Source organism: Adiantum capillus-veneris, chromosome 19, assembly GCF_014529385.1.
Source record: "Adiantum capillus-veneris isolate H3 chromosome 19, ASM1452938v2, whole genome shotgun sequence".
NCBI lineage: Eukaryota > Viridiplantae > Streptophyta > Polypodiopsida > Polypodiales > Pteridaceae > Adiantum > Adiantum capillus-veneris.
The window spans coordinates 65707398-65779486 of NC_140949.1; the positions used below are offsets into that span (position 1 = coordinate 65707398).

The 72089-nt window shown below is 42.9% G+C and overlaps 2 protein-coding genes and 1 pseudogene across 2 annotated transcripts; 2 read left to right on the plus strand and 1 right to left on the minus strand.

Moving 5' to 3' along the window:
- The first annotated feature begins 23721 nt into the window (after nucleotides 1–23721).
- LOC147434169 (uncharacterized) lies at nucleotides 23722–27700 on the plus strand. Its single transcript, XM_086489586.1, has 12 exons — nucleotides 23722–23728; nucleotides 23814–23851; nucleotides 23934–24588; nucleotides 25093–25128; nucleotides 25217–25284; nucleotides 25374–25448; nucleotides 25821–25850; nucleotides 25938–26328; nucleotides 26416–26433; nucleotides 26716–26893; nucleotides 26960–27485; nucleotides 27575–27700. Exons 1-12 carry the CDS (start codon nucleotides 23722–23724, stop codon nucleotides 27698–27700), a joined length of 2148 nt encoding a protein of 715 aa, XP_086345712.1.
- Nucleotides 27701–29078: 1378 nt separating this feature from the next.
- LOC147434170 (uncharacterized) lies at nucleotides 29079–32867 on the minus strand (annotated as a pseudogene).
- Nucleotides 32868–69387: 36520 nt separating this feature from the next.
- On the plus strand, nucleotides 69388–71228 carry LOC147434171 (protein ENHANCED DISEASE RESISTANCE 2-like). The gene is made up of 2 exons (XM_086489899.1): nucleotides 69388–70187; nucleotides 70458–71228. The coding sequence occupies exons 1-2, from the start codon at nucleotides 70062–70064 to the stop codon at nucleotides 70962–70964; spliced, it is 633 nt and encodes a 210-aa protein (XP_086346025.1). The 5' UTR covers nucleotides 69388–70061; the 3' UTR covers nucleotides 70965–71228.
- The last annotated feature ends 861 nt before the right edge of the window (nucleotides 71229–72089 follow it).

Below are 72089 nucleotides of genomic sequence, written 5' to 3' on the forward strand. Positions count from 1 at the left end.
GTGACAGCTTGTTTAAGCTTCATAAAGGATTCTTTATACTTATCAGTCCATACAAAGAGTGTAATCAAGCCATACATGGGTTTTGAGATTATAGCATACATATAAATTAATAGTCTATAATATCCACAATGTCTCATGAAAGCCTAAACCCCTTTGATTGTTTTCAGTCTAGGCAATTCAGCAATAGCCTGAATTTTATTCGTATCAATCGCTATGCCATTTTTAGACACTACATGTCCAAGAATTTTTCCTTCTCTGCCCATAAATGTGCACTTTTCATGATTTAAGCAAATCCTATAAAGTCTACATTTTTCAAAGACCTTTTTGAGATGTTCAAAGTGATCAGTCCAAATTGATGAATGTACACATAAATCATCCATATATACTTCCAAGAATTTCTAAGATATTCTTTGAAAGCATGGCTCATCAATCTTTGAAAGGTGGCACAAGCATTAGTTAGCCCAAAAGGCATAACCCTATAGGCAAAAATACCCCATTCAGTTGCAAAGGTAGTTTTATGCTTATCTTTTGGATCAACCAAAAGTTGATTGTATCCCGAAAATCCGTCTAAAAAGCTGTAAGCTTATTTTCTTGCAGCTCGTTCTAAAACATGCTCGGTGATTGGAAGAGGGTAGTTATCTCTAATGGTGGCTGCATTCACTTTTTTGAGATTGATACATACTCTTAATTTTCATTTATCTTGAGTACCACCACAATTGGAGACACCCAATCTATGTGTTCAATTTCATAAATGAATTTGGCTTCCTTGAGCTTCTCTATCTCTTCTCTATCTCTTCTTTGATCTTTTTGGCAAATATTTCAAGTATATGGCCATTGTCTACTTGGTTTTGCATCATCTCTCATAGGTATGGTATGTTGACAAATTTCTAGTTCAACAACCTTGAGATCTTTATAAGGCCAAGCAGAGATATCTCGGTATTCTTTTAGTAATCTTAGCAAAAAGATCTTCTTTTTCTTTAGTCAAGTCATTCGCAATGTAGGCATGTCTGGGCTCTGAGAAAAATCTATTTTCTTTGCATTTTTAGGTCCTTTATATGACTCACCCTGCTTTCTTAGTTAGTTCCATTACAGGTTGTTCCACTATGATCTTCTGATCTTGGAGAGTATACTTCTTGTAATGGGATGGAACACTCACTACATCTTTACCCTCTTCCTCGATTGTTTCCATTTCAGTGGTATACACCTCCTTTAGATTTTTCTTCAACTCTTGATATTTTTTCTTTCGCTCAACCCCTGTCATGAATGATTCATCATCCTGGTGCTTAGGTATTGATTGAGTTTCCTTTCTCATTTTCCTTGATGTTTTTTATGTTCCTTGCTTGTTGTCTGGAGGATATCTACATGTGATTTTGTATTTGACACAATCATGTGTATCTATCTGCATGAGAAATTGTATTCTACTAGAAACTGATGGCATAGGTCTAGATTTCAAGTTTTTTGTTTCTCTTTCCTTCTATACCATTTTTGTCTTCTTGGTTTTTGGTTTGCAAAGTCAAAAAACTTTTCCTCTCCTCTTTTTAGGAGTGGTTGGGGGCTCTCATATGTTCTTTTTCTGATCGAGAATCATTGGATGATCCAAAATCATTGGATGTAGCTAAATATTCTTCAAACTCATCAGTAGCATCATAATAGAGGTCTGAAAAGACTTGTTGAGCTTTCAGTAAGTCCTTGGGTTCTTGAACTTCGTTTTCCCAATCTTGAATGAGTTGTACTTGCCGCATGAATGGCCTTCCCAAGATGATTTCATAATTAAGTTTCTTTCTAAAGTCCACTATTGCAAAAGTATGTTGATAATCAATTCCACAGGAACTAACTATCACTTTTTCAAGCACTCCTAGAGGTTTTTCTATGTGTCCATCTGCTAATTATAATTTCATTTGAGTTTCTGTAATGACTGGTTTTTCCCATGATTCCCATACTGCTTTTGTGGCTATGGCTATGCTTGCCCCACTGTCCAGTATTGCCATGGTTTCTTCATCATTATATCTCATAGAAAGGGTTGTGTTTCCTTCTTCCCTCTCATAGTATTCTTCGACTTTGTTCATAGGGACATATCTAATCTCCTTCTTATCCAATTCATGTTTCAATTTACCCAAATTATTTGCGATTAGCCATGTTATCCCCACCTTATCTAGAGTTTTTTGTAAATCATTCCATAAATATGGTTGGATTTTTAACAGTTCTCCCAAGGTATGCAGGGTCTGTTCCGCTCTTTTTACCTAAGTGGTTTTGCACACTATGGACTCACTTCGTTGTCTCCTAAGTAAGAGGGTAGTGGTTTTAGAGTCAATGGCTTAGACATTCCTGATGCTTCAAAGCCGCAATCCCCATACAAGGATTGTATATCCATATCCATATCAAGAGGTAAATTGTCTAACCAGACTTCCTCTATAGGAGTTGATTTCAAAGTTATTCTCCCATCAGTAATCTCTCTCACTTTTTCCCATAAATGTCTTGGCCAGTCTTCCTCCACAAACAAAATTCCATCTAAAGCATCTTCATTGTCAGGCACTATGAGTTATGGCTCTTTAGTTTCAAGGTGGGGTTCTACCACCACTTTAGATTTGCCTTTTTATTGGTTTCTACCACTAGCTCCTCAAGTTTTGCTATACTCTCAAGCTTGGGTTTTTGTTTTTCCAGCATTTCTTGAGTGATTCTTACCAAATTTTGATAAGCTTCAAGATTAGCTGCTTCCATATCTGGAGAAGGATAGTTTTTCCATTTGTTTTTCACATTTTGGCATGCATTAAACCCCGCTTGGAAAGCTTCCAAGGCTACGCGGATTGGCTCAAAAATTTTGCCTACCGAAATTGATCCTCCAGCTTTTATTGTGGTTTCCTTGATTTCACTCCCAGTTTCTTTCACTTTTTCTTGGACTAGCTTTTTGGCTTTTTCCTCACTTTCCTCCTTTTGTTTCTGTTTTCTCATCTCATATCTTTGACGTCTTCTTTTCTTGGTCTTTTGCGAGGAATTTTTAGTATTCTTTGATTCATCAGAGGAGTTATGTTTCTTTTTCTTATCTTGGGCTCTATGATCACCTTGATTGGAACAATAGGTTCACATTTTGAAGAGGTACTAGGTATCACTTGGACTACATTCACCACTACTTTTCCTTTATTTAATGGATTTTTTGGACAGTCTTCAGAGAAGTTGCTACAAATGGGAGCGTGGCTGCCCTGCGAAATACCCGAAATAGCATACTACAAACCATAAAACAGACTAATTGACATACCTGGCAACCACATAGACGCATAATCGTGAGATACACGAACAGAAGGAGACAAAGTGCGAGAGAGAAGCAATAGGGCGCGTGCAGACGCACCTCCTCGAATGGAGTGCTACGTCGGCACGCGAGAGAGAAGAGAGGAGAGGTGAGAAGAAGAACGCAGACATTGGGTGCAATCTCCCCCCGTGCAAGAGTGACCATTTCTCTCTTGCACGTATTTGTTATATAGATTTCTTGAATGGTCAAATTGGTTACAAACTGGCCGGTCGGTCATAAATGGCCAAAGCTCATAAAAGAGCACTTGAATAATAAAATGTACATGATATACATATCCATTCACATAGGCCAAGCTGGGTCTAGTCTTTTCCACATGTCAGCTGCAATAAATAATAAAATATCAATTCTATAACATACCTGTCTGTTGGAAAGCAACTGTCCTCAGTTGCGAAGATAAAAATCTGCAAACAATACTTGTCAAAAACAATGATTAGAAATTTGTATCCAATAGTAAAGAAAATCCATAAAATTAGACAACATTGCTTATGCCTGTCGTCATCCACATACTACCTATTCTAGTGTCCCATACCACTAGAATAAGTAGTATATGTCATACCCTGATGAATCAGGATATCATTGGTCACACTCATCATCAATCTCATAATGTCAAATCTCATCACATAAACACTGCCATAATAATCACCAGATACCAATTCCCAAGCCAATTTCAATTCCACAGTATAAGTCCAAATCCAAATCACTTTCATTATGTACCCGGGTAACAAAATCATACCAGTTACAGTGGTGGCCAGCCACTGCAGCATGATTTCGTGATCGGTGTTGCCTAAACCGGTGAATCTAGACCTGACGTGCGGCCTAAATTGGCAAATCTGCATTTGATATAAGTTCAAAAAGCGTGAATCTATAGTTTGTTGTTGTGCTGCCTAAATCGGCGAATCTGCACTAGATGAGCTTTGACACACTGCCTAAATCAGCGAATCTGTGTGCGTGTGACCAATGGACGAAGCAAGGCATAAAAAGAAAATATTTGCCACCTATTTGACACCAAATTAGAGTATGTTCCACCAACAAGGCACTTACAAACTATGGCTTGATATCCAAGAGGAGCCTAGCTCAAATGCTAACGGTAAATGGAAGCTTAAAGATGTTAGGCATGTTCCTTCTCCTCGCAAAAATTTGATCTCTACAGGACAATTGGATGATGAAGGTCACAACATTGCATTCGGAAACAAACAGTGGAAGATCTTAAAGGGATCTTTGGTGGTTGCCAAGGGAGAAAAGGTCGGTACACTTTACTTGTGTATTGTTAGCACGCAACCTTCAGCCTGTGCAGCAACTATAGAAGTTGACAGTGTGGTGTGGCACTACCGACTTGGGCATATGAGTGCCAAAGGAATGCAAATCCTTCAAACAAAGAAGCTTCTACCAGGTTTGAAAGAAGTGGACTTAGAGTTCTGTGAAGATTGTGTTTATGGTAAACAAAAGAGGGTAAAATTTCAAAAATCAAGAAATGAAAGAAAAAATAAAAAACTTGAGTTGGTTCATTCTGATGTTTGGGGTCCTACAAGTACACCATCACTTAGTGGCTCACTGTACTATGTAACATTCATAGACGATGCGACTAGAAAAACATGGGTTTATGTCATGAAGAATAAATCCCATGTATTTTCCATATTTCAAAGGTGGAAAGCCTTTGTGGAGAATGAAACAGGTACCAAGGTTAAATGCCTCAGATCCGACAATGGAGGCGAATATTGCAGCCAAGTTTTTGAAAGCTTTTGTGCTAGCAATGGCATTCGGAGGCAAAGGACAACCCCAAGGACACCTCAACAAAATGGTATTTTGGAAAGGACGAACAGGACAATCATGAAGCGAGCACGAAGCATGCGGCTACATGTAGGACTCCCGCTTGAGCTTTGGGCGGAAGCTGTAAGTACGTCTGTGTACTTAATCAATCGGCCACCCTCAACGGCATTGGATGGGGGAGTTCCAGAAGAGGCATGGACATGTAAACTGGTGAATTATGCATTTCTCAAAGTATTTGGGTGTGAGGCTTTCATGCACATAGATAGAAGCCTAAGATCAAAGCTAGATGCAAAGTCCAAAAAGTGTTTCTTGTTGGCTATGGAGAAGGTACTTTGGGTATCACCTATGGAATCTTGAAGATGGTAAAATCTTAAGGAGTATGGATGTAATTTTTAACGAACAAAATATGTACAAAGATTACTTGAAAAGAAAACAAACAAAAGAAATAGGTGATGAGTACATGGAGCTTGAGGACGGCGAAAACTCAAGGACTGCAAACGGTGACAATGTGCAACAACGTCAACCAAATGAGGAGCCTCAACCTATTTCCCGAAGATCTACAAGAGCAAGTAGACCTCCAGAAAGGTTTGTTCCTTCCTTCAACCATCTCTTGATCTCAGATTCTGGAGATCCGGAATCATACGAAGAAGCTATGCAACATGAATCCAAAGAAGAATGGACGAAGAGCATGCAAGTGGAGATGGACTCACTACATCGCAACCAAACATGGGAGTTGGTTGAGTTACCTAAAGGTAAGTGGGCACTTCAAAACAAATGGGTGTACAAGCTGAAGGAAGAAGAAGGTGGGAAGAAAAGGTACAAGTCTAGGCTTGTGGTAAAAGGGTTTTCTCAAAAGAAAGGTATTGACTTCAATGAAATATTTTCTCCTGTTGTAAAAATGAACTCAATTAGGCTTGTCTTAAGCCTTGTGGCTGCTCATGATCTAAATCTCGAGAAAATGGATGTAAATATGGCATTCCCTCACGGTGACTTAGAGTAGGAAATCTACATGCTTCAACCAAAGGCGTATGAAGTAAAAGGTAAGGAGAAAATGGTTTGCAGATTAAAGAAGAGCTTGTATGGTTTAAAGCAAGCATCAAAACAATGGTACTTGAAGTTTGATTGATGGATGCAACTCGGATCACTGCGTCTACACGAAGAATTTGGGAGATGGGAAATTCATCATCCTAATGTTGTATGTTGATGACATGTTGATTGCAAGTGCTAATATGCAGGACATCAAAGACCTAAAAGAGGAGCTGTATAAATCTTTTTCAATGAAAGATTTAGGTGCTTCAAAGAGGATACTTGGTATGAAAATATCAAGGGACAGGACAAAGAAGAAAATAAAGCTATCTCAAGAAGATTACATCAAGAAGGTACTAGAAAGGTTTGCAATGAAAAATGCAAAACCAGTTTCTACACCTTTGAGTGGTCACTTTAAACTAACGAAGGATATGTGTCCAAAGATACAAGAGGAGATAGCCTAAATGTCTAAAGTTCCATATGCTACGGGGGTAGGTTCTCTAATGTATGCTATGGTCTGGACAAGGCCAGACATTACACATGCAGTGGGAGTTGTGAGTAGGTTCATGGACAACCCAGGTAAAGAGCATTGGCAAGATGTGAAGTGGATACTTAGGTATCTAAAAGGGACAACAACAAATGCTTTGTATTTTGGAGGAACTGATATTTTTCTAGAAGGGTATGCTGATGCAGATATGGCAGGTGACAAAGATACTCGAAGGAGCACTACTGGCTATGTTTTCACGGTTTGAGGCATAGCAGTAAGATGGGCTTCAAAGCTACAGAAAGTGGTCTCACTTTCTACCACGGAAGCAGAGTATGTAGCAATGACGGAGGCAAGCAAAGAAATTATGTGGCTTCACAAATTCTGGATTCAAACAAGACAATTGTGTCTTGTACAGTGATAGCCAAAGCGCTATCCATCTTGCAAAGAACTCAGTCTTTCATTCAGGACAAAGCACATTGAGGTGAGATATCACTTCATACTCACTCTTTTGGAGGAGGGACAGCTAAAGCTAGGAAAGGTGCATACAAGTGAAAATCCTGCAGACATGTTTACAAAGGTGGTCAACAAGGAGAAGTTGAGTTTTTGCTCATCTTCAATCGGCATTCAAGGATAAGAAGCCAGGATGGAAAGCAGTCACAGATTTGGTTTGGAGATCAGTCTCCAAGTGGGAGATTGTTAAGTATGGAGCCTGATTTACCCTTGTAATTTTCTATGGTAAAAGTGCACATTTGTAAGGCTCCCATTATGAGGAGAAGCCATCGTGCCTGAAGGAAAATCACTCGCCGGAAACCAAAATTTTCACGGCCAAAAATCAGGGGCAACTTTAGGTCCACCCCCGAGACTTTTTTTTCCTCGCCGGAATATTATGGCCGGACGGTGGCCGGAAAGTGGTCGAAAAACAACCGTCGGTTGGCCGGTGGCCGAATTCAATGGCCGGTGGCCGAATGCAAATGCAGATTCGTCTTCTCAAGGGCGGCCACACATGGGCAGATTGGAGGGTCTGATTTGGACTTATCTACACAAGGGCGGCTACACGTGGCTGCCTCTCATGAGAGAGGGCAGCCCTTTTGGCCTATAAAAGGAGGCCATTTCTATACACGTTTCATAGTGTGAAGTTGATGCAACAAGGTGAGTGTGAGGTGGTGAGAGTGAAGCAAGACGGGAGCTCCGTTAAAGGTATAATCCCTTTGTAAACTACTTCTTGTTTTGAAGTACTAAAGCCATTGAGTGGCTGCTTCCCCGTGGACGTAGCCCACATTGGGTGAACCACGTATATCGTGTGTACTCTCTCTCTCTCTCTCTCTCTCTCTCTCTACTCTATAATCTTTTGTGTGTGAAATCTATCCCTCTCCATTAAGTAATCTACTCAAATATCTATTTAGCTAAGTCTTATTTCCTAACAGTTTGTGATTATGTGAATATGTTAATAACTCTTTGTGATCATAAGAAATTTTATGTAGTTAAGTAAATATTAAATCCATGTTGCCAATGTGTGTCTCAATTAGTCCAGTAATCAACAAACCATCTACATACAAAACTATGATGAGAAATACATCATCCTCAGGTTTGAAATACAAAGCACTTTCGGTTTGACTATTAAAAAGGCCTTGTTTAATCAAATGAGGGTCAATTTTCCCATACCAAGATCTCGGAGATTAGTTCAACCCATGTAAATATTTCTTACATTTGCACACTTTCTTTTCTTGTCCTTTCTTGAAAAAATCGTAAGGTTGCATTACATATACTTCCTCAAATATATCACCATTCAAGAAAGCAGTAACAATGTCTGATTGATGTACATTTCATCCAAAGTAAGTTGCCAAATGCACATTAGAAAACAATCAGTAGTCATACAACAAGTGAGAGAAAAAGTCTCTTCGTAGTCAATGCCTTTGTGTTATGCATAGGCTTGTAGTGATCACTCAATCATCTAGATTATGTTTCACCTTGTAAACTCACATCATACCAATGGCCTTTTTTTCAGGAGCAAATCACATAGAATCCATGTTTCATTCTCTATAAGTGCATGAGATTCTCATTGCATTGCAGCCATGCATCCAATTTTTTGGATTGTGCGCTTCATCAAAAGAAAGAGGTTCCTCTTCATCACATAAACTAGAAACAGCCAAAGCATAATAATTTAAGGAATATAATGCATGGCGAGAACTTGAGTGAGTACACCTATACATAGGTGCATTGTTACTATCACACAAAGTATGCACCAACCGTTTTGGCATAGCCCTAGCCTCTTCATTCTAGCCCTTTCCACATCATGTACATCTCCATCCGTAATAGGCTAATCTGTAACATTCTCAAAACCCCCCATACGATATACATTTGCCTCATTGGAACTTACAGTCAAGTGTCCATCATTAGAACTTACATTCAAGTTTCCACAAAGTGTCACAAATGTCATGTGCGCTTACATTACTATCTTTGTTACAACAAAATCTTCCACAAAACATCTGATGAAATCAAGATACGTTTTGTTTATAACTTGCAACCTTTGCTTTCAGGAATGTAACCAACAGAAATGCATTTGATAGCCTTATCATCCAATTTTTTGCGTTGTGTTTGTGGTACCAAACCATAAGCTTAACAACCAATGTGATCAATTAATGGCTTCTTATCATGCCATGCTTCATAAGGAGTCATAGATTGCAAGGCTTTGGTAGGACACCTGTTAAGTATATAAGTAGCACACATGACAGTCTCAAGCCAAAACAAATGTGGTAAAGCTTGACTCTTGACCATACATCGTGTCATCTTTGTAAGCGACCTATTTTGTCTTTTAACAACAGAAATCCTCTAAGGTGTATAAAGAATTTTACATTGGTATTTTATCGCATGACTAGCCAGAAATGCATTAAATTCATGAGACATGCATTAAATTCATGAGACATATCTTTCCCCTCTCGATCTGAATGGTGGGTGCTCATAGTGCATTTAGAGACGTTTTCAGCCATAAACCAAAAATTGCTTGAAACACATGACATCTCAAATCTATTGAGGCGGTCCGGGGCGGGCAACAAGAAGAGCAACCTCTAGACACCCTTCAAGGCTCCCATGCTGCTCAATTGGGTTGGGGTTGGGAAAACAACAAACACACACACAAACCCGCAACCTAACCCTACACAAATTTGGGGCACCACCTAGTTTTGGATGCGAACTAGGACGCGTAAAGAGAGAGAGAGAGAGAGAGAGAGAGAGAGAGAGAGAGAGAGAGAGAGAGAGAGAGAGAGAGATAGTGCTCGGGCTGCTTTGAAACGTATGGGCAATGATCAAGCAAACACAATTATATATGTAAGAAAGAGAGAGAAGGGGGAGGGGGTGTTTGTTGCACTAACACCTTCTTACAAATCTGTCATGACCAATCAAAGTGATATTAGTATTTGTTTAACATAGCTTGAGTAAATTACACCACAACACATCACAAGAAAAGCCACCCCACTCACTGTCTTAAGGCCAGGGGAGTCCTCTCCACCCTGTCGCCCTCTTACAGTATGTGGGATTTATGGCTAAATTGATGACAACACTAGAGACAAGCTATCAAGAACTTAACAAAAAAAAAACACCAAGACACTTACACATCATTGTTGTCCATTACTTCACGTGGGAAGAGAGACAAAGTATCCAAGATTAGTCCAAATCCACCCTCCTTGATTCAACAAATGTTGGGCTTACACTAGTAGGAGAAATGATAGATTTCCTACTCTCAATTGAGTGATCACTCTCTCTCTTACAATGGCATAGAGTTCCCTTGCTAATCTCCTATTGCAACACATGCACATGCATAAGACAATGAGCTTCCACTCAAGAGCTCCTTCTAGAGAGGTTGAGCTTGTCTTCTCAAGCTATAGCATAGTGCTCTTGCTTATGGCTCCCCCTTTTTGTGCTAGCTACACCCTCCTTTTATAGCAATTTTGAAGGCTAGGGTTACTCCTCTAACCATGGTTGGGTTAGATTTTCAACAATTTATCTAATTTCTTTTGCTTGGAATTATCAAGAAGTTGGTGGAGAAAGAGAGAGGAGAGAAATGGAGGTGATAGGACTTTTCATAGTGGGTTAGTGTTAGTAGAGTTAGTATTAATTTACAAATGGAATTGGATATTTACAATGGGAGTATCCATGTAGGATACAAATAAGGAAGATAAACTCTTAAGAGGTAAGAAAAGTTGGATTTCTTACAAGGTTGATGCTCCAAGTGTCTTGAGTAGGGCCAATTTTGACGCTTGTTGACGGTCCACTAGCTTTGACGGTACATTTTTTCTCCACTCTTGACCTTCCTTGAGAGACAAGGTAATTGAAGCTGAGTAATCAACCACCATGATGCTGTCTTTTAAGAGAAGAGGCTGAATTTTGTGGTTTTTTTTATAGATATGGGTAATTTGGAGGAGGAAAAATGAGACTAGGTGGTCAATTTTGGAATGGAATTGTGTGTGGGAGGTATGAGTTCACCATGGTTTCTCTTATTCTTCAAGGTTGAGGAGAAGGTGAGTAGGGTGCAGAGAGGAGTGGTGAGAGAGGTGGGGATGATGAGTGGAGAAGTGTGTGTGAAAGAGGAAAATGATAAAGTGGAAGAGAGAGTGTGGCTGCATAGCATGGGAAAACTGGGGTCCACTAATAAAATCATAGCTCACAGCTCGTAGCTCAAAAAAATATGAAAAAATTTGAGGCAAAAGTTCAGCCCACGAGCTACAACTTTTGTTTGTATCACCTTTTCAAATTCGGAGAGCAAGTGAACTTTAAAAATTCAGCAAAACCGACCGTTTTTTTCCACTGCACAAGGTCCTTGTGGGGTCCTTCTTTGGATGATTCTTTTGAATACCTCCAAGAGTGAGCCCTCCATAGTGCATGTATGCATGCCACCTACCCTTGACCTTATTTGGTAGGTCTATAGTTGAAGATATTGTTGAGATCATGATATAAGTGAATAGTACAACTAAGAAAATCAAATATTGAGGGGTCTAAAAAATATGTATATGTCAAATATAAATAATATAAGTGGAAAAAATATAAAGGGGTCAAAAGAAATCTCTCTCATTATGAGGCTACCATAAAAAGATAAATATTTTTGGTGTTCTAATTTTTTAGAAAAAAAACAAAATAGATGTAGGAAGGGAAAAATCACAATAGTGAAAAAATATACACATAAATTAAACTAGTTTTTTTGGTTTTTTTTTGGGGTGGAGTTACACCAAATATAAGAGAAGCTTACATGAAAATATTTCTATATGGAATAAAGAGTATGAAAAATGGTTAAAAAAATTATGGTAATGGTGAGGCAATGTACAGAGCATAAATAACACACACCTAGGTAGAAATATTTAAATAAATACCAAAATAATTATGAAAAAATCTTTTATTTAGGCTCTATATACAAAGAAATATTTACATACGCATGGGCCATAATATACTTATATTTTTTATTCTTTTTGGCTCAACTAACCCAATGACTAGCTAATTGAGGGTTTTTTATTTCAGTAAGGAGATATGGGAAAAGTCCCTTAACTCACACGCACCTATATACAGTGAAATGGTAGGGATAGCCACAGTGTTTGGGTGATTTTGGTAGGGTGAGGTAACTCACTGTGGCAATTACAAAGAGCCGAAAAACGGCTATCATTAGCCCTCCCCCTGGATGATGGTATATTTATGTACCGTCATAGAGCATCTTTTCCAAAGAGAGTGCTTCAGAGTCCTTGACGAGATCTTTATTGTTTGGCCCCTCAGAATTTTGGCTAGAGTTACACTCATGCTTCATGTAACAATACTTACATGAGACAGAGGCCTTTTGACAGATCTTTGGTAGATCCTTTGGTAGAAGGCGACTCAAATAGGGCTTCAAGCGATACCCGTTTACTTTCCTGGAGTGCTTTTTACCATTCAAGTCCATAAGCTGATAGTAACTTGAATTGAAAGCCTTCTTGACTATGTATGGCCCTTGCCATCTTGTTTCAAATTTGGCATCAAAACGATTATCGAGTCGATTGTCATACCTTAGCACAAGATCTCCTTCATTGATGCCTTTGTCCTTCAGTTTCTTGTCAAGCTTCTCCTTTTTCTGTGTGGCTTTCCTCTTATAGCACTCGTATGCTGCTTCTCTTTTCCACTCAAGCTCAGCTAAGGTAAGAAGTCGATCCATCCATGCTTCTTGATCATCTTGTGCTGATTTGCCATGAAGTCGCATTGTCGGAATGTTTAGCTCAATTGGCTGTAAAGCCTCTTGACCATAGACCAAGTGAAATGGTGTGAACTCCGTGGCTTCCCTATATGTGGTTCGATACGCCCACAAGGCACCATCCAAGAAGTCATCCCACAACTTTGTCTTGTTTTTCACCATCTTTCTAATGATGCCTGCAATGACACCATTAGCTTTTTCTACCAAACCATTTGATTGGGGATAGTAGGGTGTACTGTGACGATGTAGAATGTGAAGTTCTTCACAGACTTCTGTGAGCAATCCCTTTCTAAACCCTGGACCATTATCAGAAACAATCTCCAAAGGTGTGCCAAATCTACAACAAATGTGAGTGTAGACGAATTTGCTCACTATCCTCTCATTTACCTTTGCCACACTTAGTGCTTCCACCCACCTAGTCATATAGTCTACAGCCACTAGAATGTAGAGTTTACCATTTTTTGTCCTAGGCAGAGGACCCATAGCATCAATGCCCCACTTTTCAAAGGGTCCATTTGCAAGTACGATTTTCCTTGCAAGTACGATTTGCCTTGGACCATAAACCAATCTTCTATTCCCATTTACCTAACAATTGTGACAACTTTTACACCAATGTTGGACATCCACATGCAGACTTGGACAAACATACCCCGCAAGCAAAATCTTCTTCACAGTTAATTCTTGGGCAAAATGACCACCACATGCTTCTTCATGCAAACCTTTTAGAATGGCTGGAATTTCCTCAATAGTTGGTACTCTTCTGCATACTTGATCCCTCCCTCTTTGATAGAGGGAGCCTTCTAGGAAGAGATATACGCTTGCCTTCTTCATGAGTCTCCTCTTCTGAGCTTTTGTGAAGTCTGGTGGAAACTCACCCTCCAAAATGTAGCCAATGATGGGAGCCAATGACTCCAATCCCTGGTACCTCGGTTGCTTCACAGCAGCCGCCACCATGATGACCTGCACTTCTTTCTTTACACATGCAACGGCTTGTTATGCAAGTAAATCAACATCTTCATTCTGTTTCCTAGGAATATGATATAGTTGCACTTCTTCAAATTGATTAAACAATCTACGAATGGCATGAACTTTTGTCCGTAAGCTCTCATTCTTGCATGCCCAAATGCCTAAAATCTGTTTAACAATGAGAAGTGCATCTCCCTTTACCATGAGGCGTTGTGTACCATGGCCAATACATATTTTTAAACCATGAAGTAGTGTGTCATATTCTGCTTCATTGTTGCTAGTTGAACCTGGTAGATTGACCTTCTCTTTCATGACCACCTCTCCACTTGGGTTGAGCAACACTAGCCCTCCCCCTGCTTTTCCTGTGGCTCGACGAAAAGCTCCATCAAAGAACAAGGTAAAAGCATTAGGAATACTTTTTGGTGGTGGTAATGGTAGGGTCTTTACTTTAGGCACCTTAATCTCCTTTTCATGCACCCTATAAGTGAGAATCCATGCCAATTGTGCACGCACACTATCTTCTACCTTGAAAGAGTATTGAAACTCTTGCAACTCCATAATCCACTTTGAGATCCTAGTACTAAGATTCATTTGAGATGACACCCAAGGGAACAAATTCTCTGCAGTGAGAATTACAAAAGGTTTTGGTAGCAAGTAGGATCTAAACTTTCTCACCGCAAACATGAGAGAAAGCATCATGAGTTCTGCTTCTGTGTAGTCTCTCTCCAAAGCATTCATGACCCTACTAGCAAAGTAGATGGGTCGCATCCTTGTAGTGTGGGGATCTTGTTGTAGCAACACGGCACCAATTGTTTCCCTTCCAACACTAGAGCTAACAAAGAATGTGTACTCCCAACAAGGAGGCATGAGTGTTGGTAGCTCTGACAAAATGACTTTAATGTTACAAAAATACTCTTCAAGCTCATCAGACCATGCAAATTCTACTTGTTGTGTCAACTTTTGCAAAGGATGAAGCAACTCCGAGGCTAAGTGAATGAAGCGTGACATATACTTCACCTTCTGAATGAAAGAGATGACCTCCTTAAGACTCTTCGGTGATGGGAGCTCAATATGAGCCTTTGCCTTTGAAGGATCCACCTCAATGCCTTTATAGGAAACCTTGTGACCGAGCAAGATCACTTCATCCTCACCTATGTGGCACTTGTCGGGGTTGAGTTGACCTCCCATGTCGTAGAGCTTCTTTAAAACTTCTTCTACCCTTTGTAGATGCAATGATTTTGAGCTATAAATGCAGAAATCATCAATGAACACCCTAATTGACTTTCCAAAGAATGCTTGAAACACCATGTTCATGAAACGTTGGAATGTTGCAGGAGCATTTGTCAGAGCAAATGGCATGACTCTAAAAGCATAACAACCCCAAGGAGTGATAAAAGTTGTTTTCAATTGATCTTCCAATGCGATACCTATTTGAAAGTAGCCTGAGTAGCCATCACACACAGTGTACTTCTCATGACCAGCTACCTCATTTAGTATCTCATCCTGAAATGGGAGGGGAAAGTGATCTCTTTTTTTTGCCTCATTAAGTGGACGATAATCCACACACACCCTCCACTTGCCGTTTTTCTTAGGAGTGACAACAACGGGAGAGACCCACTCTGAATTCTCCACTGGATAAATGAAACCTGCTGCTAGAAGCTTTCTTACCTCCTTGAGTAGAGCCTGCTCCTTAATGACTCCTAGCCTTCGTAGCTTTTGAGCCTTAGGTGTGGCCTCTGGCTTCAACTCAATCTTGTGTTGAACAACATCTACTCCACGCACGTCAGTGTAGTCTTTAGCAAAAAGCCTAGGAAACTTCCTTAGCACACATTTGAACTCCTCTCTTTCATCCTTTGTAAGTGTTGTTGATAGCATACCTTCCAACATCCCTTCATCCTGAACACCTTCGTTCTCTTGAGGACCTACCTCCTCCAAGCCTTGACAAGAGGTCTCTTGGTTGCTTGGCTTAAACCTTACCCCCATGACTTCGATGGAAGACTCCTCTTCAGTAATGCTACCTCTACTTTCTTCTTCTGAAGTGCTATCGGTCCAACCTTCTTCCGTCTCACTTTGAGATGATTCTTCATGGAGCTCCTCTTGGCGTTGCTCCTTCATGTCAAAGACAACCTTCTGGTGATTGTCATTCCTGCAAATTAGCTTTCCACTCTCCCAATCCTGCAAAGCTCGCATTTTCATTAGCCATGGTCTTCCTAGGATAAATGGGTAACCATTTCCCTTGGTAGACATGACATAGAAATCCATTGTCTTCTTAATGCCAAAGGCCTCCACAAAAACATTTTTACAAATGCCTACGCACCTAGCCTTGCTATTGTTTGCCATTTTCACTTTGATTTCAGGTGTCTCATGGATGTGCATGCCTAGTCTTTGCATGAGCCCTTCTGTCATGATGCAAATTTGTGCACCCCCATCCACTAGACCTTTCCTAACCAATCTTCCTTTGATGTAACAGTCTAGCACCGGTGTAATGTCCTCATTCATTTCAGCTTGTGCAATTTTTACGACAGGCACACTCTCTTTTACCTTTCTCCTAGTGCTAACTGCCCTTGTTAAATCCCTCCTAACTTGTGGACATAATGCAAGAAATTGAGGCCATGAGATATCAGGACCCTTACCTTGCATGTCTTCCAACAGGTTGTATGGAGCCATACCATGTCCAAGAGGGAAGTCTTGGAGATTGATACGACGTCGAGTCCTCTTAGCTTCCTTGGTCTCCTTTGCCTTCTTGCCTTGTCCATGGTCACTCTGTGATGGGACACCCTCTTTCTCTTTACCTTTTCCTCGGCCACGCTTAATGCCATTGGCTTCCATGTCAAACTCATTTGAATTTGTCACCTCTACCACATTCACATTTGGATCTGGCAAAGGTGGAACTCCTTCTACCCCTTGTGGAGGTGGTCTTGGTCCATTTGGCCTTTGTAGAAGCCTTGGTTGTTGACCAGCTCCTTCTCCTGCATTCATCACTGGGTAATTCATGTTAGGTCTCCCTGGCTCCCCATGGGGCCAAGGACAATTATACATCCCATGTCCGGACTCTCCGCAATTCCAACATTGCAAGACTCTCCTAGGTCGTGGATCTTGCTCTTCAGACTTCTTTGCTTGTCCCTTTGGACCTACAGCTTGTGCAAGGTGAATTGACAGGCTGCTTAAAGATTCGTTTAACTTCTCAATTACTTCCGCCGTTACCTCAGGAAGCTCCCTCGATGTTGATGCTTGTGACTTACCTTTGGGTCTAAGACCTTCTATTGGAACCTCTCCCCTTAAGCACTTGAGTTTCCTATATTTCTCAGCAGCCCTAGTTTCAGCTGCATCAAAGGTAGCAGGTGCACCCGCCTCAACTTTTACCTTAAGGTCAGGAAAGAGTCCGGCTATGAACCTCTCCTTCTTTAGAAATTCTGCACCATCACCAGGGTTAGCAACATTTCGTATCCATAGAGCCCAAAGACGTAGAAACTCTTGCTTGTACAAGTAGTAGTCATCTAAGTCTTTTTGCTTATGAGAAACAATGTCTTGCCATAATTTTTGAGTGTTTTGGGGATCAAAGAAGTATTTCTTGAAACGATTCAAAACTTCTGTGTAATTCCCCTTAACTTCCTCAGGCAAAGAGTCAAACCAAGTGCTAGCATCTTTCCTAAGGACCACCTCAAACATTTCTACACGTTCTTGATCAGTTATTATCCTCTTGATACGGCAAGACATCTTGAAATTCGCTAAAAATAATTATGCATCCTCTCCAGGCTCTCCAAAGAAAAGGGGATACCCAGACATTTGGCGTTGGCTTTCCATTGAATTGATTTCAAAGTGACACCCGTTTTTGTTTTTCTTTCTTAAAAAGATTTACACAATAATGTTTTCTAGCTTGCAATCTATTCTACAACAAAATAAAGATATTCACATCAAACGACCTATGATAATCAATAAGAGGTAGGATGACAGGGTTTGGTGATGCGAGAATTTCTCCTACTCTTTGGGCACCAAACATGAACACCATACGTTGTTGAAAATGGATTTTCCTACTAATTGCAATGTTTATTCTAATGTGTGGAGTGAAATGGAAGGGGAAAACCTCTATTCCTGGGCCATTATCCATGGTCTATGCATGACCTAATGCTTAAAACAAAACAAAAATATAGACGTCCAAACTAAGGTCGTACCTAATGAGAGGCAAAATAAAAGGATTTACTGAAGCGTTTATCTCGGCCAACCTAAGAGGACCTAAAATTCTACGAATGACACGTTGAAATTGCAACTTAGTACTAACAATTATGTGTACCTTTTGCCTTGCAATGGGAATGAAGGGATCATACAAATTTTCGTGATTCATGCAAACTACTTGACTATGCTAAAGGTTGATTCTACACAAAAATACACAAGCCGTCCTCAGTGGGGGCACCAATTTGAGGCGGTCCGGGGCGGGCAACAAGAAGAGCAACCTCTAGACACCCTTCAAGGCTCCCGTGCTGCTCAATTGGGTTGGGGTTGGGAAAACAACAAACACACACACAAACCCGCAACCTAACCCTACACAAATTTGGGGCACCACCTAGTTTTGGATGCGAACTAGGACGCGTAAAGAGAGAGAGAGAGAGAGAGAGAGAGAGAGAGAGAGAGAGAGAGAGAGAGAGAGAGAGAGAGAGAGAGAGAGATAGTGCTCGGGCTGCTTTGAAACGTATGGGCAATGATCAAGCAAACACAATTATATATGTAAGAAAGAGAGAGAAGGGGGAGGGGGTGTTTGTTGCACTAACACCTTCTTACAAATCTGTCATGACCAATCAAAGTGATATTAGTATTTGTTTAACATAGCTTGAGTAAATTACACCACAACACATCACAAGAAAAGCCACCCCACTCACTGTCTTAAGGCCAGGGGAGTCCTCTCCACCCTGTCGCCCTCTTACAGTATGTGGGATTTATGGCTAAATTGATGACAACACTAGAGACAAGCTATCAAGAACTTAACAAAAAAAAAACACCAAGACACTTACACATCATTGTTGTCCATTACTTCACGTGGGAAGAGAGACAAAGTATCCAAGATTAGTCCAAATCCACCCTCCTTGATTCAACAAATGTTGGGCTTACACTAGTAGGAGAAATGATAGATTTCCTACTCTCAATTGAGTGATCACTCTCTCTCTTACAATGGCATAGAGTTCCCTTGCTAATCTCCTATTGCAACACATGCACATGCATAAGACAATGAGCTTCCACTCAAGAGCTCCTTCTAGAGAGGTTGAGCTTGTCTTCTCAAGCTATAGCATAGTGCTCTTGCTTATGGCTCCCCCTTTTTGTGCTAGCTACACCCTCCTTTTATAGCAATTTTGAAGGCTAGGGTTACTCCTCTAACCATGGTTGGGTTAGATTTTCAACAATTTATCTAATTTCTTTTGCTTGGAATTATCAAGAAGTTGGTGGAGAAAGAGAGAGGAGAGAAATGGAGGTGATAGGACTTTTCATAGTGGGTTAGTGTTAGTAGAGTTAGTATTAATTTACAAATGGAATTGGATATTTACAATGGGAGTATCCATGTAGGATACAAATAAGGAAGATAAACTCTTAAGAGGTAAGAAAAGTTGGATTTCTTACAAGGTTGATGCTCCAAGTGTCTTGAGTAGGGCCAATTTTGACGCTTGTTGACGGTCCACTAGCTTTGACGGTACATTTTTTCTCCACTCTTGACCTTCCTTGAGAGACAAGGTAATTGAAGCTGAGTAATCAACCACCATGATGCTGTCTTTTAAGAGAAGAGGCTGAATTTTGTGGTTTTTTTTATAGATATGGGTAATTTGGAGGAGGAAAAATGAGACTAGGTGGTCAATTTTGGAATGGAATTGTGTGTGGGAGGTATGAGTTCACCATGGTTTCTCTTATTCTTCAAGGTTGAGGAGAAGGTGAGTAGGGTGCAGAGAGGAGTGGTGAGAGAGGTGGGGATGATGAGTGGAGAAGTGTGTGTGAAAGAGGAAAATGATAAAGTGGAAGAGAGAGTGTGGCTGCATAGCATGGGAAAACTGGGGTCCACTAATAAAATCATAGCTCACAGCTCGTAGCTCAAAAAAATATGAAAAAATTTGAGGCAAAAGTTCAGCCCACGAGCTACAACTTTTGTTTGTATCACCTTTTCAAATTCGGAGAGCAAGTGAACTTTAAAAATTCAGCAAAACCGACCGTTTTTTTCCACTGCACAAGGTCCTTGTGGGGTCCTTCTTTGGATGATTCTTTTGAATACCTCCAAGAGTGAGCCCTCCATAGTGCATGTATGCATGCCACCTACCCATGACCTTATTTGGTAGGTCTATAATTGAAGATATTGTTGAGATCATGATATAAGTGAATAGTACAACTAAGAAAATCAAATATTGAGGGGTCTAAAAAATATGTATATGTCAAATATAAATAATATAAGTGGAAAAAATATAAAGGGGTCAAAAGAAATCTCTCTCATTATGAGGCTACCATAAAAAGATAAATATTTTTGGTGTTCTAATTTTTTAGAAAAAAAACAAAATAGATGTAGGAAGGGAAAAATCACAATAGTGAAAAAATATACACATAAATTAAACTAGTTTTTTTGGTTTTTTTTTGGGGTGGAGTTACACCAAATATAAGAGAAGCTTACATGAAAATATTTCTATATGGAATAAAGAGTATGAAAAATGGTAAAAAAAATTATGGTAATGGTGAGGCAATGTACAGAGCATAAATAACACACACCTAGGTAGAAATATTTAAATAAATACCAAAATAATTATGAAAAAATCTTTTATTTAGGCCCTATATACAAAGAAATATTTACATACGCATGGGCCATAATATACTTATATTTTTTATTCTTTTTGGCTCAACTAGCCCAATGACTAGCTAATTGAGGGTTTTTTATTTCAGTAAGGAGATATGGGAAAAGTCCCTTAACTCACACGCACCTATATACAGTGAAATGGTAGGGATAGCCACAGTGTTTGGGTGATTTTGGTAGGGTGAGGTAACTCACTGTGGCAATTACAAAGAGCCGAAAAACGGCTATCACTATCTTTAAGCAGATATACCCATGCATACCTGGAGTAATCATCAATGAAAGTCACAAAGTATAGGTAATTACCCAAGGATGGAGTTTGCATATTCCCACAAACACTATGCACAAGTTGTAACTTGCATGTAGTCCTTACTGAACCATCCTTTGGAACCTTTGAACACTGCATTATAGCCATCACAAACATTCTAAGAAGGTTCTTCAAGAGGTGGCAAAGAAGCAACCATATCAAATTTTTGCAAAAGCATCAAATTAACAAAATTCATATGCCCAAAACGTGCATACCAAAAGTTGGCATCTGAAAAATCCTTCAAATCTACAACTGCATTTGCAAAATTTTGCCCACACGTATCATAAAAAGTGAGCTTATATAGCCCACGACACAAAAAATGCTAGATGCAATAATTTCATCACCAAAATTGAGATCATGAATTGTACATATGTAATCCACAAATTTGACAAGACCAAGTCTTGCAAGTGCGAATATAGACAAAAGGTTTATTTTTAATTCCTCGTACAAAAAGTGTATCAACAAGTGTGAAAGAAATTCCATTTGCAACAGTTAGCATAATGGTTCCAGCTCACTTGATCGGATAAGAGGAATTGTTGGCATAAGTTACCGTATTCCCAAGAGGAACAACCTTGAGAGAGGCAAACAAATCACGATGCAAAGTAATGTGCTTTGTAGCACCACTATCAAAGTATCAAACATGCGACTCTATAGCAATTTACATACATGCATCATGGAAAAAAGGGTTATAAGTACACTCTGACCTACATGCCCACTTTGCATCTACATCAACATCACAATCTCCATTTCTAGAAGATTGTACAATAGATGCACTAGTAGTAGATCCAGCCTCCTTCTTCTTGGCTTCTTTTGATTTCAACTTAGGATATTGCTTTATCAATTGATAATTAGCCTCGCAATAATGGCAATGCTTTTTATAAAAAAATCTTTTTCACTAGAATTCCTAGACGAGTTGCTTCTACCAGAAGTATTAGACACATGTGATTTTCTACTCACAAAAGAACCATGAGAATTGGTTGCATTGCTATTACCACCTTCCCTTTGTGCATAATGCATCACACTTGACAGCTCGAGGGCTTCCTTGGTTCATAAGTCTCCAAGTACTAGCAAAAGTCTGATAAGAGTCTAGCAATGCATCAAGGATAGTTTGCACAAGTGAATTGTCAAAAATAACTATAGAAATGAGTTGCTCGTTGATATTCTTGATATTAGCAAAAAAAAATCCATGTCATCTTCCTCTTCCATAATCTTTGACTCCATATCTTTACGTAGAAATGCAATTTTAGCCTCTTTCTGACTTGCATTAAGGCCATCCAAAGTATCCCAAACCTGTTTTGTTGAGCAAATGTGAGGAGTACTAGTGATAGGGTTAACTTTTGTGTGTACTTGCATTAATAATAGTACTTACTAAGGTATGTACCCTTGAGCATCTCGAAGATATGTGTGATTATTATTTTAACCCTCATTCCAACAATTGCCATCCAAGTAGGCCTTGTAATCTCATGTAGCATCACAAGCACCCACTTGTCTTACCTTTGCAGATTGAGGTGATCTTTGTTGAGTGCTAGTAGCACATCATAACTTTGATTCAAGCTCATTTTTACATCCGTTTTCACTATAAGTAGCACTACATAGAGTGAAATATTTCGATGGTGTAAATTTTTTTAAAAGTAGTACTCCATGGACTCTGAAGATTGTGTCACACAATACATGTTGCATTTGCACAATGTTTCCTTAATACATACAACTTAATATATATATATATATATATATATGTGGATGGAACAAGGCTAGCCTATATAAGGAGCTAGTTGAGTGGAGCTTCAATGTGCTGTTCGAGTCGTCTTTTCAGGTATAGACATTAACACCTCATGCATTTCTTTTCTTTTTTTGGGGTCGTACGACAAACATTGTATACGCTACAAGTCTATGGAAACAATGTTGAACACACATGTTTTTATTTTTTTTGTCATACGACAAACAACTTGGAGGCTAAGACCCTATGGCAACAATGAGGCCTAGCCCTAGCCCTATTCTAGTAGATGTACACATGGCGAGGGCCTCAGGACTAAGTAACACGGGGTATTGAATGATGTGGGAGCCGTGGGATCAACGGGCGAGAAGTGAGACACGAATATCAAAAAGGCGCTCAACCCTTCGATGCATCCGAGTTTACTTTTTAGCATTTTTGTTTAATTTGTATAATTTTGTTTTCCCATCTTGGACAACCAAACGCTCGCGTGCACGTGGATAAAGCGTGTGCCTCTCCCGACAGCCGCCCGAGTTCAAATCTTGCTTGCGACCCCACGTTGACCTTTTGTTTGTCGTTCGCTGTCCTCGAGATTCTCCCCACTCAACCCCATCCGTAGATCCCACCGCTCCGGGTCATTTAGGACCCCGTGTTACTTAGTCATGTGGCAAGGCATCCTATCTCTTGGGAGCAACCCTAGGCTATCTAAAGAGTTGGTTGAGTGGAGCTTCAATGTACTCTTTGAGATCTCTTCTTATGTATGTACTTTAAAACACTCATGTTTTGCTCTTTTCGGAAGGGATGATGTCACATCAACTTGTCACGGTTTGTTCAAAAAATAAGGAAGGCAAGCCTCAGCACTAAGGAGCACGGGAGCTTAAAGGAAGCCCAGGCGGTGGGATCAAGGGTGCGGAAGTGGGGCGCGTTGGTTGAGGGCATCGGAGCGCTACACGTGGCAAAAAAAGTAAACTTGGACGGGTTTTGGTAAACGGGGGCGCCGGGAGGTAAACTCGGACGGGAGGATGATGTGGATGGGAAACGTGGCGCAAATGGGCTGAGGTGGAGTCCCAGTGGCAAATGGGGGGCCAGCATGGCATTACTTTCACGCGGGCATCCCGTTTTCAAATTTGCCCTCGCGGAATGCAGGGTAATCAGAGATAATCGGAGGTGAGATGAGAGCGGAAGAAGGGGAGGCTGGTATCTGATACAGTAATCAGATGAAGACTCTGTAGGAGATTGGAAGCTCAAAGGCAGCATGGATTTGAACCAGGTAGTATGTGTGAGTGTGTGTGTGTGTGTGTTTGTGTGTGTGTGAGAGAGAGAGACAGAGAGACAGAGATGTTGTGTATTAGATGCCTCCCATCGATGTAATCGAAGACCGGCCATTGAGTGGATATTTCAATGGTGAAACAACGACTGAAGGAGAATCGTCAGATGACTGCCCAATCAACGAGGATAATGGCATGGATTACTGGCCACAAAACAATGGAGCTAGTCCCAGCTCAGTTGCATGTTGGCATTCGCAATGCTCTTGGGTTGATTTAGATCCGTCTTCATACACATCAAAAACATTTTTCTCCTTCGACGAGATGACATACTCCTTAATGGCCAAAGATTTGGGAGGGACAGAGACCATGTCACTAGCAATGCTTCAAGCGATCGATGTTCGGGGATTGTTTGATTTAAAGAAGTGGAATAGGATGAAAGACTCCTTGATGCTTTGTCCAGGTATAGGGCTGGACATAGGCTGCCTGCACTTGAAATCTACTGGCCTAAAGGTTGCCTTTATGGAAGATTGGGCACATATTGTTCATGCAGCCCATTGCCCTTTGACACATGACAATCATCTTGGAGTGGTTGCCACTCTCAAGGCCGTCCAGAAGGAATGGTGTACAGACAAGAGACAACATGGGTTGCCTCTTGATTACATAAAAGACTCAATCACTGCATGTGGATGCTTACTAAAAGAGAAGATTATTGATTGTGATGTAGCTGCAATGCCTATTAGTAGCAGAAGCGCAAATTTTCCAACCTCTTCAATCGAGACAACAACATCTCAAGTCGAGCAACAGTTGACAAGAATCATGATAAAGCATCACACACGGCTGGTCCTAGTCAGATCTTCAAAGAGGCATAGAGCATATAAGTGGCTACAAGAATACATTTGCCATCGAGGTGGAAGCATAGATCGGAGAGGTGCGGATAAGCGGCGACAACGAAAGTCAAAGAGGTGTGGATGCCTTTTTAGGATGGTGGTTCAACACTGTCATGATGGTGATAGGGTGACTATCGCAATCCATGGCGATCACACCGGGCACATACCTGGCTCACGTGCTGACCTTTACCACTTGCCGGTGCATTCAACTGTAGTTGCATGCTGTATGGATGATTTGTTTGATGTTGGGATGTGCCGCCATGTCGCCAAAAAGTCGATCTCCAAGGAAAGGTTTCACATGGCAAATGCATCTGAGCTGGATCGTGTAATCCACAGATTTTTTATGATACCAAAAGAGGTGCAAATGCTGTTTCATCAAATGCGCACTCGTGGTACTTAGCTTGCCATTGGAATTTCTAAGAAGCCTTTTCTCTGCTGAGTTTTTGATAGCATTTGATCCAACATTTTTTTTGACTGTAGGTAACTCTGTAGGTACTGAATGGGGTGCAATGCTTGCCGAGGCTCTACGTTTGCAAGAATTGAAGAAGGTAATACTACATTCTCAACTTCTTAAGCTGGATTTGTGAGCATGCATCCTCAAGTATACTTCTCGTATGGACAGGTAATCTTTGTGCAGCCTTACAGTCCCCAAAACCCTGATGAGAACAAGCGGCCATTCATCCTCCTCATTCAAGACGAGTGGATGCTACAAGTCGCTCTTCGTTTCTCTCGTCGGAACTCATGGGCCGTGAATAGCACTTTCAAGACAAACATTTATGGTCTACCGCTCTATGGTGCAGTCTTGCCAAACCAAAACGGCATAGGGATTCCGATATGGCTGATGTTATGCAGCAATGATGTGGGTACCAGCCAGGAAAAGGTGGCCCTAGAGCTCACGTTCAAGATTATCTTTGCAAGGTTAGGTGACGTTCGGCCCGCAGCCATTGTCATTGATAAGAGCCAGCAAGAGCTCGAAGCCATCCTCAAGGTTGTGGATCAAGATTCTTTTTGCTGGAGAGAAGACGAGGATGGAAGGCGGCAACAAGTCACATGTAAAGTTTTGCTATGCTGGTTTCATGTCAAGAAGGCATGGGTTGAGAACCTATTGCCCCAGGTAGCTGGTCATTTCTTTGATGTGTTCTTTGTGTCAGCTCATGTCTACAAATTGATTGTCGTACTCACATGGCGTTGTTGTGCATAGGTCCCTAAGGACAAGCGCGATGATGTGTACAATCGCATGTCAAATTTGATGCATGCAACAAGTGAGGATATATTTGATGCAAGGTGCGATGAGCTATTGCAGGTGTATCAGGCACATGAAAATATTCGACGGTATGTATCCACTGGCTGGTGTGGCAAAACATGCATGTGGCGAAGCCGTTGGCCAAGATTCGGTCGTCTATTTCAGCATGGGAATGTGGATACTACAAACTTGGTTGAGCGATTATGGCAGTATGTCAAGTATACCTTGCTAAATGCACAGATAAACAGGTCTCTGTTGGTCTTGTTGAATGCATTGGTGGGCGATTCAGTGCATGGGACATATATTGGGGGAACACTTCTCGAATTCTTCAAGCAAAAGCAGGAGATTGGTAAGAGCGGTTCTCTTTCGCTTGAGAGTATGCCTTTGCTGTTGCCAAATGTTGAGCTCATGTTGTTTCAATTTGACAACCGTTCAGCTGATTCCGGGCATTTTAGTCGTTTTGGATCAAGCAAGCAACATACAGCCAAGCTAGCAGCAGGCGAATCGATTCTTAAACGATTTGAAGCAGATCCAAGCACCCTCGAAGTGATAGAGGAAGGACACATGCGATTCAAAGTCCTTAGCACTACTTCGGCCTCAAACTGGTATCATGTGAGCATGCAATCCAACTACTGCGATTGTGCGGACTGGGGATCAGAATGTAAGCATCTATATGGCCTTCGACTGATAATTGAGAGGCACTTTCCTCATCTTCACGAAGTTCTCCCCATCGTAGATAGCGTTCAAGCTTTGAGCCATGTGGACCTACAACCCATAGTTGGAGCAGGCGAAGACAATATAGCACTAGAGCATGACAATTTCGATGTAGCTGAGACAGTTGTCAGCAACATAGACAATGAGATTGGTAGCTGCATCTATGACATGAGAAGCATCTTGCAGAGTCTAGAAGAGCAGTTGGTGCAATGTGATAGCTCTTTGAAGCCAGCCATACTAATGCAACTAAATCTTTCACGAGATAGTCTCGCCGCCTTGATCATCCCAAAGGAGATTGAGCTACCAGCGAAGGGCTCGATCAAGCAAGTCCAAGCTCACGTTACTCTAACTCGACTCGGGCATGGGATGCCCGTAGAAGCAAGTGGAGCCAGCAAGGAACAGGTTCTCGAGGCCGACCTGCCACCATCTAAAGGTCCAACTACTGGTGTTTTGCGACGCAAGCATCAGCGTGGACGGAGTCGAGTCCGCTTTCAAAGAAAGCCTCGAATACATTGTCCTCATTGTTGCAGCAAAACTCTCATGCTGGATCCATTGGAGAGCATTTCATGCCATACACGCCATGCCCTCCTTCCGTTATTGCTCAGACATGCCCCAGGTGGAGCAGAGTCGAGCTTGCTTAATCGTCATGTCACCCTCTTTGGTGAGAGCATCCAAAAAGGGATGATTGTCTGTTACAAAGCTGGCGAGGTTCCCACAGAAGAGAGAAGCTTCACAATCTGCTTGCTTGATGGGTCAGTACTCGAGGCAGTCCTTGCGTCCCAGCAGCGAATGGTTCTCTCTACATGAGAGACATGTAGCAGGTTTCTCCCTTATGCAATCTACTGGGCTGATTTGATGACCAGTTTGTGAGCGTTTGGCAGGCACTTGTGAGCCCATTTGCAACTATTTTTGGACTGATTGGGTGGGTTGTTTTGGGAGCAAGCTATGAGCTGATTCCATCTGCAGACTTCCAACATGTTTGGCTGATGACTATTTACCTTGTTTAGGCTATTAGGCCGATCTTTTTGGATGGCATCTTGCTTGATCGTGCGTGAGCGTTACAGCTGGGTTTCGAAAAGTTATTCTGCCAATCTGTCATGAGCTCATTTGTGCTACCAACTTGATGCATTTTTCTTGTAAATTGTGTACGATATCTATGGACTACGGCTGCTCTAAGTGGATGGCATTGAAACTGACCTTTTGTGAGAGTCATGGATGGGTTGTTGCTAGATGTATGTCTTGTTTTGCCAGCCAATATTTCTTATCCGATTGTGTACGATCTTTGAGCACTAGGGCTGCCCTAATTGGATGGCATTGAGGCTGATCTGATTTCTCAGCTGATTTCACTTGCAAACATTTAGCGTTTTTGGTATCTGAAGCATCAATGGCATTTATGGCATCCAACAATTTACAGTTTTTGGGTCAGAGGGTTGATTTCCTTTTTTATTTTTTGATGTTTTTTGGATTCTTGCCATACATGCCAGTGAGTGTGTATCGTCATTTAAGTTTGCAACCACAATGTGCCTACATGGTATGCCAACAAAGGGTTGTCAGTTTGTCATTTTTAATACAAGCACCTTTGCTTTTCCAAGGATAATAAATCCACCAAAGATAAAACACACAAGTTAAGAGTTGCTATTCTCTATGAGCAATCAGATTATTAAAACATTACAAAGAGAGAGGGAGAGTTTCAATCGCTGACATTCTGACAAGAAAGAGATTCCAACAAATGTACACAAAACTTAGCTACGACGAGCTTAAAATGTGTTTAACCTGCTTGCTAAATCTGAAGCAAAGGAAATCCATATGTGTAAACTCAACAAACACCCCACTTGGACTACAATGCCGGCTATGACAATGTCACGCTCTCACCGCTCATGGAGCTTCTCAACACCCACAACGCAATCCGAGCCAACAACCACACTTAAAGAGATTAAAAAATAGAATATATGCATGCTCCAAACACCTTAGCAATACTAAGAGCCACCAATAACATCTCACCACAACACCTAAGGCGGTTCATTCCAGCTGATTCAACTTAACCACATTCATGAATGGTACCAACACATACCACAACCCATAATGAGCAATTGTAAATTGACAAAATAACAGCACTACGACAAAATAAATTGACAATGAGATTGAAACGTAAGGCTGATCATTACGTAGACTTAATTAAAACATCCAAAGGGTGTGCTACATTGCGCATGAATGCGTAGCTAGGTAAGCCGGTTTACAACAAAAAACATTCACTTAGATCCGCTCAAAACGGAGGGCTCAAAATCCATAAAGTACACCGTTGTATAAGTACAGTGTCAATTGAGTTCATATGCTGGATATGCTCCCAAAACACCAGCCCCCAAGCGTGCTATTGCTCATGCGTCTCTAGACCTCCGCCAAACAACGTAAGCACCAATCATGCAGCTGCACCCTCAGAGTGCATACGTCTACGTCCTCGAACCAATCCTTTGTAAGACAATGTCGCCCAGGCCGGTCTTCCAATCCACTTGCAATCAGTTCCCTGCAGAACAGTGCCGTATGTTAGTCCATGCAATGACCCTCCCTAACAACCTATCGAGACTATTGCACAGTGTAGCATGATCTCACCTCATGATCCTCATGACATAAAATCCGCAATCGATTGCATTTGTCTGCGGAGGCACATCCACAACTTTGAGCTCAATATCTTCCTTGGAATCATCCAAAGCACGTCGAATATACTTGTCATGTACAAATTCTGCCAGGCTTCGAAGGCCACTAAGGCACAACCATACAACAAACCAGGTTAGCTGAATTTAACCACATCTGTTGGGCACAACAATCACATGATGAAAACCAACCTTTGCACTTGCTCTAGGCACTCGAAAGGGTTTGTCAAACCCTTGAGGGAATCAAAATGAATCACATAGTGCTTCTTGCCAGGCAATCGGAGGAGCCTTGCTCCCCTATTCAAGTAGAGAGCAAAAAGAGTCCAGTGATGCCTTCAAGCACACATTGTTAGTGTTACGAATGAGAATTAGTTCAGAATTCACCATACAAAGCATTATGTCACCCTGAAATACCTGCAAATGATTGGCCAAAAGCAAAAGACTAGCTCTGACATGTCAACACCGCTAAATTGCCCTTGAAGAAAATTGGACAGAATACGTCCCTCCATCGTAAACCAAAGCGAATCGACAAAGTATACTTTCCTTAGGATGGTCGGAGGCAAGGTGTGCTCCATCCACCTGTGCAAAGATTTCAGTTTCCAAATTAAAACACATGCAATCCTATATGTGCGTATAGCCATTTACAATGATCAGGGCAAGAGAGAACTTACTGGCCAAACAAGTCAATAGTCCTACTACTGGCCTCGCCACGCAATATGTCAGTTACTAATCGCTGATCTACATTAACTGATAACTTGAACCGGTCGGAGGTGAAAGTAATGCATGCAATAGAGCCAAGCCTAACATGCGATAACAATCAAGGCTTAGCGTGCAAGTTTTATAGAAGAAAAAGAGGCCCAAAAAAACCAGCAAGCAATTAAACCGTAAACCAGCAAGTAAACCAGCAACTAAACCAGCTCATGACTTGTACCCACCTGGCAGCTGCAATGTTTCCTCGTGTCGTGACAACCCTACCTCCCCCTTCTTCCATAACTCTTAACTGGCCATTTTGTATGGAAAAATTCAGAGACACATGTGTGGTTGCCGCTGCACCAGGTGGGGTTGAGACATCAACAACCACCCGAGTCTTCATTGACGAACAAATTTGCAGCTTTGGTCTATGTTGTTTCACAATTCCCTGCATGGTTAAAAGAAGATTTTACGCCAAATCATTCGAACAAATTTGACACCCTAAACCTACCAAGAATAACAACGAAATAATGCATGCCACTACTGCAATTAGGAAGATGTCCCACTACCTCCTCGTGCACAAGATCAACGTTGAGCGTCATGGATGCAAACCGGCTAAATGTATCTGTATTTGCAGCAGGCACCTCCTTTGTGTCCACAATCTCAAGAGGCAGTGAGGGCGGTGTATCTCCAAGCCCAAGGGAAGTCGAGTCAGCGGAGTCAGCGGAGTCCTCTTTCGCGTTGCTTGCTCTCCCCTCCTCCTCCCTGCATTCCTCTTTGTCTTCTTGGCCATCTTTATCCTCCTTGATGTCTTCATCCTCCATCCACTCGTAATGTCCGTCCTCTTCATCTTCTCAGTCCGACTGAAAATCATACACATCCTCCTCTTCTTCCTCTTCAGCCTTGCCCTTGAAGTTGTCCATGGGCTGGCTGTCCTCAATGTCATCCATCATGACATTTAAACAAGGAGGTAAAACCTTGAGCCGCCTCTGCATTCAATCACCAAATAAAACCACAAGTTAGTCCCCCATTGAACCCAGCATGTTCAAATGAATGTAGCCAAAAAACCAGCACCAGATAAAACCACAAGCAGCCTGTAAGAAACAAGCAATTTTACATAAAATGATTTCAATCAAGACGTCGAGAATTAGCTTAAAATCCCTCCGAAAGCCATCGGTAAACTAGGGCAACTACCGGCAAACAATGCACTGCCCTGTAAACTAGGACAACTAGCAGCAAACAATGCACTGCCTTGTAAACTAGGACGAAGAAAGCAAACATGCCTCAACCACAAGTAATTAATGCATTGCCTTGTAAACTCGGACCAAGAAAGCAAACATGCCTTAACACAAGTAGTCATAGACTTCATCGGGCCTAAATTAGCCATTCAAACAGGATCTAGTGCAATGTGAATCTAAACTGCTCTCAGTAAACTAGGCCGCTTTTGGGCAAAAAATCCACCTTGAACTAGGATGCCACAACAAGTGGACCATGCAAAGCAAACATGCCACAACAAATGTAGTATTAAGCCATGCCGCAATAATATGTAAAGTTGGTAGAGTCGCCATGAGTTTTTCAATAAACTAGGACAACTTCTAGCAAACAATGCACCTTAAGATAAGCTGGGACTAGGCAAGCAAACCTGCCTCAACTCATTAATGGTAAATGGTTTGCAAGGATAATCTCCAAGGTCATTATGCCTAAATCATCCATTTAACGGGAGAAATCTCAATGTGGACCTAAACCCGTCTCAATAAACTAGGACCGCATTCGGGCAAACAATCCACCTTCAAGTGAACTAGGACTAACAAAGCAAACATGCAACACCAAATGTAATAATAAAGCATGATGCAATAATATTTAAACTCGAAGGAGTGGCCATGGTACTCGCATTCTTTTCATAGCCTTCGTCGATTCGCTGCTGGATGCGATCCATGCGCTCTTTTGAGGATGCGAGGTAGGCTGCCATGCGCTCTTTGACAATCTTCTCAACAAACTCTACCTTTGAGACTCTTCTAAACTCAGGCCTGAGCTTATCCCACTTCTCAGTCGCTCGAAGACGATGAAGGCGCCCTGTTTTTTTCAGATTTAATGCAAACTTCCTATCTCTATCCTCGAAGCGCATCTTTGCTTGCTTGTGCCATTGTGCACTATCTCTTGCATTTGGCGGTTTTTCTCTTGAGCCCATTTCAGCATTGGAACGCCTACCTCCCTTGCGAAGGGGAATGACCACATCAAGCCCATGCTCTGTCTTTAGATGCCTCTCCATCCGCAATCGAACCAACTCAAAGTGGAACTGCTGAGGGCAATGATCGCTCGCTCGACATTGCCGTGCAAGCCTTCCATCAGGCAAGAAGACCTCAACATATGGCAAGGGTTCAACCATGGCTGAGGATGCACCAATGCCTCTATCTCCTTCTCCCTTCAAAGAATCCATATTGTTTTGCGCTCCGTCGTCCACCGTCTCGACACACGGCTGATCCCTCTTGCCTTCACCAACTTTTTCTTTATCAAGGTTCTTTTCGTTTGCCTTAGCTCTTCCAGCCTTCTTCTCATCCACTTCATTTTCATTCTGATCAGGCTCTTCAAACATGCCTTCCAACTTCTTTCTTAGGCGCGGATTTGCTGATTTTGGTGTCTCCACTTGGGCCATATTGCCTGAGCATGGAGAAGGCTGATTCTCCGTTTGCTTTAACTCCTTCTCCCTTAGCCGAGGGCTACAACGAGGAACTTTTACAGGCGAAGCCTCCCCCGTGCCCCTCCCGAGATCTGACCCATGCTTCTTTCCAACTAGCTTCTTTGCCTGCACCTCTTGATGTGGCCTTCTTGGCGCCATAGTTTTTCCTGTGGTGATCACCATACAATGAACATTGTATTGTAAGAAACACCAGCAGCCATTCATCATAGCATGGCAACATGCTTGCAAGCACCATAACGGACAAGCAGGATGACTCATGTTGGCAAAAATATGCATGAAGCAGAAGGCATCGGGACACAGCTCTCTCTCTCTCTCTCTCTCTCTCTCTCTCTCTCTCTCTCTCTCTCTCTCTCTCTCTCTCTCTCTCTCTCTCTCTCTCTCTCTCTCTCTCTCTCTTCCACACACACACACAAACCTGCTGCCCGGTTCTCTACAAAATTGTTGTTGTCCGTGGGCTCATAGAGTGTGTGTGTGTGTGTGTGTGTGTGTGTGTGTGATGCAACATGACAAGCAACAGACGATAAAAACATATTTTCTTGGAGGTGGTTTTGGGGCGATGTCACACACACACACACACACACACACACACACAACACACACACACATACCTGGTAATCCCGCCTACCGTCCCAATCTGTACCTGCGCCACAATCTCCACCTGGCTACAATCTTCGTCTGTGTAGACCCCAGATGGCTCGTCTAACGCAATGCAGGCCCTCCCCCAGGCCCTCTCGCATGAGCTAGCAGCAAAACTCCCTCTACTTGAATGCCCTAAACGCAGTCACTCACCCCCCATCCTCGGGGTTCCATCCGCATGCATGCAACGTAAGAGGTATCATGAAGTGCAGGCCGTCCACCTCAGCCCACCCCCACCCCCATTTGCCACTGGGACTCCACCTCAGCCCATTTGCGCCACGTTTCCTGTCCACGTCACCCTCCCGTCCGAGTTTACCTCCCGGCACCCCCGTTTACCAAAACCCGTCCAAGTTTAATTTTTTTGCCACGTGTAGCGCTCCGATGCCCTCAACCAACGCGCCCCACTTCCGCGCCCTTGATCCCACCGCCTGGGCTTCCTTTAAGCTCCCGTGCCCCTTAGTGCCGAGGGAAGGCAATACTTGCTATCTTCAAAAGTTTCATGTTGCCTTCACATCGGGGATGGCTATGGGACATGGCACATTGTGGGAAATTACAATACATTGGAGACAAAAACCTTTACAAATGTTAAGTAACTCCACATTTATCTACATGGATGCACGCACAACCCTCCTACGTCTCCTGCACCCCCTCGGGACTCAACCTCCCCCCACGTGCACGCACAACCGTCGTGCCTCTCCCATCGCCTGTATTCCTTCGGCTCTGCCCCGAACCTCCCCCGCCTGCATCCGCTGTACCGAGAGAGAATATAACCTACGCATATAACCAGTGCCCAACACAGATACACACGCCATCCCTTGGTTTCTCTGTGGCATCGCATCTCTTGCTCCCCCTCTGCACCCAAGCTCCCTCGCCTGCATGCGCTGTATCGAGACATAGATAGAGCAGAGAGAGAAATGAAATCTTCATATATATGCGGCCGACACAAAGCATGGCCTTTTTCCACGCCTCCACGTGTGTCCTGACCTCTTTTTCACTACAAAGTTTTCGAAGGGATCTCCCAAGATACCCCTTAATCAGCTGCTTCCAAAATTGGGGAAACATACTGGGTCTATCTCTCAATGTCGAATTAATTTCCCTCGAAGATTCCAATGGAATCTAACAATTTCAAAGGAAAGGAGCTCTGCTTGTCTCCATCGTGACCTGTACACTACCCAACCTCGCCATCACATGCCCTACTCTGCGCCAACATGGCTCCCCCCGACTCCACAACTCGTGTTGTAGGCATAGGCATGGTCCCATACAACGCCTGACTCGCTTGCTCTGCACAATGCCGCATAGAGCTCCCCTAATTCTCTGCTTTGCTCCATCACACCATGCCATCCCCATCCCCTAGTTCCTTCCAGCGTCCGCCTCATGCACACACACATACAAACACTCTCTCTAGCTAGATGCAACCGCAACCGCCTCAGCTAAACAACACGTGCTAATCATGGCTTGAGATTTTGATATTCCGAGGCTTTCCTTAAGCTAAACACGACTAAAGCCACGTCAACCATTGCGATGGAGCAGGCGCATGGTGCAGCAAGAGGAGTAGCAGAGACTCACCCTCGTTCATGTTCCCCTTTACCTTCCTTTGCACCATTCTGAGGTTGTGCCATATAACCCTCTCCTCGCCTTCCCCTTCCCTCGTTCATGTGCGCTCCTATTGCAACCCTTCTCCTCAATCACCCTCCCTTCCCCTTCCCCTTCCCCTGCATTTGCCCTCGACCAAAACCTGTCATATAATATCTTGGAAGCCCTTTCCTAGCAGTTCCTAACCTCCAAAACGTTGAAGTAGACAAAGAGACAAGACTTGTTGCATGCGCATATGCAGTAGCGTATGAGAGAGAGAGAGAGAGAGAGAGAGAGAGAGAGAGAGAGAGAGAGAGAGAGAGAGAGAGAGAGAGAGAGAGAGAGAGAGAGAGAGAGAGAGAGAGAGAGAGAGAGAGAGAGAGAGAGAGAGAGAGAATCACTTCCCTTCACTTCCTGCCCTTGCAACTCACAGCACAGAGGAGCACAATAGCTTTTGGCAAAAAAAACTCGACCTTTTATACATGACAACAAAATCTCCTTCTCTACCTCCCCACGTGCCCTCTCCTCTGACTTTCTCCCCAAAGACCTGAGAGGATCTCCAAAGATTCTCACTAATGAGTCCCAAAAAAGTCGTTTTGGGCACCTACTAGACTTATATGTTTTTTGGACATTTGGGGTTGAAAAGGCTAACAAGATGTACAGGTCACTACAAAATTAAAATAATTCATGTCAGGTCAATTGAGCTTGTCGCAATCCAAACGTATGTCTAGAGGTTGTAAATATCTATACTATGTATAAAGGGGGAAGGGATTCCGGTCTCTTGCCAGATGGTACTCTCTCCTTGCTCTAGCCAGTGCGCTCTACAACTTGACACGAGAGAGAGAGAGAGAGGGAGAGAGGGAGGGAGGTGTTGCTACCGGAGGCAGTGCCCCCAGACTTGTGATGATGATTTTTGAGTACATTCCCTCGTTCATGTGCGCTCCTATTGCAACCCTTCTCCTCAATCACCCTCCCTTCCCCTTCCCCTTCCCCTGCATTTGCCCTCGACCAAAACCTGTCATATAATATCTTGGAAGCCCTTTCCTAGCAGTTCCTAACCTCCAAAACGTTGAAGTAGACAAAGAGACAAGACTTGTTGCATGCGCATATGCAGTAGCGTATGAGAGAGAGAGAGAGAGAGAGAGAGAGAGAGAGAGAGAGAGAGAGAGAGAAGAGAGAGAGAGAGAGAGAGAGAGAGAGAGAGAGAGAGAGAGAGAGAGAATCACTTCCCTTCACTTCCTGCCCTTGCAACTCACAGCACAGAGGAGCACAATAGCTTTTGGCAAAAAAAACTCGACCTTTTATACATGACAACAAAATCTCCTTCTCTACCTCCCCACGTGCCCTCTCCTCTGACTTTCTCCCCAAAGACCTGAGAGGATCTCCAAAGATTCTCACTAATGAGTCCCAAAAAAGTCGTTTTGGGCACCTACTAGACTTATATGTTTTTTGGACATTTGGGGTTGAAAAGGCTAACAAGATGTACAGGTCACTACAAAATTAAAATAATTCATGTCAGGTCAATTGAGCTTGTCGCAATCCAAACGTATGTCTAGAGGTTGTAAATATCTATACTATGTATAAAGGGGGAAGGGATTCCGGTCTCTTGCCAGATGGTACTCTCTCCTTGCTCTAGCCAGTGCGCTCTACAACTTGACACGAGAGAGAGAGAGAGAGGGAGAGAGGGAGGGAGGTGTTGCTACCGGAGGCAGTGCCCCCAGACTTGTGATGATGATTTTTGAGTACATTCCCTCGTTCATGTGCGCTCCTATTGCAACCCTTCTCCTCAATCACCCTCCCTTCCCCTTCCCCTTCCCCTGCATTTGCCCTCGACCAAAACCTGTCATATAATATCTTGGAAGCCCTTTCCTAGCAGTTCCTAACCTCCAAAACGTTGAAGTAGACAAAGAGACAAGACTTGTTGCATGCGCATATGCAGTAGCGTATGAGAGAGAGAGAGAGAGAGAGAGAGAGAGAGAGAGAGAGAGAAAGAGAGAGAGAGAGAGAGAGAGAGAGAGAGAGAGAGAGAGAGAGAGAGAGAATCACTTCCCTTCACTTCCTGCCCTTGCAACTCACAGCACAGAGGAGCACAATAGCTTTTGGCAAAAAAAACTCGACCTTTTATACATGACAACAAAATCTCCTTCTCTACCTCCCCACGTGCCCTCTCCTCTGACTTTCTCCCCAAAGACCTGAGAGGATCTCCAAAGATTCTCACTAATGAGTCCCAAAAAAGTCGTTTTGGGCACCTACTAGACTTATATGTTTTTTGGACATTTGGGGTTGAAAAGGCTAACAAGATGTACAGGTCACTACAAAATTAAAATAATTCATGTCAGGTCAATTGAGCTTGTCGCAATCCAAACGTATGTCTAGAGGTTGTAAATATCTATACTATGTATAAAGGGGGAAGGGATTCCGGTCTCTTGCCAGATGGTACTCTCTCCTTGCTCTAGCCAGTGCGCTCTACAACTTGACACGAGAGAGAGAGAGAGAGGGAGAGAGGGAGGGAGGTGTTGCTACCGGAGGCAGTGCCCCCAGACTTGTGATGATGATTTTTGAGTACATTTTAGAAGTTTTTAGGAGGTTAAACAAGTGACATTTTGCAAGATGTGCCATCCTTTGCAAGTTATAATTGCACTTGTTGCATTAGCTTAGTCTTTACGATCATGAACTACATTAGACCTTCACTAAGCTAAAACTCACATTAATGCTTTTACACATTTATTTTCAAATGAGTGGTTCCTATCACATTCAACCATCCACCATCACAAATGTAAATGATAATTATTCTTGTTTGTAAGGTGCGTAACACAACATTTGTCCATATCGCTCATCATTGCTTAAAGAAGCAAACTATATTCCTGCTTACAACATGCAAATATATCCTATACACACAACGGTAGGCACACTTATATTGACAAGGACAAGATACACATTTTATGCACACACATATACTCATATCTCTTTGATCATATTCTCTCTCTCTCTCTCTCTCTCTCTCTCTCTCTCTCTCTCTCTCTCTCACTCTCACTCACACACACACACACACACACACACACACAAAGTTCCATACTATGCTTGTTACTCAATAAATTTGAGTGTTGGGAAATAAGTTCAATAGAGGATAAGGTCGTTGATAACATTGCTAGATGTCATAAAATTCTTCAAGACATCTGAAAGATGTTAGGATTGGCCACACACGTCTTGTTGTTAGGGTTATGTTGATAACTTTTATTGAACGATGGGTAGTGTAAGGAGTACCACAGGAACAGAGACAAAAGAAGGGAAAGACAATGGCTGCTAAAACTTTGCAGAGACTTGGTATGCTTCTCTTGAAAGTTTTGCTTCTACTTTCATAACTCTGCCAATTTTGGCAGAGTTGAGTTGGGAGCGTAGGGTTAACTTAGCTCGTAGGTGCAAAATTAACCAAATCCAATTGGCAGGGGTTAACCTCTGCTCAAGCGAAGAGCCTCTAAGGAGTACCACATGAATGGAGACAAAAATAAGGGAAAGACAATGCATGATAATTTGCTGCGTACATTTCTATTGACACTTTGGGATGTTGTGTTTTTGTGCCTTCCCAAAGGGAGAAAAGTGGGACAAATCATCACGGAGGCCAGGCCTTATAGACCACTAGTTGATTGTTCAAGTTTGTAGTCCAAAGGAGCTAGCTTGGCTGGTTGAGCACTCGATCGTCGTGACCCGGATCATGAGTTCGAGTGTAGCTAAGCGACCCTAGTAGCATTCACGGACGAGTTCGTCATTTCGCACAGATTTGTGCGATCTGCAAAAAAGAAAAAAAAAGAACATCAAGTTTACATGAAAATTCTAGAGGCCTTAAATGCCCTATCTCTTTTTCTTTTCTCCCAAACTCACAATAGTGAGTGTATGAATTGTATTAACCAAGACAATGTACAAAGATAGCTCAAGCTCGTGAGGAGCCTTGATGGCTAATAGGTCACAATGGATAACAATTGGGCTACCTTACAAGGAAAACAACAATAGGTAAGTTCTGTCCATTCAAAAGAGCATTACAAGCCCAAACCCAATCCTCCTAGGTTTTCCTCTTCCCTATGTAGACAATCAGTTTCTCGCTTTCACTTACTATTTTGGTGAGCTTAAATGCCCTCTCACTTAAAAAGTTTCGAAATAACCCAATAAGCGTAGCTCAATTTGTGAAACCTCTGTGATGCAACCCCAAGGTTAAGGGTTCGAAACTCATTGGTTGCGTTCTCTTGGGTGTTTCCCCGATCGCCCCTCGAGGGTGTAATGTACAACAATGTGCAATTGTAAATGCATGCTATGTGTAAAGTGTCTCCTAGGTGAAAATTCACAATGGCTTACATAAGGCTATTGAAAAGAATTTCATAATAAGAGGCTTCTTTGTCGAGAGAAAAATAGAAAATGGCACTAGTATTTTAAACCGGGCGATATCACAATAAAATTATTGTTTTTTGAAAGAAAACAAGTAACAATGAGCTATAGCCTATCATATTCCAAAAGCATCTATACTAATAGATAATGGGGGAAGGGATTCTGGCCCCCTCCCTCGGACACGTGTCTGCAGTAAAATACTCCGGCTGCCTTCGGCTGGTGTGCACTGAACAAAACAGTGCCTGCGTGCAGCTTCAAAGCAAGGAGAAAAGGAGAAATTCCAGCGCATGCGCACGTGTAGTAGGGGAGAGAGAGAGAACGTCCGCGCACGTGCCTGCGTCTCAGTCCGGGCCCAAGCCCTGTGAGAGAGAGAGAGAGAGAGAGAGAGAGAGAGAGAGAGAGAGAGCGCTAAACAGAGAGAAAAGAGAGAGAGAGAGAGGGATTTCGGCCAAGCTCAGAGAGAGAGAGAGAGAGAGAGAGAGAGAGAGAGAGAGAGAGAGAGAGAGAACGCCATTTCTGGCTGCGCCGGCAGTGTTGGGGGAAAATCATTTCTCCAAACATACAAAATCCCGTTTCTTGAATTTTTCAAGAGGAAATTTAGAAAATTAGGTTTATTCTTTTGGTTTTTACACTAATTTTCTCTATTTTGGGACGGAATTTCTCCTTCTCCCCTTGACTTCAACCGGAATTTTTGAAACCGAAAATGGCACGATATTAAGCTGAGACACATTTTTCCCGAACACTAGGCTGCGGCTGCGGCTGCTGCTGCTGCTAAGTATGGCATCTCGCGCTAGAGAGAGAGAGAGAGAGAGAGAGAGAGAGAGAGAGAGAGAGAGAGAGAGAGAGAGAGAGAGAGAGAGAGAGAGAGAGAGAGACGGAATTTTTGAAACCAAAAACGGCACGATATTAAGCTGAGACACATTTTTCCCAAACACTGGGCTGCGGCGGCTTCTGCTGTTGAGTTTGGCATCTCGCGCTAGCGAGAGAGAGAGAGAGAGAGAGAGAGAGAGAGAGAGAGAGAGAGAGAGAGAGAGAGAGAGAGAGATAGATAGATAGATAGTTCTATTATCATCCTGGGAGGTCAAATATGACCTATGGGACCAAATGAACATGTCACGTGGTGTGAGTGGAGTTCATAAGTGACTCTCGATGCTCAAAAATGGCTGAAATGAGCGTCGCAATAGAGAGTCCACATCGTGGTTGGGAGAGGAAGGTATGTAGGGAGAGCTCATGGCTGAATATATGGGGAAAAGAGGACCTAATGTGGTCAAAAGCTGAGCACTCAAGAGAGAGAGAGAGAGAGAGAGAGAGAGAGAGAGAGAGAGAGAGAGAGAGAGAGGGGAGGGGAAGCTTACCAAAATAACCCTCTAATTTGTGGAAATTTCAAAATACCCTTCCAATTGAAAATGGAGTGATATTAAGCTGATACACATTTTTGGCCCGTATAGGAGGAGAGAGAGAGAGAGAGAGAGAGAGAGAGAGAGAGAGAGAGAGAGAGGGAGGGAGAGATACAAAGGGTACTGATGAGATGCGTGCATTTTTTCGGTGCGTGCTCCCTGTAGCTCAACGATCACACAGGCATACAGCGGAGACACATTTTTGGCCGGTACAGGAGAGGGGAGAGAGAGAGACAGAGCGAGAGAGAGGGTACTGATGAGACAAGCGTGCAAATTTTCGGTGCGTGCTCCCTGTAGCTCGATGATCGCACATGCATGCAACGGGATTCCGAGAGAGAGAGAGAGAGAGAGAGAGAGAGAGAGAGAGAGAGAGAGAGAGAGAGAGAGAGAGAGAGAGAGAGAGAGAGAGAGAGAGAGAGAGAGAACCTTCTCCTAAGTGAATGCCCAAGGATGCACGGCAATTCTGCCCCCCACCCCCCAAACACGTGGCAAGATTTCCTATGTCCGGTCCAGTGTTGAGCGAGTGTGCTCTGCATCCCGGCCACAGTAAACGAATGTCGCGCATGCGCAGGTCTTGGGAGTCGGAGTTACAGGCTGTGAGTTGTGCGTCCACCGCGACAATAGAGGGGGGGAGAGCAGTGAACAGGGCCGGCGGCGGTTAGGACGCGCTCACTGAGGTGGCTTGCATGTAGTGTCGTCTGTATGCATATGAGCGAGAGAGAGAGAGAGAGAGACAGAGAGAGAGAGAGAGAGAGAGAGAGAGAGAGAGAGAGAGAGAGAGAGACTCAGACGAGTGCTTTGAGAGAGAAACAGAGCCTCAGGCCAGTGAGATGGGCCGAATGTGAGCAATAGCAGCGATGAAGAGCTTGACTAGCACCCACAACCCGCGGTCAGATTTATGTAGACTTTCTCCTTCTCCCCTTGACTTCAACCGGCATTTTTGAAACTGAAAATGGCACGATATTAAGCTGAGAGATACAAAGGGTACTGATGAGATGCGTGCATTTTTTCGGTGCGTGCTCCCTGTAGCTCAACGATCACACAGGCATACAGCGGAGACACATTTTTGGCCCGTACAGGAGAGGGGAGAGAGAGAGACAGAGCGAGAGAGAGGGTACTGATGAGACAAGCGTGCAAATTTTCGGTGCGTGCTCCCTGTAGCTCGATGATCGCACATGCATGCAACGGGATTCCGAGAGAGAGAGAGAGAGAGAGAGAGAGAGAGAGGAGAGAGAGAGAGAGAGAGAGAGAGAGAGAGAGAGAGAGAGAGAGAGAGAGAGAGAGAGAGAGAGAGAGAGAGAGAGAGAGAGAGAGAGAGAGAACCTTCTCCTAAGTGAATGCCCAAGGATGCACGGCAATTCTGCCCCCCCCACCCCCCCCCCCCCCCCCCCCCCCCACCCCCAAACACGTGGCAAGATTTCCTATGTCCGGTCCAGTGTTGAGCGAGTGTGCTCTGCATCCCGGCCACAGTAAACGAATGTCGCGCGTGCGCAGGTCTTGGGAGTCGGAGTTACAGGCTGTGAGTTGTGCGTCCACCGCGACAATTGAGGGGGGGAGAGCATTGAACAGGGCCGGCGGCGGTTAGGACGCGCTCACTGAGGTGGCTTGCATGTAGTGTCGTCTGTATGCATATGAGCGAGAGAGAGAGAGAGAGAGAGAGAGAGAGAGAGAGAGAGAGAGAGAGAGACTCAGACGAGTGCTTTGAGAGAGAAACAGAGCCTCAGGCCAGTGAGATGGGCCGAATGTGAGCAATAGCAGCGATGAAGAGCTTGACTAGCACCCACAACCCGCGGTCAGATTTATGTAGACTTTCTCCTTCTCCCCTTGACTTCAACCGGCATTTTTGAAACTGAAAATGGCACGATATTAAGCTGAGACATATTTTTCCCGAACACTGAGCTGCGACTGCTGCTGCTGCTGAGTTTGTCATCTCGCGCTAGAGAGAGAGAGAGAGAGAGAGAGAGAGAGAGGAGAGAGAGAGAGAGAGAGAGAGAGAGAGAGACGGCATTTTTGAAACCGAAAACGGCACGATATTAAGCTGAGACACTGGGCTGCGGAGGCTGCTGCTGTTGAGTTTGTCATCTCGCGCTAGAGAGAGAGAGAGAGAGAGAGAGAGAGAGAGAGAGAGAGAGAGAGAGAGAGAGAGAGAGGGAAACTTACCAAAATAACCCTCTAATTTGTGGAAATTTCAAAATACCCTTCCAATTGAAAATGGAGCGATATTAAGCTGATACACATTTTTGGCCCGTGCAGGAAGAGAGAGAGAGAGAGAGAGAGAGAGAGAGAGAGAGAGAGAGAGAGAGAGAAGAGAGAGAGAGAGAGAGAGAGAGAGAGAGAGAGAGGGTACTGATGAGATGCGTGCATTTTTTCGGTGCGTGCTCCCTGTAGCTCAACGATTGCACAGGCATACAACGGAGACACATTTTTGGCCCGTACAGGAGGGGAGAGAGAAGAGAGAGAGAGAGAGAGAGAGAGAGAGAGAGAGAGAGAGAGAGAGAGAGAGAGAGAGAGAGAGAGAGAGAGAGAGAGAGAGAGAGAGAGAGAGAGAGAGAGAGAGAGAGAGAGAGAGAGAGAGAGAGAGAGCGAGAGGAGGGTACTGATGAGCCAAGCGTTCAAATTTAGGGTGCGTGCTCCCTGTAGCTCGATGATCGCACATGCATGCAACGGGATTCCGAGAGAGAGAGAGAGAGAGAGAGAGAGAGAGAGAGAGAGAGAGAGAGAGAGAGAGAGAGAGAGAGAGAGGCTTCTCCTGAGTGAATCACGGCAATTCTGCCCCCCCCCCCCCCCCAAACACGTGGCAAGATTTCCTATGTCCGGTCCAGTGTTGAGCGAGTGTGCTCTGCATCCCGGCCACAGTAAACGAATGTCGCGCGTGCGCAGGTCTCGGGAGTCAGAGTTACAGGCTGTGAGTTGTGCGTCCGCCGCGACAATTGAGGGGGGGAGAGCATTGAATAGGGCCGGCGGCGGTTAGGATGCGCTCACTGAGGTGGCTTGCATGTAGTGTCGTCTGTATGCGTATGAGAGAGAGAGAGAGAGAGAGAGAGAGAGAGAGAGAGCCTCAGACGAGTGCTTTGAGAGAGAAATAGAGCCTCAGGCCAGTGAGATGGGCCGAATGTGAGCAACAGCAGCGATGAAGAGCTTGACTAGCACCCACAACCAACAGTCAGATTTATGTAGACTACCGAGGACGGATCTGTTCTGCCCTGAATGAATGGAGAGAAAGTAGTGAGAGTAGGAGTGCAGCAGCATTCGTCAGCGTACTGGCTGCTGGCAAGACGCGTTATCAGCATCTTCATCGTCCGAAAGAAATATAAAGGTAAGATGGGGGCCAAGGAGAGCTGCTGTGCGACTGGGTCTACGGACTCAGCTTTGTGGAGGAGCTCCGGGGGATGTGTGTGTGTGTGTGTGTGTGTGTGTGTGTGAGAGAGAGAGAGAGAGAGAGAGAGAGAGAGAGAGAGAGAGAGAGAGAGAGAGAGAGAGCTCTCTATTTTGGGGCGGAATTTCTCCTTTCTCCCTTGCCCTCAACCGCCATTTTTCAAATTGAAAACGGCACGATATTAAGCTGAGACACTTTTTTCCCGAACACTGTATGAATGTCTTCACGCTTTAGGATAGGTTGAAAGAGGAGATCTCTCAAAATAATCGACTTGCACTCCGTAGCCTCAAAGTTTGGACTTGCACGCACGGTGATTTAACACTGGTGACTGAGAGAGAGAGAGAGAGAGAGAGAGAGAGAGAGAGAGAGAGAGAGAGAGAGAGAGAGACTCCGGAGAAGAACAAAGACACACACATTGGTGGGAGACGAGAGAGAGAGAGAGAGAGAGCTGCAGAGAGAAAGCGAGACAAAGATTTTAAAAAATAAGGTTTATTTTTTGGGTTTTTACACTACTTTTCTCTATTTTGGGGCGAAATTTTAAGATGGGGGCCAAGGAGAGCTGCTGTGCGTCTGGGTCAGCGGACTCAGCTTTGTGGAGGAGCTCGGGGGAAGCGAGAGAGAGAGAGAGAGAGAGAGAGAGAGAGAGAGAGAGAGAGAGAGAGAGAGAGAGAGAGAGAGAGAGAGAGAGAGAGAGAGAGAGGAGAGAGAGAGAGAGAGAGAGAGAGAGAGAGAGAGAGAGACTCCGGAGAAGAATAGAGACACACACATTGGTGGGAGACTCGAGAGAGAGAGCTGCAGAAAGAAAGCGGGACAAAGATTTTAAAAAATAAGGTTTATTTTTTGGGTTTTTACACTACTTTTCTCTATTTTGGGGCGAAATTTTAAGATGGGGGGCAAGGAGAGCTGCTGTGCGTCTGGGTCAGCGGACTCAGCTTTGTGGAGGAGCTCCGGGGGAAGAGGAGAGAGAGAGAGAGAGAGAGAGAGAGAGAGAGAGAGAGAGAGAGAGAGAGAGAGAGAGAGAGAGAGAGAGAGAGAGAGAGAGAGAGAGAGAGAGAGAGAGAGAGAGAGACTCCGGAGAAGAACAAAGACACACACATTGGTGGGAGACGAGAGAGAGAGAGAGAGCTGCAGAGAGAAAGCGAGACAAAGATTTTAAAAAATAAGGTTTATTTTTTGGGTTTTTACACTACTTTTCTCTATTTTGGGGCGAAATTTTAAGATGGGGGCCAAGGAGAGCTGCTGTGCGTCTGGGTCAACGGACTCAACTTTGTGGAGGAGCTCCGGGGGAAGCGAGAGAGAGAGAGAGAGAGAGAGAGAGAGAGAGAGAGAGAGAGAGAGAGAGAGAGAGAGAGAGAGAGAGAGAGAGAGAGAGAGAGAGAGAGAGAGAGAGAGAGAGAGAGAGAGAGAGAGACTCCGGAGAAGAATAGAGACACACACATTGGTGGGAGACTCGAGAGAGAGAGCTGCAGAGAGAAAGCGGGACAAAGATTTTAAAAAATAAGGTTTATTTTTTTGGGTTTTTACACTACTTTTCTCTATTTTGGGGCGAAATTTTAAGATGGGGGGCAAGGAGAGCTGCTGTGCGTCTGGGTCAGCGGACTCAGGTTTGTGGAGGAGCTCCGGGGGAAGAGAGAGAGAGAGAGAGAGAGAGAGAGAGAGAGAGAGAGAGAGAGAGAGAGAGAGAGAGAGAGAGAGAGAGAGATAGATAGATAGATAGATAGATAGTTCTATTATCGTCCTGGGAGGTCAAATATGACCTATGGGACCAAATGAACATGTCACGTGGTGTGAGTGGAGTTCATAAGTGACTCTCGATGCTCAAAAATGGCTGAAATGAGCGTCGCAATAGAGAGTCCACATCGTGGTTGGGAGAGGAAGGTATGTAGGGAGAGCTCATGGCTGAATATATGGGGAAAAGAGGACCTAATGTGGTCAAAAGCTGAGCACTCACGTAGTGTGTGGTACTCACTCTCTCGCACTTGACGAGGGCATAAGGTGCAAAGTCGATGACACTCCTCGCCAGTGCCCCAACGTCCTGTCTCGCAGCGTAGAGAATGGGAGCTAAGACGAATGGAGGCAATGGTGCGGATCGCACTCAACGGGATGGGCTCAAGGATGTAGGAAGGGGTTCGGTTACCTCGTTCCGAGAAGAAGAGAGATTTGTAGTTTGGGGCAACGTGTGTGGTGTAATGGCTGAAGCAAGAACCTCCAGATTTCTCCCAAGCCATGATACATTGGCGTTGTAAGAAGGCCTCATTAACTTGGGAGTCGATCGACGCATCCTTGACCAAGTGACATGCATCCCATCTTCCAAACCATTTCTTGATATCAAGCATCCACCCCGAACTTAGTATTTTGCTCTTGCATGTCTTTTGAACCTTTTGACTTGCTTCATATGCGATTCTAGGAAGTCGATGCAAAGGGCTACGTTGTGTCTTACGCATGTACTCCACAACCCTTTCCATGCCCAAGACCTCAATGGGAAGCGATCCGGACTCAAGAAGTAAGAGCATGTAGGGTGTTTGTGTCTTGACTTGGAGAAAGTTGGTGAGAAAACGCTTTTGGACATTCTCAAACTCTTTCCAAGTAGACTTCCCGATGCTTCCACCCCACACCTCCACTCCATAAAGAAGCACCGGTGTCACCAATGTGTCAAAGAGGTACTTTTTGAGAGCCCAACACTTGATCTCTCCTGCATTGCACATGTTCTCAAATGCATAATAAGCCCTCTTTCCGGCTTCCAAGCGACGCATTGCACAATCCTTCCATTTATGATTGGATGGAACCTCAAGGCCAAGGTACTTGAAGTGATCTACCACTTCAAGTTTCTCATTGTTGTATACAATGCATGGATTTTCTTCATTGAGGGTCTTTACAAGCATAACCTTGGTTTTGGATCCATTCACGATCAGCCCGCTATGTAGGCAAAAGCGTTCCAAGACACTCATAAGCTTTTGTGCATCTTCTAAGGTATGTGCCAAGAGCACTACATCATCGGCATAAAGCAAAAGCATGATCACCGCATTTCCAATCTTAACCTCTTCTATGCCTTCTTGCTGCATAAAATCAAGAACCATGTATTCCAATTCATCAATGAGTAGCCCAAAGAGGGTTGGGGGGAAAGTGGGCATCCTTGTTTGACACCAATAGTGCTTGCAAAAAATTCTGAAATTCCATCTCCCATACGTAATCGACATATCACTTTTTGGTAGATGCGAAAGACTGCATGCATAAATTCTCTCGGCACTTGAAGGCTTTGCATACGTCTCCAAAGATTTCCTCGCGGTACCATGTCAAAAGCTTTCTTGAAATCCACAAAGCAACAATACAACTTTTTTCCTTTCAATCGAGACGCTTCCATAAGAACTCGAAGAGTGACAAGGTGATCAATAGTGCTATGATGCTTGAGAGAGAGAGAGAGAGAGAGAGAGAGAGAGAGAGAGAGACTCCGGAGAAGAACAGAGACACACACATTGGTGGGAGACGAGAGAGAGAGAGAGAGAGAGCTGCAGAGAGAAAGCGAGACAAAGATTTTAAAAATAAGGTTTATTTTTTGGGTTTTTACACTACTTTTCTCTATTTTGGGGCGAAATTTTTCCTTTTCCCCTTTCCCTCAACCGGCATAAGGCGCTTGAGAGAGAGAGAGAGAGAGAGAGAGAGAGAGAGAGAGAGAGAGAGAGACAGAGAGAGAGAGTGTGTCCTCTACGATCTAGCCTTGACAGAGGACACTGGCGCTTGAGAGAGAGAGAGAGAGAGAGAGAGAGAGAGAGAGAGAGAGAGAGAGATAGATAGATAGATAGTTCTATTATCGTCCTGGGAGGTCAAATATGACCTATGGGACCAAATGAACATGTCATGTGGTGTGAGTGGAGTTCATAAGTGACTCTCGATGCTCAAAAATGGTTGAAATGAGCGTCGCAATAGAGAGTCCACATCGTGGTTGGGAGAGGAAGGTATGTAGGGAGAGCTCATGGCTGAATATATGGGGAAAAGAGGACCTTATGTGGTCAAAAGCTGAGAGCACTCAAGTAGTGTGTGGAGCACTCAAGTAGTGTGTGGTACTCACTCTCTCGCACTTGACGAGGGCATAAGGTGCAAAGTCGATGACACTCCTCGCCAGTGCCCCAACGTCCCGTCTCGCAGCGTAGAGAATGGGAGCTAAGACGAATGGAGGCAATGGTGCGGATCGCACTCAACGGGATGGGCTCAAGGATGTAGGAATGGGTTCGGTTACCTCGTTCCGAGAAGAAGAGAGATTTGTAGTTTGGGGCAACGTGTGTGGTGTAATGGCTGAAGCGAGAACCTCCAGATTTCTCCCAAGCCATGATACATTGGCGTTGTAAGAAGGCCTCATTAACTTGGGAGTCGATCGACGCATCCTTGACCAAGTGACATGCATCCCATCTTCCAAACCATTTCTTGATATCAAGCATCCACCCCGAACTTAGTATTTTGCTCTTGCATGTCTTTTGAACCTTTTGACTTGCTTCATATGCGATTCTAGGAAGTCGATGCAAAGGGCTACGTTGTGTCTTACGCATGTACTCCACAACCCTTTCCATGCCCAAGACCTCAATGGGAAGCGATCCGGACTCAAGAAGTAAGAGCATGTAGGGTGTTTGTGTCTTGACTTGGAGAAAGTTGGTGAGAAAACGCTTTTGGACATTCTCAAACTCTTTCCAAGTAGACTTCCCGATGCTTCCACCCCACACCTCCACTCCATAAAGAAGCACCGGTGTCACCAATGTGTCAAAGAGGTACTTTTTGAGAGCCCAACACTTGATCTCTCCTGCATTGCACATGTTCTCAAATGCATAATAAGCCCTCTTTCCGGCTTCCAAGCGACGCATTGCACAATCCTTCCATTTATGATTGGATGGAACCTCAAGGCCAAGGTACTTGAAGTGATCTACCACTTCAAGTTTCTCATTGTTGTATACAATGCATGGATTTTCGTCATTGAGGGTCTTTACAAGCATAACCTTGGTTTTGGATCCATTCACGATCAGCCCGCTATGTAGGCAAAAGCGTTCCAAGACACTCATAAGCTTTTGTGCATCTTCTAAGGTATGTGCCAAGAGCACTACATCATCGGCATAAAGCAAAAGCATGATCACCGCATTTCCAATCTTAACCTCTTCTATGCCTTCTTGCTGCATAAAATCAAGAACCATGTATTCCAATTCATCAATGAGTAGCCCAAAGAGGGTTGGGGAAAGTGGGCATCCTTGTTTGACACCAATAGTGCTTGCAAAAAATTCTGAAATTCCATCTCCCATACGTAATCGACATATCACTTTTTGGTAGATGCGAAAGACTGCATGCATAAATTCTCTCGGCACTTGAAGGCTTTGCATACGTCTCCAAAGATTTCCTCGCGCGGTACCATGTCAAAAGCTTTCTTGAAATCCACAAAGCAACAATACAACTTTTTTCCTTTCAATCGAGACGCTTCCATAAGAACTCGAAGAGTGACAAGGTGATCAATAGTGCTATGATGCTTTCGAAAACCTGCTTGGCCAAGCGCACGTTTGCCATTCTTTTCAGCCCATTCACTTATCTTCATCTCCATGATACATCCAAATAACTTTGCCATCAAAGAACCAACCATTATAGTGCGATAGTTGTTCACATTGTTTACATCTCCTCCTTTGTGCAAAGGTTTGATCCAATTTGCACTCCAATCATGAGGCATGCCATACTGAAGTGCAAGGTTAAACATATCGCATATCCAATATCGTGTTTTCTTGCTTGTCCATTTAATCATTTCAGCCTTGACACCTTGAAGGTCACCTGCCTTGCGAGTAGCAAGTTTCTCAAGCGCGCGGCATACATCTTCAATGGTAAAGAAGGGAAACATAAATGGAAGGGAGCTACAACCCTCCATCTTATCAACATTGGGTTGCTCATAGAGGTTCTTACAATGCATATACATATCCTCAAGAGTCAAGTCACCAAAGCTCTCAACGCGCTTGCCTTTTAGATTTTGCCAAAACTTGCCACATGCATGTGCTTTCTCTTGTGCTAAAAGAAGTTGTTTTTCGACTTCCCACCTTCTCCTCTTCTTTTGAACAAGTGCTTTGTATGTGTGTGAACATTCCAAGTAAACTTCCTTGTCTTTGATTGCATCCAATCTTAGCAAGTGTTTTCGGGCTTGACTACATTCCATGTCAAACCATTTCTTCTTGGTGCTACCCTTCTTAGACCTTTTGCAAGACATGTGTTTCGCCGAAAAGCATTCCTTCGCACAAGAGAAAATTACTTCTTTGAAAACTTTCCACTTGCATTCTAATGTTGGGCTCCCTTGATGCTCTATCATGCTTAACATTTGGTCCACCATATCAGCATATATAAGTGCTCGTTTGAAGTCTAGACGTAGGTACAAATGATTCACATCATGATTGGAGGCTACATGCTCGGGCCGTTTACCACACTTGAGGTCAATACATAACATCCTATGATCCGATTCCGGATTCCATTCACCAAGTGTAAAGCTTTGTATGCATTCTAGAGTGGCTTCTGAGAACAACATATAGTCAATCACGCTAGCACCATTGTGCTTTCTACATGTAAAGTCATTAGTGCCTTGCCATAGAGATACACCATTTGCAATGAGCATTCCAGTACTATTGCACATATGTAGAAGTGACTTTCCATAGTGATCCACTTCTTTTGCATCATTAGAACTTCGATTATACATGTATGAGTCATCCACTCTTCTTGATATATGCGGCATGTCGACTTGTTGTGTGTCGTGTTGTAACATATTTGTGCGAGCATTCATGTCTCCAAAAACAATGACTTCACCTTGATCCTTGTAATAAGCAATGTCTTCCTCTAGTTCAACAAAGGGCTGATCTCTATCCATATTCAAGCAAGCATAAAATTTGGAGTCATAGTGAGGAATGTAGCAACCTGCCACAAACATGACTTGACCATTTGGTGGGCTGATTTTCAGCCATAAGTAGCGTTTATACTTATCTTCTTTGACAATGGAAACATCTTTCAAACCCTTTTTGGTCATACATGCTATGCCTCCTTGGCCTCTTCGTTGCTTTGCATTTTTGGCCCACATCAAAGAATGTACATCGTATTTGTCAAATCCAAGAATTCGTTGCGCATCATGCTCCCATGTTTCGACAAGAAGTATCACATCGGAGTCATTGGTAAGCTCATCAATGCCAATTCCCGCATTCCATGGATACCCGTTACAATTCCAAAAGCTTATTCGCAAGCGTGAGTTGGTCTCATAGATCATGTGTCCCTATTTGTTGGGTGGACTTGCATCCTCCTCAAGTGCCTTTTCTTCTTGAGATGATACCTTAACCTTCTTGCTTCTTTCCTCGTATGCTTTGCGACGTACATTTTGTTGCATAAGAGTGCGATCCTCATATACATTACAACCCGTTCCTTTGAGGTAGATCCAACCATTGTCAAGGATGATCTTTCTCTTTACCTCATCAGCCATGGTACATACAATAGGTCTTTCTCCCGAGCGAGGGACTCCTTGTTTTCCAACTCGATGTGCACCATAAGCCATGATTCCTGACATGCCAAAGTGTGTAGCAAAAAACTCTTCAATAGCAACCGCAAGAGATTGGGGTGTTTCCATGCTTTCCTCCTTGATTCCACGAATGACGATGTTCTTTGAGCGTTTTTGTCGTTCTTGCAATTCTTGAGTGTCCACATTCTCTACATTCTTTGCTTGGACAACGGCTTGCGTGATAGGAGATGTAGAAACCACATTATTCTTACATATATCAGCCCATGATTTGGATGCATTTCTCATCTCACATACATCATGTCGTATTGTATCTATCGTTTCCTCTTTCAATACATGATCACTCTCAACTTTGCTCAAGCGCTCTTTCACTACATTCATGTCCACAAGAGAGCGTTTACATTCTTGAACTTCATTCTCAAGATGCATCAAGCGCGTTGTTTGCATTTCAAGAACCTTCTTGAGGTGCTCATTCTCCACAACGAGAACTCTTAAAGTACCATTTTCCATTGCAAGTGCGCGCAACTCTTCACCTTGCTTGTTGACGGTTTCTTGTAACGAGATCAAGTAAGCCATGATCATTGCTTCCGTTGTTGTAGACGATGTGGTTGGATTAGCATCCAAATTCCTTGGAGATTTTGCATCATTCTCCATGGCGAGTGTGGCTTTTCCACCCTTGCGAGTTTTGTCTGACATTGCCTTCAAGTCGGCAACAAAAACGCAAAGTTTTGACAGTTTTTTCAGTTCTGAGATGCTGTTACAGCAAAGCCTTCCATTACACAGAAAAATTCTGTCTTTACATCAATGCGTAGAGGGCTTCGTGCTCTTCGATTGAGGCTATAGATCACCTAAATCGGAGTTCGGATGAGCAAGTTATGGTCAAAAGAGTGAACTGCTGTCTACTAGGTCAAAAAACGGTTGTGTGTGTTCTATTGCCCGGAGAGAGAGAGAGAGAGGGGGGGTTCTATTGCCCGGATCAAAGCAAAGCATTGTTAGTGGCCATCTCCTCTTCCGATCAGAGATCAAATCAGTACGACATGGCGTTTGTCTCAAATTTGCAAAATAAAGCCTTCGAAGCTTCCAAGTGAGAGTAGTGCATGCACACTACATGGAAGAGGCTAGGTGGATCTCAGTGAGCCAGTGCCTTTGTGCGAGCACTCCAACGGTCCCCGACTCTCCAAGTCCCGAGGGCGATCGCTGTCTCTAAATCAATACGGGCCTGCTCCATTTCTCCCTCTTGCTTCAACCTTCAAAGTTCATGCACATCCTACAAGACATGAGGGGCTCTATTTTGAGGCGGAATTTCTCCTTCCCCCTTGACCTCAATCGGCATTTTTGAAATTGAAAACAACACGATATTAAGCTGAGACACATTTTTCCAAACACTGGCCGTCGAGCACGGGCAGGGCTAGAGAAATAGATTTTCCCTAACCGAAAAAAATAAAGGCAAACTTGAGAGAGGCCGTCGAGCAGTAGCAGTCAGAGGCTCAGAGCTCAAGTAGGAGACTGTCGAGCTTTTAGGATAGGTGCCATCTTTGTCAAGTCAAGGCATGTGCAGAGCGTCAAAGTTTGCTCAAAATACCCCAGAATTTAGTCATAAATTCCCAAAATGCGGGGGAAGGCCTTCTTTTGCGAGGTATTTTGTGACAAATCACATGCTAAGCACTCAAAAAAGGATCTCAATTGTCAAAAAGGAAAAGATTAGAAAATCTTGAGCAATCCAACAAAAATAGATAAAAGGGTATTTTGGGAATTTTTGAAATTTTAGGGGTAATTTGGGAATTTCCACAAATTAGAGGGGTAGTCTGAAGAAACCAGTGATCTCCCTCCGTGAGTGTCTCCTATTGTTTGGTCTCCTCAAGTGGCTCTCCCTATATCTGTGCAACTCCAATAAAAATAGCCCAACGGTATCTGTGATCTTGGTATCTCATTACTTTGGACAGTGGTCCCAAACCCTCTCTGAATAGGCAGTGGAAGCAAGGGGTTTGAGGGTAATAGGAGCCATACCGCCGCCGAAGGCGGCACCGTTTTATACTAGTAAAAACTAATGGTTGATACAATACTCAATGTGCATCTCTTTTAAAGACAGAGGTACACAAATGTCAACACCCTCTCACAAGTCCCTAAAAGCAAAAATAAATGAAAAAGTTTTTCAATCGTTAGCTTACTATGTTGCACTAATCAGCAAGCTTTATCCAATGGTACAAAGATGCACCCAAAATCCAACCCTTTACTAAGGACTACTTATGTAGTCCAAAAGACGTTTAGACGCAGCCTTAGAGACTAGCAGATCTAAATTCACCACTACAAAACACTCTAAATTTAAGAAAACACAAGCAAAGGTTCCAGTGGATCCGGAGAAGATTATAGAAAAAAGAGAAGATGGGAGTTTGTGTTGCTTCGCTTGCAGAGTTGAGTCCATGTATTGCCTTCACTAGCCCACTCCTCAAAATAGCCAAGTGTAATTGGAAGGAGTTTTTGAAACATGTCAAAACATTCTTGTGGAGGAACAACACTAAAGCCTCGTCATCGTGGCAATGGGCAAAGTGGGAAAGTATCGCTCGACCAGTGGTCCAAGGTGGCCTGATAATTCTCAACCCTGTGGTTCATGTTGAGGCCCTATGCACCAATTTTGTGGTCTCAATTGCAAAACAAGACCAATCTTGGGTTGTCATGACCAAGGATACGATAGACAAGGCAAAACTTTGCTCAGGTGGCGGTCAATGGAAAGGGCTTGAGGTTCACGACAAACTTTTAGTCCCGAAGTGGTCTAGTCTAAGTTTGGGTGGCATCACAGGAGAGCTGGTGCATAAGTGCAACAAAACATCAGGGGTGTTGAAATGGGATGAATTGACGAGATACTTCCAAAACTCCATATTTCACTGGTCTAAAGTTGTTGATGTAAACCTAAACCCTTATTGGAGAGAAACTGCAAGAAGGATCAATAACAAAGAACTCTTGTGGTTGAGCAGCTTTTGGGATAAAAATAGCAATTGTTGGAAATCCATTGACCAGGTGGCAGCCCAATTTCAACTCAAAGACATTGAGAAGCTTCTTGCTAACAAGTAATAGAAGGCATGGTCACTATAGCGATGCCAATTTGTGAATCTACTTTTGAGTGGAAAGCTTGGAAGTGGCCTTTTAGCAATCATTTATTTAAACTTTTGAGTGGAAAGCTTGGAAGTGGCCTTTTAGTAATCATTTATTTAAACCTCGTACCAAAGGCATTTACCAAGTGCTAACACACAAGGGGGATTGGTTTGTCCCATGGAACAAGCATTGAAAGAAACAATGGAGGGAGGCTAGATGGGTGGAGGTCACGAAGAATATTTGGATCCCACATTGGCCTACTTGTATGAAGATATTTCTGTGGAAGGTTCTTTGGGGGGCCTTGTCGATAGGTGACAAGATACATGCACATGGTATCGGGTCCGATAGATGTTTAGGGTGCAAATTGGCTGGTGAAGACCTCGCCCACGTGTTCGTGGAGTGTCCGACTGTTAGAGGCTTAGTAGGAAAAGTGTGCAAATGGGTACAAAGAACATGGAAGATAGGGTTTTTCAAGAAGGATCTTTGCCTCAGTGGCAAATAGTTTTGAAGTTCTGCAATGCTTATCGGTACCCCAATCGTCAGGTACTGTTTCTTCAACGGTATTTGGAAGGCCAGGAATTGTTGTGTATTTCATAGCGACCTCTCTGTAGCCAGCTTCTTAGAGATTATACAAGAGAGTAAGGAGATAATATGTGTTGTAAGTAAAAGGTATAACTCAGATGATTGGATTAGGGTGCCTCTGACTATTCAGTTGAGTTGTACCATTTAAGCGCCTGAGAACGGGCATGTCTAAGTTTTGATGTAAACTTATGTCCTTCAAGGCTTGGCATGAGCTTAAGGCAGCTTTGTAATCTCTTGGGACATTTCAATACGACCACCACTCACAATTGTGAATTTTGGGGAAAAAGAAGCAACAAACACCACATCGTTTGGGACACAATTGAGGTTGAGAAATCTTTTAAAAGCACAAAGGCACATGAGTCAAGTCTTTAAAATTATGATGCTCCTTTTGGTGGAGGAAAAAAGAGTTCGCTGAATGGTCAAAGGTTCTCTACGTAGCCATATCTAAAATAAGTTGGAAAACCCTTCACAAGTCATTCTTCATTTGTCTTTGGTAACGATTCTAAAAGTTTCTTCGTTCTTCTTCGAAATGACCTCGCAACAACTAACTTCACATAGATTATCAAAGAAAGTAGGGAAGTAATTGTACCCTTTGGAAAAAGGAAGAGCTCAACGAACAATCCTTGCTGACATGGGCTCATCTAGGTAATGAAGGGCCTTTGGTTGAAGATGCACTCCCATACACCATTCATAACCGCTTTCAATGTTGAAATGGTCGTAGGACTAGAGGGTCGTTGGACCACCCTTATATTTGTAGTAGCACAACTTGATCGCTTTGGCCCAATCAATAGCTTATGTTGGCATTGGTTTCAACATTGTTCAATCACCTCTCCTATGCATCCCATCTATGTAGCAAGTTTTTCTTAATGTAGTGCTTTTGCTTGTGTTACGGGCGAGCAAGGCATTCTAGAAGCCCTTCGTGAACTAGAAGACCTTTTTTATAAAGGCGCCTTTAGCCATGGTATGGGAAGACGCTCTAAGAATTTCACACAACAAAAAACCACTTACAAAGTGGTTCCTAGCTATTGACCCTTTCACAAAATGAGAGATAATGATTGGACATTATAATGGACACTAGTATGTGACCCGCGCATTGCTGCGGTCAAGGAAACAATGCCTCTATTCTCATAGGGCTATCTTCTCCGCCAAGTGGAACACTATCAATACTCTCTTCCTAGACGTATAGTCTATCGCATTTATTAAAGTGATGCATGACACAACCTCTTAATAGATGCTGCAAAGCATTCTTTGATACCAAGATTGGAAGCTTCTCATAGACATTATTTTTCATGAGGTGCTAGCCCTTGTTCAACAAACTTAGGAGTGCTCTAATTCTATTGGGGGGTGTGTGTGTGTGTGGAGAGAGAGAGAGAGTCCTCCTTTTGGTCTACCTTGATCTAGCAATGCTACCAAGCTTGATTACAGAGATAAGATAAGTTAGCATGGTGTGAAGAGATGAAAGCTAAGAGAAGTCAATGTAATAATAAAGCTTTTTTTTTATAAATGAAGTGGGTTATGGAATTGGTTTCAATGATAGGAACTCAAATGGATTCAATGTCTTTGCTCCACTCTCTTCCTTGTTTCTATCCTTGTACATATGTATGGATGTATGTATACATATATATCTATATTTATACATAGTGTACACACACACATATTTATATTTATATATATATATATGCTTGAAGTGAAGATTTGTCACATAGGTCTTGAGGCATCTTGATATGTTTCAATTATGTCTATATGTACACATAACACGCGTGCGCGCGCACACACACACACACACACACACATATGTATGCTTGAAGGAAAGATTTGTCACATAGGTCTTGAGGCATCTTGCTATTGTTTCCAATACAATAACTATGACATTCAAAGTTTCTCCCCCCCCCCCCCCCCCCCCCCCCCCCCCCCCCCCCCCCCCCCCCCCCCCCCCCCCCCCCCCCCCCCCAAAAAAAAAAAAAAACCCTCTAGTTGAAGTGACGATCTCAGGTGGACATTCAAAAAGAAGAAGCGAACTCCTTTTTCTCATTTTTTTGAAAAGAAAAGTATAGATGGCTATGATTGGTCTGCCTCTCTCTCTCTCTCTCTCTCTCTCTCTCTCTCTCTCTCTCTCTACCATCAGATAGATCTTTGAGATCTCATTGGATGTTCCTACAACATTTCAAATTCTCCTTTTATCAAGACATGTGTGTACGTGTGTATGTTTGTGTTTGTGTGTGTGTGTGTATGTAAGAGAGAGAGAGAGAGAGAGAGAGAAAGAAGGAAGATGAAACAAAAATAACTTTATTCTTACCCATGTTGTGAAATATATCTTTTGGGATTGTTCCGATGGCATTAAAAATTTTCTTCTTCTCTATCTTCTCCTCCTCCTCCCCATAGATATTCACTTTTGTTGAAGACTTGTCTTGTAACTTTTAAAGTCACTTTAGATTGTTCCTACACGTGAACATTTTGTTTTGTCTTCCTCTCTCCTCTTGCGTCATTTGTTGGACTTTGCATTTCAACACATTAAATATGGCACTAAAAATTTGTCCTCTCTCTCTCTTTCTCTCTCTTTCTCTGTGATTTTAGATTGGCACCCTTGCCTGCCAAAATTTAAGGAATTTATAGATTTTTAAGCATGGCCCACATGTTAACTCTTAAAAATAAAAAGAACAAAATATCCAAGAATTGATAAAAGATCCATCAACTGGGAAATCTCTCTACCCATTTGGGGTGTTCTCTCTCGTTGATTTTAAATTCGTACCCTTGCCTGTCATAATTTATGGAATTTATACATTTTTAAGCATGGCCCACATGTTAACTCTTAAAACTAAAAAGAATAAAATATCCAAGTATTGGTAAAGGGTCCATCAATTGGAAAATCTCTCTACCGATTTGGGGTGTTACTGTGAGGGCTGGTCTTTGTCGCGCATTTAATCCATTCTCTATACTAAAAACTTTAGCTATCCTTTTAAAAATACACTAATGCCAAAAAATAATATCTTGAAAATTTGAAAAGTGTGTGAGCCCAACGGTAAAATATTTCTTTCTCTCTCTCCCCCTCATAAATATACATGTGTATGCATACATGCAATGTAATGCTCTCTCTCTCTCTCTCACACACACACACACATAAGCAATGCAATGGTCTCTCTCTCTCTCTCTCTCTCTCTCTCTCTCTTATTTGCATGTCATGCATGTCCTCAAAGCGAGACACCCCCCAGGTCAACATTAGGCGAGCTTTTTTCTTTTTCTCAAGTTCTTAAAAGAAATACATGCTTCCAATTTTTTTTAAAGTATATCAATATTGGTTTTGAAACAAGCCCCTTGAAAAGATAAAGCCAAATTTTTCTTAAAAAATTATATTTTTTAAACATTAAAAAATCAATAAAATTCTTCTTTTTGGTTATATCTTCAAAAAGTAAATTCGCATTAAGTAACAAAACCTACACTAAAGTTATTTACTTTTTGTTATTAGAATAGAAAGTCTTTTGACTTCTATATCTATATCTATACTATATATAATTGACCTTAAAATTTTCAAGGAAGGAGAGGCATCCGGATATGTGTCACTCTCTCCTTCATTTTAAGAACCTCAAGTTTGAAATCTAAAAGTGAAAAGCAAGTGAGAAGTCATTTGGTTTGAAATATAAAAGTGAAGGGTAAGTAGCAAGTACTATGATGGTAAAAAATGAAAAGACTTAGTTTTGACAAAAAGTCACAATACTTAGTACTATATATATATTTATACTATTTAAACTCTTTAGAGGCCATGGAATTTCACTCTTTCTTTCAATTTTGAAGAGTGATTACTTTTGTTTTTGTAAAGGGTGACTCTACTTCGAAGCTTGAAAAAATAACGAGCAACGAGATGTGCCACGCGTCGATAAGTTGGTTTGCCTCGTACGTGTGTACGTGCATGCGTATGTGTGTGTGTATGTGTGTGTGTGTGTGTGAGAGAGAGAGAGAGAGAGAGAGAGAGAGAGAGAGAGAGAGAGAGATATGGCACATCGCAGGTCTGAGAGAGAGATCGGGTTTCATTTTCTATGGTACCATCATCGTGTGTATCGCAGGTGTGTGTGTGTGTGTGTGCGTGAGAGAGAGAGAGAGAGAGAGAGAGAGAGAGAGAGAGAGAGAGAGAGAGCCAATCCCATTCATTCCTGCTGAGGAGTGTGTCTATTTCTGTTTAAAAAAGAGAGAGAGTGCCATTGATTGGCCTTGGCACTTGACAGAGAATTGTGCCCGCCCCCCCATCATCACCGCCGCCTAAACTCGATCATGAACACAATCCACTCTTACTTCATATGGTTTGAAATAAAAAAGTGAAGGGTAAGTAGAAAGTATTGTGATGGTAAAAAATGAAAAGACTTAGTTTTGACTTCTCATTTTTGTCAAAAAGTCACAATACTTAGTACTATATATATTTTTATATTATTTAAACTCTTTAGCAGGCCATGGAATTTCATTGTAGCCTTCAATTTTGAAGAGTTATTACTTTTGTTTTTGTAAAGGGTGGCTCTACTTCGAAGCTTGAAAAAATAACGAGCAACGAGATGTGCCACGTGTCAATAAGTTGGTCCGTTTCAAATGTGCATGTGTACGTGTGTGTGTGTGTGTGTGTGTGTGTGTGTGAGAGAGAGAGAGAGAGAGAGAGAGAGAGAGAGAGAGAGAGATGCAGCACATTGCAGGTCTGAGAGAGAGAGAGATTGGGTTTCATTTTCTACGGCACCATCATCGTGTGTGTCACAGGTCAGAGAGAGAGAGAGAGAGAGAGAGAGAGAGAGAGAGAGAGAGAGAGAGAGAGAGAGAGAGAGAGAGAGAGATGTCATCGTTATTTGCTGCAACTCTGTGTGTGTGTGTGTGTGTGTGTGTGTGTGAGAGAGAGAGAGAGAGAGAGAGAGAGAGAGAGAGCCAATCCCATTCATTCCTGCTAAGGAGTGTGTCTATTTTTGTTCGAAAGAGAGAGAGAGTGCCATTAATTGGCCTTGGCACTTGACAGAGAGTTGTGCCCCCCCCCCCGCCCCAACCACCGCCGCCTAAACTCGATCATGAACACAACCCCCCACTTACTTCATGTACAACTTCTCAAATGTTGTCACAAGAGGCCTCATGTAGTCTCCTCTATCAACACCCCTGGCTACCAACATAGCTGATCTGCTACGAGCCCCACACCCTTATACAACCTCAATCCTCTACTGGCTAGGACGTCAAGACTCTAGATCCAATACATGTCCCACTTGCCACAAGTGCTTGCTAAGCCACCTACTCCTCTACCACTGCATGTCTTCCTCATCCCGACAAGCTCCATTTTTGCCTAGCTACGGCCCTCCACACCAAGAGAGAGAGAGAGAGAGAGAGAGAGAGAGAGAGAGAGAGAGAGTCCCACATCTATCTCCACACTTTCTTCGTCTTTTTTCGGCCTGTCAGAGGATGCTACAATGTTGAGAGCTCCAACGTGACCATCCAAGATTTTTAGCTTTCCCAAATTTTTACATCTCGAACTCCTTACATAGGCAAGGAAAAAGGAGGTTCTGCAAGGGAACATGTGGGATTGCCTGCTGTTACAGTTACAATGATCGTGGGAAAGATGTGTCTCAACTTAATACCATGCCATTTTCAATTTCAAAAATGTTGGTTGAGGGCAAGGGGAAAAGGAGAAATCGTCCCAAAATAGAGAAAAATAGTGTAAAAACCTGCAAAATAAACCTAGTTTTCTAAATTTTCTCTTGAAAATTAAAGGAAAGCAATTTTGTATGTTTGAAAAAAACTTTTTCCAGAACACTCATGTGATTGCATTGGAGGATGATCATTGCCAGTCGAAGGTATTGGCCTTGGTCTTGGAGTTAGCAATCCTTTGCTAATTTGGATCCTCCTTGGTGTTGCATACCTAATGTAGGCCCTTTGCCTCCCCCTAGAAATGATGACTCGGTCTCTTATAGTAGGGATGTCTCCATGCATGTGCCTCCATTGCAGGACTACCTCCATGTCATTTTGCTTACATTTAGAGCCTGGTCACTTTGGAATGGCTAAATATCCTTCCAACTTTGTTTGCAAGTCAAGAAAACCGGTGGCTTGAAAGATAAATGCTTGATATGACTGAGTGATGAGACAAATCTTGAGCAGGTGCCTGCTAACCATGAAAGGGCCTCAAAAGTCAACCATGTGAAACGTTATGCCCGTTTCGAGGCTCTTAACTACCACAATTAGATAGGTAGAGAGAGAAGAGCCGGCTCGTGACCAGGCAAAAAGCAGACTCGCTGGTACACGCGACCAGGTTCTTAGCCTCTCACATGCTACATTTTAATACTACAAACTAGACATGCAGCCACACACACACACACACACACACACACACACACACACACACACACACACACAGAGAGAGAGAGAGAGAGAGAGAGAGAGATGTTTTTCTTCCTATTGACGTGGTTTGAGACCCGTTAATCTTGACCGACTAATCTTGACTCTCAGCTATTAGGTTTAGGCAAACCTATTCCAATCCAAACATTGTTGGCAACAAGTCATCATGTTGCATAGCAAGTTAGAAAAGAGAGAGAGAGAGAGAGAGAGAGAGAGAGAGAGAGAGAGAGAGAGAGAGAAGAAGAAGAAGAAGAAGAAGAAGATCACAAGAGACCTAAAAATTTTAGCCGATGAACGTTGATTCTTGAACTCAAGGGCTTGCATGCTCACATACTTATACAAGGAGAGGGGGACATAACTTTTAATATCATAGAAACAATCACAGTGACCTCAAAGGTTAACAAGAGCAGAGAGAGAGAGAGAGAGAGAGAGAGAGAGAGAGAGAGAGAGAGAGAGAGAGAGAGAGAGAGAGAGAGAGAGAGAGAGAGAGAGAGATCATCCTTAAAGGTCAAATTGACCTATGGGACCAAGTACAACATGTAACATGCTTGAAGACTATGGATATAAGGGTGGCTACTGACAAGTTGAATCCATGAGGTGGCTAGCAGAGAAAGGTATGTAGGCCATGGTATGGGCTAAAATGTGGGTAAAGCAAGTTTGATATGATCAAAAGCTGATCACTTATGTAGGCTCTGATGATCGCACTCTCAAATTGTTAAGGGGTATAATTCGTGTACAAAAAGAGACTCTTCTCTATGTAGTGCCTCAATGCTCTGTCTCACATTTAAGGGATTGGGAACTAACCCAAATGGCTAAGGGAAAGCATATGAATGGTTGAATACAGTCTTTTGTCTCAAAGAGGAACAATGTGTGTCTCTGTGTGTGTGTGTGTGTGTGGCACGGCCTTTCTTTTAGCATGATGCCCAAAACCCTTTGTGTGTGTGTGTGTGTGGCACGGCCTTTCTTTTAGCATGATGCCCAAAACCCTTGCAAAGAGAAATGATTGAGTGAACTTTTATGCTTTCATTGCCCTCACAATTTAAGGTGCCAATGATGCCCAAATGTACACAAAAAAACAATATGTGCCTTATATTACTAACCTGCTTATGGTCAATTGCAAGAGACCTTAACATCCATGTGACAAGTCTTGGTAGATACAAGTATACATGCTAGCTATATTGAGTGAAATACAACCTGTAAATTTTGAAATTTATCCACATATAGTGACAAAGTTGCTATAGCCATGCAATCACCCCCAAGTCACACATCCATCATGAATACTGCCTTTGAGAAGCAAACGACACACTGCTACTATGCGGTGTAATGTTGGCATGTTGGGTCATGGCTGGTACATGCATCCTAAGTGCCAACAAATAGTAGTTGATGACTAAGTCGACTGTGCTGCCCCAAATGCAAGACCAAAACTACACAAGAGAAGTAGGGGAGAGTTGCTATCATGACCAATGCCTTGATTGGTAAGGATGGTGAGAGGGGATGCTAATGCATCTGAAGAATTCGTCCTTCAATGCAAACACTATATTTAAAGAAAGATATCATCTCTTTATTAGTCTATTTAGAGGGCCACTACCACTCACTAGGGTCCCATATCAATTGTGTGAGGGGGGTGTCTCTAGCCTAATCGCAAATTCGCTGCTTCCTTAGAGAGGAACATAGGATGTTAAGACAAGACATCATGTGAAGAGAGCCCATTACTTAATTCATTCCCAAGAGACCTCAAATTGACCAGATAATTCTTGAACTCAACACACACACACATAGAGAGAAGGGGGGGGGGGGGGGGGGGGGAAGAGGGTTAAACTTGCCATGATTAGGAGGAGTATGTTGGCGCTTGGCATGACCAACTAGAAGGAGATTTGTCATTGGTCAATCCACAAGAATGTGGAGAGTAACTACACTTCATTAGTTGTTCGATCTTACACTCGAAAAGATAGACAAAGTGTTGATCCAAAAGATAGATTTGTGGAGAGTAACTACACTTCATTAGTTGTTCGATCTTACACTCGAAAAGATAGACAAAGTGTTGATCCAAAAGATAGATTTGTGCTTGGTTGATGTGAATGTGGAGGGCACTTAGACCTTGTGTGTTGTCATACATTGTCATCTAGAAAGTAGTTAAAGTGGTGGTTGAGGCACAAGTGTATTAAAGAGCTATAAAAGCTTACATGAAAATCATAGGCATTTGTCAACATTTTCTCTTCCTGTGATGTGAAGGGAAGGAGAACAATGGTTGCTTCAATTGACGCACATGTAGCCGTGGCAACGCGCGGGTCACATACTACTTACATTTAAAAAGACTTGTCAGTTCTTACATTCTGCAAAAGCTGTCATTTCTTACAATCTTACCCTTTGCTTTTGCATTTTAGATTAGATGTTTTGTAAGGTGTTTTTTGAAATGAACCAAGGAGTGACACATGGATGCCCTCTCCTTCCTTGAAAATTTTAAGCTATTCTACAAAAGCTGTCATTTCTTACAATCTTACCCTTTGCTTTTGCATTTTAGATTAGATGTTTTGCAAGGTGTTTTTTGAAATGAACCAGGGAGTGACATGTGGATGCCCTCTCCTTCCTTGAAAATTGTAAGCTACATTATAAAGATTATATAGAAGTATAAATATAGATGTTGAACTTGAAGATGTAGATAGAAGAAGCACATTTCTTGGATGCGTGCTTTGATCTATTTAGAATACCCAAGAGGATAGGAGTAACACATATGGTCTTCTTTATGTACAAGTCTTTGATGGAACCCTAGCCCCCTCAAAACAACATGTAGTGCTTTAGGGCTATTGTATTCTTATCGGGTTAATATAAATTCTCTCAGCTCATAATATTGAGTATGGAAAAAAAGGAGCACATTTCTTTTTTTTTTGCAAAAATCACATTTCTTTTTGTCTAATAAAAGTCTTAGTCCACTATGGGTGAAAATCATCCAATTTTCATTGCTTGACAAGTGTTCCACGAGCCCTTGAAAGCCTTGTGAATAGAAAGACATCATAGTCTTTTAAATGCTTTGAAAATTCTAAATGCTATTTTTCAAAGTTGCATTCATCTTTTTGGATTAAAAAGTGTATTCATAGGAGTTTGATCCCATGATATGAAGTATTGATAAAAGATCCTTTCATTTAAAGACCTCATAAAAATTCATTTTACTATCTTGTTTTATTTTTTCTATGGTTATTAAATTTATATTTTCTTATGAAAAAACACAAAAATATTTTTCTATGTCTTAAATTTAGTTTTAATTGTTTTTATTTTACTTCTTTCTCATTTTATTTTATTTCAAAATATTGATATGCAAAGTGCACCTTTCACATTATTTAAGTGGGGCTCTTTGTAATATTGTGATTATGTATGTATAATTAATCATATAATTTTATATTAAAACACAATAAAAATTCCATGTGATTATAGGTACATATTTAAATTTATTCCTCCTCATCTCCCTTTAACTTAGCAAGCCTTCATGCCTCCTCACCTCATTTTGCAGAGTTGTTATTCAGAAGGAGCACATTTCTACATGCAAGGTTTCTTAAGGATTTTTTTTTGAAAAAATTACTACTTTGTGGAAATTCCCAAAATTCTCCCCATATTTTGTAAAAAATTCCCAAAATGCCCTTCAAATTTTTCAAAATCCTCAAAATATCCTTGAATAGGAGACTAAACATCTCCAAAGACAATTCCTTTTGTACCTATTCATAAGATGATCGATTGCCTATCATTGTAAGATGTTAAAACTAGAATTTGAGCTGGTTATGTAGGCTTTGACGATGAATTGTTTCATTATTTTTAGAGAAAAATGCCTTTTTTTGCTAGCTATTCATGAGAAATTATGTGCTCAGCAGTCAAAAATGGATCTCAATTGGCAAAAGGAATAAATTCTAAAAAATCCAGAGCAATCCACTCAAAATAAACGCAAAGGTATTTTGGGATTTTTTGAAATTTGAGGGGTATTTTGGGAATTTCGACAAATTAGAGGGATATTTTGGTTTTTCCTTTTTTAAATATAGGAATGTTTAGCGTATGCATTGCAATCCTTTTTTTTTTTAATAGCAAAACTGACAATTGTCAGTGAATTATATTGAGTAGCCGAAAAAAATACAAGGTTTTGTCATGCTCATGTTAAGCCATGACAACATCAAGGAATCATAATCCAGGTTTTGTTTTGATTTTTTCAATCACCCACTCGAATCTTTGCTTGTGAGTTACATCCACCCCCAAGGGGGCTCCCAAATGTCTGAAGATCTTTCCTTTTGTGACAATCTCCCCTGACCAGATAGAAGGATCAAATGAGTCATTTTTTGATAGGGAAATCACCCTTGACTTCTCTACATTACACTGGGGCCCCGAAGCTACCGAGAACATTTGTACAATCTCTAGAGCTTTTCTGATAACCTGGGGACACACCTTCAAGAAGAGGAGAGAATCATCTACATATAGTTTTGACAGGAGTTGTCTATTTCCTGGTAAAACAAGGCCTTGCACCTCCCCGCGTTCCGCATTAGCTTCGAGCGTCGTGATTAGAGGATATGATCCTATGGCAAACTGTAGGGGGGCAAGAGGGCATCCCTGTTTAATAGACCTTTTAACCTCAAAAGAGCCCACAATTCTACCGTTAAAAAGGAGCTCTGACTGGCTTCCAGCCCCCATTGCACGAACCATCCGACAGAGGCGCGGCCCAAAGCCTAGAGCTTCCATGGTGGCTTCTATATAAGTCCATGTTATTCTATCATAGGCCTTGTCCAGGTCCAACTACAGCAGAACACACTCCTGCTTTGTGACATATGCGTATTCTATGCCCACCATCGCTGCCAAGATGTTATCGTATATGGACCTTCCTTTAATGAAACCATGTTGATGGGGGGAGATGATCTTGGTTAGTAAGGGGGCTAGTAGTCTGAGGGCCACTGCTTTAGCTATAATTTTGTAGGCCACCAACATCATCGTTATAGGGCGCCAATGTTGAAGTTTAGAGCAACAGATCTGTTTTGTGATGGGCTTGATAAGCCCTCTCTTCACACTTGTCTCCAACGACCCTTCGACCATGGCTTTATTGACGAAACTTGTGATTGGGGCCTTGAGATCATCCCAAAATTCTGCGTAGAATTCCACCGTCATCATCTTGCCAAGGGCTTGCAATGCTAGTGAACATTCGTCTTCGGAAAATGCCCGTTCTAAGTTATAAGCTTCTGAGTGGGGAATTTCCTTTTTAACACTCTATAGTAAGGTCCCTCTGGATTCCTCCACTTCTTGGGACTGGGTCTCCGGCCGTCCAATGATTTGGCTGAGATAGCTCAGCATCATACCAGCCATTTCATCCTGGTTATGAACTGCTGTCCCTTTCTCATCATCGAGCAAGCGAACGTGGCCCCGGCTCTTCTTGATTTTTAGAGCCCTAAAAAAGTGAGCTTGAATGTAGGCTTCTGGTTGCAAATAAATCTCCCTAGAGAGAAGTCTAGCCTTTTTGATATCTTCTACCTGCTCATTAGCGAGGTTCGATTTGGCTTCAAGCCATCGTTTGTGTTTGCCCTCAGCAGCATGCCCATTGGTTTTAATATCGGTAAGCATATGCATTGCAATCCTAGACTTAACAAGCTACAAGTTGAGGAAAAAGTGTTCACTTTGGTGCTAATTGGCACAAAACAAGACTACAAGTTGAGGATAAAGAGTTCACTCTAGTGCTAATTGGTACAAAACAAGAGACTCTATCTAGTCACGTGGGCATGGCGGGTGCTCAAGACACACTAGTTACACTGGTTGCCATGGAAAAATGTTGCTTACCATGTCTCACTAGGTTCACTCATAGGCTACAGACCTTCTTAGAGCCGCCCCATCAAATGGGTAAAAAAGCGCCCCTCAAAGGTCCTCCTTCACAATCCCCCCCCCCCCCCCCCCCTCCCTTTCTAAAGGTATGGTCACATGAGGCTTAGTTATCTGTAACTCTGACAGATAACTAAGCCCGGTTCATGGTCACACACAACATAGTTGCTTGGCATAGTTGAACTATGCACAAGAGTTTGCAATTATGTCGATTTTGGCATAGTTGCACAACTATGCAAGACATCCCATTAAATGAGGATGCAGGTTTATAGCAACTTTTTATAAAAATGATTTTTTAATGCTACTCAGCAACGTGAACATGCCCTCAAGCTTCCTTTTACATGCTCCACTGCCAACATGTGTCATCGTTGTTAGAATCTGTCTCCCCTCTCTCTACTCCATCACTGGCTACAACCCTTGCGATGCACCTACACCTACCTGTAGAAACCACCTTCATGCTTCACGTGACCAAGAAGCAATGCACAAATACCTATGTAGAGTTTGCAGAAGCTTAGTTCGGCTTAGGCAACCCGACTCTTAAGGTGAGTCTTCTCGATCGGATAAGGTTGGCCAACGCATCATATGGACTAGGGGAACAACCCCTAAGAGCTTCATGTCCCACGAGTTGTCAAGCGGGTTTGAACCCAAGACGTTAGACACAAGGGGCTCTTGCTCTACCAATTGAGCTAACAGTCATTGAAAATTACCCACTATTTTGGTAATCATGGTACACAAGATTTTATTTGTGTTCTCAAGTTGTCCATTGGCTTGTGGATGGGCATCCATGAGGCTTGAGCCCTCCCTTTTTGGCGTATGAAAAAAGTTTCCCTTTTATTTAATGGTTGCAGCATGGCTGTTAGTCCAGGTACATATGAGTCACCTTTTCAAAGGGCCCTGCAAAAGTAGAGCGTGATGGTTTTCTAAATTCTAAGGAGTGGTTCTCTTTATGGGTTATCTTGCCCATCGTGAAATCTAATATGTGCAGGGGTAGAGAGTGGCAAAAGTGTTTGTATGTGGAGTGAGGCAAAAGCGTTTTCCTGACGAGTAGGGTTATAAGTGATTAGAATTGGATCTTGGACCCATCCACCTTGCCTCCTAAAGTAAGGAGCTGATCGGTAGACAATGGTGCACGCGCACACACACACACACACACACACACACACACATATCTATATGTATTCTATAAAGGTAGTGAGAGTGCCCTTTACACGTGTCGAGAGCTGCGAGCTGAAGGCTACAGTCCAAAAGTCCTCTGCGCACGAGAGAGAGAGAGAGAGAGAGAGAGAGAGAGAGAGAGAGAGAGAGAGAGAGAGAGAGAGAGAGAGAGAGAGAGAGCACATGCTTTGCTATTTCAATGTCCGCTATACATGGCCTCTAAAATGCTCCAAAGTCATTACCTTTGTCTCAAAAGGTAGTGCCAACAAAGGGAAAGGATCGCACATTTGGTGTTGTTGTTCAAGCCCTTTCAGGACTACCTTACTTGGAGGATGGGGGTATGAACATTGGTCACAAAGGATAGGCACTCCACATTGGAGGAAGGAGGACGTTCTCAGGGTGAGTGCGAGCCCCATAAAGCCTGCACGGACTTCCTTCATAGCAAGTTGAAAGGGAATCTGACCAAGCCAAAGAATAGACTTTCTTCTTTTGGTAATCGAAGAGTGACTTATGAAAGTGCTTCTTTAAGCTAGGGAGTGTTTGAAGCACCCCTTATCATAGTTGCAAGAAAGCAATGCAAAACAAGCTAACATCATTCACACATGGAACAAGCAGGACTTAGCGGGCCTATGGGGGAGCCCTCTTAGCCATGCATGTGGGTAGAGTACAGAATTTGGACATTGGGAGGACGGTGAGGGGTCTACGCCCTTGCATGGCCACTTTTGAAAGGGAAGGCGGTCTGTAGACGGGTCTGCTGGTTGATCGGCGAAAAGAATAGGCCTACGCGTTCGGCAACTTGTGGGCTGGCGTGCTGAATGAGGGCTTCTTCTGGCTCTTGGGTTGTGAGCGACGGGCGTGTGTGGTAGAGTCACGAGTGTAGGTGTATGGGTGCGCCGCTTCCGTCTCGGAAAAGCTTTGAGCTAGCTCCGGACAGTTGGAATAGCCATGCCTGCAAAGGTCTCCATCACTCCCAATTATAAGACAATCCCCTGTGTGCTCTCGTCGCTCCTGCCTCCCTTACCTCACAGCCCATGCGCGAGCACGCACGCACACTCGCTCTCTGGCCCGTTTCCCACACACACACGTGACACACTCGTTGCTTCTTCTGCATGATTAGGGTTTCAAGCCGTCATCGCCGCTGACTTGGCGAGAAGCCCCTCGGCTTCGTTTCTTGCTCCGTTGTCTCAATTGATACAAACGGTTACCCTCATTTTCCCATTCATTTCAAGCTCGCATTCCTATAGCGTAGCGCGTCTTTACGAATTGTTTTGTTCCCAAGATCGATCTCTCTCTCTCTCTCACACACACACACACACACACAGAGGCACGCCCGACAATTCGTGCACCCAACTGTTGATTGCTATAGCCACTTCACTTTCTTTTTGCCATTGAGCGCGCACACAAACACATACATCCATACACACCCTATTCACATATAACAGAGCGTTTCCTTCATTGCCTTCATCATGGCAGAAGCAGGAGAAGGAGAACCAGCCTGGATTCAGTCATTGAAACATGGTGGGGCAGTGCCGCCGCGTGACTTTGATGCATGCGTCAATGGATGGTCGTCCCCGCCTGGCGACATCTTCCAGGTAAGAGGCCCTCATTATCTTGAATCCAAAACAAAAACAAAGGGAGGAGAGTGGTTGCTCAAGCCCATTGCATTCGACTGGATTAAGTGCGCTACCAAGATCTTCAATGTCATGAGACATCCGCATGCTCGGGTCCGCGCGGCCCAGGAGGCGGCTTTGAAACAAGCAGAGAAAGTGCATGACAGGAAGCCTTTTGTGTGGGCTATAAATTTACAGGTTCCAAGCAAGGAGAATCACAGTCTTATCTTTTATTATGTTACATTCGAACAGCCGATGAAGGACTCTTTGCTGCAAAGGTTTCTTGATGGAGACAATGCGTTCCGAAATGCGCGCTTCAAGCTTCTTGCAAATGTTGTACAAGGGCCTTGGATTGTGAAGACTGCAGTGGGAGAGCGGGCGGTTTGCCTGCTTGGCAAAGCTGTGACATGTACGTACACACGAGATGAGCATTTTATGGAGATAGATGTAGATATCGGGGCTTCCATTATGGCGAATGCTATCGTCCATCTTGCGTTTGGATGTGTGACCAGTCTCACGGTTGATCTTGCCTTTGTTATTGAAGGGCAGACACAGAGTGAGCTACCCGAAAGGATCCTAGGTACCATTCGATTTGCGAATCTTGATCCCGCATGTGCAAGCTCACTGGATTCGCCTCTTTGTGACAAAGATAAGGTTAGGCCGAACAAATTCTGGAGGTCGGTCAGTAATCTCCTTCATGCAGGCTACCGAGAGTCGGTAGCTAATGTTGAGGAAGAGGATGAACGGGCGTCGCACTGAAAGGAAGCTGGCCTTAGTGATGTATGGGGATTTTACATTCAGCCTCTGGTAACAAGATTGCATTTTGGCTTGCAGAAGATTTTTTTGTCTGCATTCAATTGAAATGATTAAACAGCTGCAATTGGATATTTGTTTAAAATGATCAAGGCCATGCACATACTTGCATCTGTTTTTGTTGGGTGGAAAGCATCAAAACTCTGAAATTGTCCCGTATTGCTGGCTGCTGCAAGCTTATCGTATTTAATTCACAATTTAATTTGTACCTTCGAGTCTTATTATTTCCAAATTTTAGACATCAAAGGCAAGTGTAGTGGTCCGTTCATACAGTTTTTTAGATTAGGGGAATGTCGCTTATTACTCCATGGATGCATCTGGCTTGTGTTAGAATTTTGCTTTCTTGGATGCACTCTCACACGAGAAGTTTGGGACAAATTCTCACAATATTTTCCACATTGTGACTTACCTCAACATCATGGGCTTCTGTGAGGGAGGTGCCGTATACCTAGCTAGGTATGCGGTGCCTCTCAAGCAGAAGCTCATGATGTTATGCATTGTATGAAAAACATTGAGAAAGACTCCGTTTTCCTACATGAGAAAATTTCTAAATCTTCTTGTGGATCATTGACACACTGGCGGGGTATTCATTAAGGGCTACAGTATGGTGTCACGTGAGTGTAAAGTAGGGATTTTTTTAAAGGAAAAAGAGGTATGTTTTACAAAGGATGGTCCTGGGTATAGGGGTAAATATGGCAACTTATTACATGCAGGTGACGTCTTCCAAGATTGATATTTTTTAATTTTATCCTGTGTGAATATTTGAGAGAGTTTAGTTGTGAGAGCTTTTAGAGGTTGGAGACACTCAAGCTCTAATAATAGTTTTCTTTTTAGCAAATCACATGTGGACACCTAAGCCAAATTCCAAGCATATTCCCATTTTTCTCTCTCAGGGTGGATTCATCGTCCCTTCGGTGACGGTCCACTTATTGGCCCCTTGGGCCTTTACCCTAAGATGGAAACTTCTTAAGCCACTTCTTATATCAATATCAATGGTAGGCTAGCTATCTCTTCAAGTCTAAGCAAGGATGTCTTTTTGCCTTTCTAAAACAAGCCTTGCTGAAGAAAGGA

What these genes read in the sequence shown, in the direction of transcription:
- LOC147434171 (XM_086489899.1), top strand. Translation starts at nt 70,062, where the DNA reads ATGGCAGAAGCAGGAGAAGGAGAACCAGCCTGGATTCAGTCATTGAAA. An exon ending in CGCCTGGCGACATCTTCCAG is followed by an intron (nt 70,188 to 70,457) that starts GTAAGAGGCCCT and finishes ACATTCGAACAG; the next exon opens with CCGATGAAGGACTCTTTGCT.
- LOC147434169 (XM_086489586.1), top strand. An exon ending in GTTTGCAAGAATTGAAGAAG is followed by an intron (nt 25,285 to 25,373) that starts GTAATACTACAT and finishes ATCTTTGTGCAG; the next exon opens with CCTTACAGTCCCCAAAACCC. An exon ending in TTGCAGAGTCTAGAAGAGCA is followed by an intron (nt 26,894 to 26,959) that starts GTTGGTGCAATG and finishes TTCACGAGATAG; the next exon opens with TCTCGCCGCCTTGATCATCC.